The sequence below is a fragment of the Trifolium pratense genome, linkage group LG5 (genome assembly GCF_020283565.1).
Source record: "Trifolium pratense cultivar HEN17-A07 linkage group LG5, ARS_RC_1.1, whole genome shotgun sequence".
Lineage (NCBI taxonomy): Eukaryota > Viridiplantae > Streptophyta > Magnoliopsida > Fabales > Fabaceae > Trifolium > Trifolium pratense.
Window position 1 is genome coordinate 35,296,360 of NC_060063.1, and position 72,089 is coordinate 35,368,448.

General features: G+C 34.2%; 1 protein-coding gene, 1 long non-coding RNA gene and 6 other non-coding genes across 8 annotated transcripts; all 8 read right to left on the bottom strand.

Annotated features, from left to right (window-relative positions):
* Positions 1-5,689: 5,689 nt before the first annotated feature.
* Positions 5,690-7,972, bottom strand: LOC123887513 (B3 domain-containing transcription factor VRN1-like). Its single transcript, XM_045936840.1, has 4 exons — positions 7,825-7,972; positions 7,165-7,579; positions 6,315-6,463; positions 5,690-6,074 (listed from the first exon to the last, which is right to left on the bottom strand). Exons 1-4 carry the CDS (start codon positions 7,954-7,956, stop codon positions 5,841-5,843), a joined length of 930 nt encoding a protein of 309 aa, XP_045792796.1. The 5' UTR covers positions 7,957-7,972; the 3' UTR covers positions 5,690-5,840.
* Positions 7,973-18,968: 10,996 nt separating this feature from the next.
* On the bottom strand, positions 18,969-31,316 carry LOC123885474. The gene is made up of 2 exons (XR_006801166.1): positions 29,865-31,316; positions 18,969-19,385 (listed from the first exon to the last, which is right to left on the bottom strand). It is a non-coding gene; the product is annotated as an uncharacterized LOC123885474 (long non-coding RNA).
* LOC123887836 lies at positions 19,790-19,881 on the bottom strand. Its single transcript, XR_006801827.1, has one exon. It is a non-coding gene; the product is annotated as a small nucleolar RNA snoR77Y (small nucleolar RNA).
* On the bottom strand, positions 19,923-20,078 carry LOC123887845. The gene has a single exon (XR_006801835.1). It is a non-coding gene; the product is annotated as a small nucleolar RNA snoR2/U65 (small nucleolar RNA).
* On the bottom strand, positions 20,128-20,299 carry LOC123887824. Its single transcript, XR_006801817.1, has one exon. It is a non-coding gene; the product is annotated as a small nucleolar RNA Z112 (small nucleolar RNA).
* LOC123887835 lies at positions 30,286-30,377 on the bottom strand. Its single transcript, XR_006801826.1, has one exon. It is a non-coding gene; the product is annotated as a small nucleolar RNA snoR77Y (small nucleolar RNA).
* LOC123887843 lies at positions 30,410-30,565 on the bottom strand. Its single transcript, XR_006801833.1, has one exon. It is a non-coding gene; the product is annotated as a small nucleolar RNA snoR2/U65 (small nucleolar RNA).
* On the bottom strand, positions 30,614-30,781 carry LOC123887823. Its single transcript, XR_006801816.1, has one exon. It is a non-coding gene; the product is annotated as a small nucleolar RNA Z112 (small nucleolar RNA).
* Positions 31,317-72,089: the final 40,773 nt, after the last annotated feature.

Genomic DNA, 72,089 nt, shown 5'->3' on the forward strand with positions numbered 1-72,089 from the left:
TTAAGAAATGAAAATAATATTGACAAGATTAAAAATTGCATACACAATATAAACTTTGAAAGATTAAGAAAGATTAATTTTGACATATAAAAATTAATTTAATAATAATATATAATTAATTTAATAATAATATATAAATTAAAAAATGATTTTAGTGAAAGAGGATAAAATATGGTGTGAAAACTTTATTATAGTCTATGATAAATCTTTATGATCTAAAAGTGAAAATTAGTTTCCCACCATGGAAGACCTACATGGCTTTCCCATGCTAGAATGAGCCACCTTTGGAAGAGAAATAAAATTATCATATGATATGGATTAGTGCAACATGTATGCTCTAGGAATTATTCAATCACTGTTGCTTTGTACCATGGGATTGGTAGTACCCCTCTACTTATTTAAACATTTCTAAGTACTCAAAGACACACTCCACTCAAATTATAGTATAAATGAAACATATATCATGCTAGTTAAAGTACTAGTTTATATATATAGTGAACATATTTTCATTCTAAAAAAATTAAATATAAGCTAATAAAAATAAGTTATAAGTTCGTAAGAAAATAATTGTTTTCAAAAGTTTATTTTATCTCACGGGCTTATAAACGATGAACTACGTACAAACTAACTTTTTCCTTAAATGACCAATGTTAGTAATTTGTTATTAAATTAATATTTTGCACTTTGTTCGGATTTGAACACATGTTCTCCGACTCATTTAGCTCTTAGTTCAAACAAATTGAGTTACTCACCCTATCTATACTACAAACTTTTTTTTTTAAGAAGCTAAATTAGCCCACCCAAATTGGCGCCAGAGAGAATCGAACCTCATACCTCAAGAGGAGCACACTCCCAGGTCTCAAGCCAATACCAATGCACCAACCCAAGTGGGTTTATCTATACTACAAACTAATTTATTGTGCTTACCAAACAAACTTATAAACTTGTCCGCATAAATTGTTATTTAAGAGATTTATTTTAATTGTATGAGTTTATAAATTACAAGTTTTATATAAGCTCAAAATTATCTTTTGCCATTTTAAATACTTCCCTTATTTCAAAAGAAAAGACGGTTCAATAAGTAAAAAGAAAGACTTTAGTTCAAAGTTCACTTATTTTCCTTGTTAAGTTTGTGCATCATGTGTGAGATGGAGAATTTTGAAAGTGGGGAACATCGGGTAGATCCATGCATGTATGCATGCACCGTCAATTTCCTTACTATTTCACCATACATGTAAGAATACTTGACTTTACCCCATGCCTTGTCAATTTCCTTATAGTTGCATACTTGGATCAACTTAATCATATGATACCACATATATTATTTATAGCGAATATTATTTATATTTTTAGCTTTTTTAACTTTTTATGTGAGTGAAATAAAGATAACAATTGATTTCTACATGCACGGATTATAGTTGGAAATGTCACAAACTAAGTTTCATGAAATTGTTTATGTTCTTTTTTATAGCTTTCATTTTCTTTCATGATATTTTTGTCATGTGGGGCTATTGTTTTACAAGTCCAAATCAGAAAATGTTGGACAAAGTAATACCAGATGAAAATTTTCCTCCACCAACTTTATATTTTTTTACTGATTATTTGTTACATAATGTTTATTATACTCTCCCATGATTGTATCTTCTTTACTTGCACAGAGAGTTTTCAAAGTCGGATCTCTCAATTACAATCGCAAACTGTTACTTTGTGGCTATGCTGCGAGCCCATTTAATCAACTCCTCTCGATCCTTAGTGAACATATTAGTCACAAAATGAGAACTTGTATCAACTTCTATTATCGGAAGCTTACAATTGATAGGCTTCACTTCACTAACCGGCTTAGATTCATCAATTTCGAATACAGGTATAGCCAGCACTATAGCTCTCGACGGTTTAGATTCATCCGCCATAACTACAACAACATACAACGCAAAAATAATAATTAGACATATATCTTTGTTTCATGAGAAGATTTCAAATTATCAAACACATATCAACATAATTTAAGGAACATAATTTATACAACACAATTTAAGCAATTAAGCCATTTATACAAGATTTCATAAGCCAATGCACTAAGCTGCGCAACAAATTTTTAGGTCACGTAAACTTCGCTACGTGTTTACCGAAATTTTTCTGGTAAAGTTTCGTTTAAAGTTTATAGCCAATCATTCGGTGACTAGAAACCGAAATCTTTCAAGCAAGCGGTTAACATTTTCCGAAGCTTGAGTCATTCGGTTCATATAAACCAAAGTTTTATGTTTCAATTTTTTGATCTTTTTGGGGACAAAATGAGATTTCAGGGGGGTATAAAAGAAACATGAGGGGTGGGAAGAGAAACTTTCCATGTGTTGTCCTTAAGTATTTGAAGGCCCACTGGGCTTCCCTCTGAATATGAACCTAGACCCAAAAAAGTCATGTCTTGAACATGTTGGATAGTAATTCATTCTTATGGCTGGTATTACTACACCAAACATCTCAAAAGTAATTCTCCTAAAAAATATCTTGTTCCAAAGTCAGGTCTGTATAAGTTATGGATTATTCATTGTGCTGCTTTTTGAATAAGTGGAGAGATCCCATTGCCCAAATTTGTGGAAATTTATGTGTCGCATAAAGCAACAATGATGATTGAACAATTTTGCAGCATGAGGGATTTTAAATCAAATTACAACTCTTGGAATGATGAAATGCTTAATCCACATAAGGAATATTCACATTCATTAAAGAAATTATTAGCCTTTGCTTGTTAAATGTTGAATGATCAAATGGTAGATAGTGAAAACATGGAAGAAGACCTAACAAAATACATAGAAGAAGAACATAGAGAAATGACAGCTTGCGTGTGACACAAGCTACTGAAACTTCTAGACAAAATTGACGGTTATAACTGCCTATCAAACTCTAGATCAGAAGATCCAAAGACACGAGTTGCAACTTGCAAAGCTACCCTTTATACCAGAATCACCCGCCCCTCATGGGCTGGGCAGGGCCATGGCCCGCTCCAGATTTTTTAATTTTTTTTCGTAGGTAAACTACGTAGCTCGGTTTTAAACCCCCGCGAAATAGTATTGTAGTTTGTCTGGTTTCTGGTTTGTGGGGGTTTCAAACCTCTGCTTTTTGCACGACCCACAATTCTGTATCAGCTTTCCAGTTTGTGGGGGTTTCAAACCCCCTCTATTAGGAAGTGTACATCCTTATTTAGAGGTTTATTAATCTCATTTAAATTGTTCTGATTTTTTTCTCTATTATTAATAAGTAAATTTTCCTTTCTAATTTACTTTTTGAATGTTCCCTTAAAATGTTTTGTTGTTTAATAATTTATAGATGTTTTAAAATGTACAATTTATTTTGTCAAAGTATTCAAATTTATTTTTTTTGAGAAAAAAATACTCAAATTTTTATTGAAAATAGGGTTTTAGTGTATAAAAATTCATGTTTGATCAATCGTTTGTTAAATAATTTTAATTTTTTGTTAGAGAAATTCATATAATATTATAAATATAAATACAAAACTAATTAAAAAGTATCAAGTTTACACATGAATTGACTTAAAATATATTTTAAAATTTTATTTATTAAAATTGGTAATGGTTAATCTTTTGACTATTTTGAGATATTCATATTAGAGACACTCTTAATATGATATGCAATTTTTTTAATGATTTTTTTCAAGGTATTCAATTTATATTTATAGCGGCCCTCCCCAACTTTTTGGGCTAGCTCCGCCACTGACCGGACAGATTCTAAGCAAGAAGTTGAAGTTGTCATCCACCGTGAAATAGCTTAATTGAAGCTTCTTGAGAATCTCGACTTTACTCTCAGCCAGTTCCACAATAGTAATTTGGATTGTTCCACAATCACTGAAAAATCTTTGCATTCCTTGCTTTCTAAAATGATAGATCAATAACTAAGGTTGAAATCTCAATTTTATAAAAAATCCATAAAAAGGAATCAAACATCTATAAATCAAATTTCCATAAACTTGAGAACAGAGTTTCAGAACCCTAAAATGAGATATCCATAAATAAATCGAAAAGTTACAAATTTATGAAACTAGTAAATACATATGATAAAGAAGGTGATAGTGAGTTAAATGTGTGTGAAATTGAAGGTGATAGGTTGTGGAATGCTGTATCAGTGGGTAGGAATAGGGTGAAATTGGATTCTGATTCTAATTTGGCATCAATGCCGAGAGTGGAAATGAGATTGGTTGCTATTGCTAAATCTTCAGAGTTTGTAATAATGGTTGTGACATTGAGGGGTAAGGAGGGAACTGAGAAGAAGAAGAAGAAGAAGAAGAAGACGATGAGGGTGATTTGTTTTTGTGCCATTGTTGAGTTGAGTTGAGTTGAGTTGAGTTAAGTTTGGAAGAAAACATTCATCATGGTTGGGTTGGGTGGATCCTATGTAGCATGGGTACTCCTAAAATGGTGAAGTACCCGTACCGGGTACGTATCAGTACCGGATACTCCATGGTACTCGTATGGTACGCACCGATTCCGTACCCATTTTTATTTCGTTGATTTATGATGATGAATAGGGAAAAAACATATTGGCTGTTGAAAAATCTCTTAAACTATTATAATTTTTTATTATATTTCAATTATCTATCATTTTTTATGAAAATAGTTGAGACGGTAGACAATAAAAATTAAATCTTCAAAGCATGATGATAATTCACTTAAAAATAATTTTTCTAATATTTTATACTAACGTACCCGTACCTTAAATTTTCTAAAAATGTCGTACCGCGTACCAGTACCGGTATCGGATACCGGTACCGTACCCGTACCTAGGCAACATAGGGTGGATCAAACGCATTGTCTGAAATATTTTAGAATTAATTCATATCTCTCATCAGACTCGTCTTGGTGTGCCTCCAATAGGCCACAACACAACAGAGGAAATCATAAATTTTCTGTATAGGTAGATTTTTTGGTCTGCCCTCTTTGTTTTTGCTTTGCATTTGATTTTGTAAGCACATCACTGTCAAGTCTTCCATTTCAAGATTGACGTTGGATCCAGCATTTTTTAGTTACCTGTATGGTCCCTTTGCTGATTCAGTTGTGACTGTGTAATCTCATCTCATGTAGCGGTTTACTTTTAAATAGGTCAAGTGTTCTTTCTTCACATTTTGTATTGGATAGACCTATACGCATGGTTGGCTTCATTTTGTTGGGGCATTTATCTTGTATTGCCAAGAAATTCAGACTGATTTGAATTTTGTTGTACTGAACAAAGCAGCATCATATATAGAAGGAGGGGTTAAATACAAACGTTAAACATACATACGGCCTAACTACTCAACACATTCCACAACTAACTGTTAGTAATTTATAACTTTCCGACTCTTCATAATACGCACAATTGAATGTCACTGAATGGAATGGAATAGAATCCTATCCAAATTTTTCGTTTGCTAGGCCCGTAGTTAAAAAACCAACTTTCCTACGATTACGAGGTTCATTCGCATATGAAATCCAATCCTAGAAATATAGTATTCCACCCTTTTGTGATACTCAAGGTTTCCATACATTTGGAAATAGAAAATCTTCACTTCAAAAAATAGAGTAATACTTGAAGATGAATCTATCCGAACAACAGATGCACAAACCTATTTGATTTTTCAGCAAATAAAAGTTTTGAAATAGTTTCCACAAATTACAATGAGGGAAACAATAGTCATCTGTTTACTTCCATCTAAAAACAATTGCTGATATTGATATTGAAAAAAAGATAGACGTCCGTAGAACGAACATTGTTGTGACCGATGTAGTAGATCTGGAAACAGAATGTAACTAACTCTCCTTGGTACAATAGAAATCTAAGTGCCTCTCCCTTTAGAAAACGTGAACTTTAAAAATTAAATCATTCTTGTTTATCAGTTCAAAGACACAAACATCTCCCGGTTTCAGTCCACTTTCACGTAGAAACAAGCGCCAACCCGCTGAGAGGCGACGAGTATTTGTATTCTCGGAACAACGAAGCAGTTTCACATTCCATGATCTTTTTCCAATCTGCAACATCACATCCTTCCCTTTGTTCTCAATAACCCCCTTTAAACTTGGTACACCCTGCATAGTGTAAGATAGTATTATTAATCATTATAACTTATAATCACAATATAGCATATATATATATATATTATACATAAGACCGTATGAATTAACGCAAATGTTGTGTTTGAAACGGATTGAGATTCTCTCCGGTCAGAATTTCACCAGATAGAGTCTAGTGAGGATCTACACATGTAGTCAACATGATGAATGACTGAGATTTCACTGCAAAGGATCGGTTACCATTAGAAACCTTACCAGCTGATGACTTTCGACCACGTGATAAGTATTTATAAGAATTGTGAAAAAGGGATTGCTTGAGATGAAGTTTTCAGCAATTTCCTGAGCTCTAGCTTCCTTTGGCATATTTAGTGATGAAGTCCTTTTAGTAATGTTTTCAGTCTCACCTGCATTTATGTGTGGAATGTAATTAAAACAATCAAGAAACTCTTGGAGAGAATTTTGAAGAATCATGCAACTAAGAACTAAGAGATACTATTTCTGTTAGAGAATATATCTTTTGTACCTACAATAAAATATATGAAAGTAAATATATGCCAACAAAAATTATTTGGTACCATGACATTTAAATCATGTTAAGAAGTTCCACATTAGTTGCGAGATGTCCTTGAATATGTGTTCATAAGTGAGGGTAAACCTCACCTTACAAGCCAGTTTTATAACGTTGAGTTAGGCCTAACTCTTAACTCTAAGAAATTTTATATCGAAATGTAAATATCTAGTATAGGGTCACTCTGGTTTTATTAGCCAGTCTAAAATTTGACTGAAGTTGGAGAATCTTACATATGTTATGGATGAAAATAAAAATAAAAATAAAAATTGGAGGGAGTAAAACCAAACTATAGGTCCATATTATATTACTATTGCATAAAAGAGTTTTGTTAACCATTCATTTTGAATTAAAAGTTTATTTGAGAATTTCGTCAAGCCAATATAAAATAAATGAATTGAAAAATTGATTGATTTCAGCTATATTAAATGTGAATATTCAAGATAATTATATATAAATGAAACAAACGAATAACAAGTTGTGCCGCCAACATTTTTAGATGGCAAAACTAAAATATGAAATCTGTACAGTACATACCTCTGACTTTTTTATGTGGTCGAGGAGAACTTAATTCATCCAAAATCATAACTGATTCATCGTCACTATTTTCATCCAAAATCTTAACTGGTTCATCATCATTACTATCACCAACATTGTCATTTTTATCATCATCATCATGAGTGTCAGATGAAGGATCATAGTCTATTTCTACTGCACTTTGGCCAAGTATGAGTACATCGAACTTGGAAGTTCCTTCTTTATATTTAAACACAACCAAACTGCCATGTCCTAGAGAGTAATTTTGAGTAAAAGATTTCCAACCCTTTTCAAACCAAATCTCACCATTGATATTTTTCCAATAAACTTTCCATTTAGTGCCATCAGGAGGATTGATCAACACTGGATTTGATAAACCAACTCCATGACTCTTTGTAAACTTATTTGGTATTTTCTGTGAAATTAAAACAACCCCTTTTGGTCACAACGTACTACTCATCTAATCTAAGTAGAGAGAAAAAATTTATATTATTAATTATAATCCTAACTAAGTAACTAATCATAATCAACTTCTAACTATATATATAATCAAATTTCTAGTGCTTATGTATGTGACTGTAAGCGTAATTAATTGCAATTTAATAGATAAACAAACAAAAAAAAAGTGATAATAAAGTAGTAAATAATAGAAATGCTTACAAGTCTTTGAAGATTAGTTTGGAGGATGATCTTGAAGAAATGGATTGAGTGCTTGGTAGAATTTGTTCTAGCCATGGAGAGTGAGTGAATTAAGTATATTGTGTATAGTTTGATGTACTGTATATATAACATGAGAAACCAAAGGTCTTCATTTATTAATTGTTGTGCTAGTAATTAAGCTAACTGCCTCTTGTCATTATCATTATTACAAATAGCAAAATGTTAAACGGTGCTCCCGGCAGTGCCCCGGGGCACTAGTTAAGGATACAAATATAGAAGTTTTATTTCGTAAATTGTGCATTCAATATTTTAATGATGTGAAAAATTATTCTCTCTCATCATTAACTTTATCATTTATTTCCTTTTTTAGTATGTTTAACTAGTGCCCCAAGGACACTGTTTAGCATGACCCTTACAAATAAGAGTAATGTTACGTGGTGAGTAACGCTATCTCCCAAGAAAAATTAAGCTAACTATTTCTTTATATTTTAATCTTCACATTTATCTTGGGAGATAAAAGGTCAAGAATTAAATATATTGTTGAAAATTGAAGAATATTTTTACACATATATATGGAGAGTAATGCTATCTCCCAAGAAAAAATAGTTGTTTCTTATAATCTAATTAAAATATATTAAAGAAGTGTTAATTATTTCTTGGGTAAATAGTGTTATACCCCAGCAAAATAGGCGAGTTTTGCGTTACCCCTACACAATATTTTTTTGAGATTCCCTCCTGCAATGTCAAGATTCCTCCCCTGCAAAATATTTTTTTGAGATTCCCCCTGCAATGTCAAGATTACTTGCGTTACCCCCGGCTCAACAAGTGGGCATATGACATAGACGAATCTTGACGTGGCATGACACGTGGAAATTAATTAATTAATTTATTTTTAAATGCCAACTCAGTAATTATTTATTTTTTTAATTAAAAAAATGAAGAAAAAAAAAACCCACATTAATATATTGTGTATAGTTTGATGTACTGTATATATAAGATGAGAAACCAAAGGTCTTCATTTATTAATTGTTGTGCTAGTAATTAAGCTAACTGCCTCTTGTCATTATCATTATTACAAATAAGAGTAATGTTACGTGGTGAGTAACGCTATCTCCCAAGAAAAATTAAGCTAACTATTTCTTTATATTTTAATCTTCACATTTATCTCGGGAGATAAAAGGTCAAGAATTAAATATATTGTTGAAAATTGAAGAATATTTTTACACATATATATGGAGAGAATGTTATCTCCCAAGAAAAAATAGTTGTTTCTTATAATCTAATTAAAATATATTAAAGAAGTGTTAATTATTTCTTGGGTAAATAGTGTTATACCCCCTGCAAAATAGGCGAGTTTTACGTTAACCCTTGCAAAATAGTATTTTTTTTGAGATTTCTCCTGCAATGTCAAGATTCCTTGCGTTACCCCCTGGCTCAACAAGTGGCATGACACGTGGAAATTAATTAATTTTTTATTTATTTTTAAATGTTAACTCTGTAATTATTTATTTTTTTAATTAAAAAAATGAAGAAAAAAAAAACTTAAAAGTTGTTATATTTTTACGAACTTACTTAAAAGAATTTTTTTTTTTTACTAAAAGTTGTTATTATATAAAAAAAAAATATAATACATTTTTTATATACATATATATATATATATATAATAGCAAATACAATAATAATAATAATAGCTAATAATAATAGAAAAAAACAACTTCTTTTTTTACGGAAAATAGAAAGAAAGAAGATAGAAAGTTCGGTTTCATTCACGATGAAAATAGATTTGCCCTAACCCCCAAATTGAAATTGAAAACGAAGAACAATCGCTGAATATGAACGGATCGAAAACGAAGATGAAACCGACGAAAACCAAGAAGAATGAAATGGAGAACTCGAAGAAAGAAACGACGAAGAAGAAGAACGAAACTATGAAGACGAAGAAGAACAAAACTGAGTCTGTGATGAGGTAAGTTTCGATTTTTGAAAACTGAGTCTTGTAAGCTTTAATCACATAGTAGATTCGTTGTGTTTGTGGTAAGGTCAGATTCTCACAAAGCTTTGAGTATTCTTTGTTTATTGTGTATTGTTGTGTAATGTTTGTAGGGTACCCTTGTTTCTATGCTTTGTATACTTTGTTTTTATGTGTGCGGTTAAAAAATGGAGATAATGACATATGTCTTACTAAAAAATTGCATTTTTATGTTTCACAGCAAAATTGATGATACATTTAGTGTGGTTTTTCACCATGGAGGTCAATTTGAAAAGGAAGACAACAAAATATCTAAGGTTTGTTAGAATCAACAATTTTTTTGCAGCTCTAAGATTTTCGTTTGAACACAGTCTCTGCAAAATAAAAAATTGCTTTTTAATCTTCAACATGATTGAATATAACTTTGATTATTAGAGTTAACTTTAGGTTTTACTTCTGTCAGGTCACTATTATAAACAAAAAACATTTTTTAGAATCATTAAAAAAAGTAATATATTTGATCAATATAATATAAATTAGATGTATTATTTTTTCATTAAACCTAAAAAATGATTTTTTGTTATAATAGTGATCGAAGGGAGTAGTCTCTTAAGTTTTTACCAGATCATTTTTGTTCGACTAAGTTAATTTTAGTCTCTTAAATTAAACATTACATAATCTAATTGTTGTAGTTAAGTTAAGAGTTACACCAAACATCCTTAGTCCTTATCCTTATCCTTAATCCTTAATATATTAAGGCAATAAACACAATTACCGCCTAAGCTGATACAAATCGGATTTGGATCCTTTGCTTTTATTCCTCTATAATTCGCTCTCCAATTGCTTGTTTTGTGAGTGTGAAGAGAAAGAAATTAAAAATAAAAAATAAATAAGTGATGATGAGAGAGAAGAAATGACGAGAGATAGACACATGAAAAAAAAATTGGAGAGGGAATTGGCGATGAATAAAAGGAGAGGATTCAGTCTCATAAGTGTAACTCAAATGTAGCTACCAGAGACATTATTGGAGTGGTCGGGATTCGAACCCCGGATTTCACGTTTCTTCACATTTAAATGTGTGAGTAGGCATGGCAATGCGGCGGGGACAGGTTTTGCCCTCCCCAAACCCACACCCATAAAGTTCGGGTTTCCCCAAACCCATCCTAAATTCGAGCGGGGGTAAAAATGATAACCCCAAACCCATACCCAACGGGGATCGGGTATCCCCATCGAGTTTCGGGCATCCCCATTACGCCTCTTTCCACATGAATTTAGATTATATTTTAGTATTTTTTTATTAAAAAAAAAACTAAATGTCCAAAATTATTTTCTCTCAACAATATTTTTTAAATAAAGAAAAAAATAGAGAAAATTGTTTGTTTAATACTCAAATTAAAATAAAGGGTAAATAGTGTCATACCCCCTGCAAAATAGGCGAGTTTTGCGTTACCCCCCTGCAAAATATTTTTTTGAGATTACCCCCCTGCAATGTCAAGATTCCTTGCGTTACCCCCCTGGCTCAACAAGTGGGCATATGACATGGACGAATCTTGACGTGGCATGACACGTGGAAATTAATTTATTTTTTATTTATTTTTAATTGCCAACTCAGTAATTATTTATTTTTTAATTAAAAAAAAAATGAAAAAAACTTTTTTTTTTTAAAGAAACTTTTTTTAAAAAAAAAAACTTTTTTTTAAAGAAATTTTTTTTTAAAGAAACTTTTTTTTTTAAAGAAATTTTTTTATTTAAAAAAACTTTTTTTTTTTCGTTCCGTTCATATGCAGCGATTGTTCTTTGTTTTCAATTTCAATTTGGGGGTTAGGGCAAAGCGATTGTTCTTGCGTTACTATGTGATTGCAGTTTTTTTTTTTGGTTACTCTATTATTATTAGTTATTATTATTATTATTATTATTATTATTATTATTATTATTATTATTATTAGTTTTTTGGTTACTATTATTATTATTAGTTTTATTTTCATCTTCGTTTTTTTTTTTGTTACTCTATTATTAGTTATTATATATATATAAGAATTTATATATATATATATATATATATAATAACAACTTTTAGTAAAAAAAATAAAAACTTTCTTTTAAGTAAGTTCATAAAAATATAACAACTTTTAAGTTTTTTTTTTCATTTTTTTAATTAAAAACCCACATTAATTAATGAGTTGGCAATTAAAAATAAATAAAAAATAAATTAATTTCCATGTCTCATGCCACGTCAAGATTCTTCCATGTCATCTGCCCACTTGTTGAGCCAGGGGGGTAACGCAAAGAATCTTGACATTGCAGGGGGGTAATCTCAAAAAAATATTTTGCAGGGGGGTAACGCAAAACTCGCCTATTTTGCAGGGGGGTATAACACTATTTACCCTAAAATAAAAAATAAATATATGAACGTAATTTAAGAGATTGTTTAAGCATTTCTAATTTAAAAGAGGTGAAATCTAATTTTTAGTATAAGTGGGGCGGGTTCGGGGACGGGTTTGGGGTGGGTATCAATGTACTCATTACCCTCCCCAAACCCATCTTTTGAAATCGAGGAAAACTCAAACCCGAACCCAAACTCAGTCAACTCGGGTTATTGTCATGTCTATGTGTGTGTGAGAGTCTAGCCACTAGCCTACTTAAAGGAGAGATCCAAATATATACATCCCGCCTAAACTTTTCTGTCCCACCCAATTAATCCATCTATTTAATTCCCCCAATCAGTTGCAAGCCACAATATTTTTTTAATTCTATATTGCATGGCAGTATGCAAATCTATGTTGCCTGGGTGCGGGTACGGTATCCGGTATGGGTACCGGTACGGGGTACGTCATTTTTAGAAAAATTAAGGTACGAGTACGTTCCTATAATTTTTTTAAGGCTTAAATGCACTTTTGATCCCCCTATTTTAAAAAAAATGAAGTTTTGGTCCCCCTATTTTAAAAACCAACTTTTTAGTCCCCCAATTTTAATTTTTTTTGAGTTTTGATCCCCCATTCCATTTTAAGGCTAATTTTGTTGATGTGGCATTGTCACTAATGCATATCAGCGTCTATATGGACAAATTTAATATTCATGTCATTATTTGTTTTTAATTCAATAAAACTTATTTTATAAAATAATTTAATTAAACCTAAGAAAGTTCATTAAAATAAAAAATCCAAAAATTCACAACCTCTAATTTATTAAACCTAAGAAAAAACAAACAATCACAACATGGACATGATCCTCTTTGATTCATATCAAACAATTGTATTGAAAGCAAGTTTTGTGTTTCAAGAACCTTCAACTTTAATCATCATCCAACTTTATATAAAACCAATCTAGAATTAAACTTCAAACTTAAAACAATTTTTGGGTTTTCATTCAAACTCATTCAAAGTCATAGATAGTTTAAAGAGTATGAGTAATTTCTATTGAAACACAAAATCATCTCTAATTTCTTTTCGTTTTTAAAAATCCAAAAATTGTTGAGTTTGAACGGAAACCATAAGATTAGTGAAATCCATAAGGAAGGATACTCTCCGACGGTGAATAAAATTCTAGTAGTTGAAAGTTTGATAATTAGGGTTTCAAATTTCATATTTTATAAGATTTAACAATTATTATTTCAGTTGAATATATAATTCTAACAATTAAAATATTTTATAAATAAAGTTTTATTGAATTTAAAAATATATAATAATGACATGAATATTAAATTTGTCCACATGAATGTTGCCACATCATTAGTTACAAGGCCACATCAACAAAATTAACCCCAAAATAGGATGGGGGGTCAAAACTCAGAAAAAATGAAAATAGGGGGACTAAAAAGTTGGTTTTTAAAATAGGGGGACCAAAACTTCACTTTTTTGAAAATAGGGGGACCAAAAGTGCATTTAAGCCTTTTTTTAAATATAATTATATAAATCAAATAATAGAATTATATTGTTAAAACAGATAATTAAATTAAACATAAAAAAAAATATCACACCACACTTTAAAAGTAATTCAAATTGTTTAAAACATCAAAATATGAAATTAAAAAGCAATTATCTCAAAAAGAGTGAATTGTTTCCCTCTTCATCATCACTAAAAAGAGCGACCTCTAGTTCATGTTCATTGCGAGAAAGACTAGCAATTTGAAGAATATCAACTATATATTAAATAAATCTCATTCATCTCAACGAATATCCCACATTTTTGTTTCCCTTTCACTATAAGTATTACTATTTCTCTTTCTCGAGAGAAAACGAAGATTGGTATAAATAAAAACTAGATCTTCATATCTCTTTGAATTGAGCATATTCATTTTCAATGAATGAATTTCAGCGGCTACTTTGTTATTGTTTCTTAGCAGTAATAGCTACCTTTATATTATAAATAAATAAAAAACCTAAATCTTCCTATAAAAAAACGAATAAAAGAAAAAAGGAGAAAAAAAAAAGCATATTTTTTTGTATTGATGTACCACGCGCGTACTATAGGTTTACTACGCACGTACCCAATGCAAAAAAAAAAAAAAAACAAAACAAAACAAAACTAGGTACGGCGTCGATACGTGCCGGAAAAGTACCGTACGCGTATCGGTACTTGGTACGTACCCAATACCATTACTTTATTTAAAATGGAGTACCTTTGCAATATAGATAGAAACTCATTCATTATATATGGCTATAGAAGACTTTAGAAACCGTTTGCCTTCACGTAAAAAGCCCCACCGTCCTTCTTCTTAGGGAGTAAAAATTTTAAAATTTCTTTCTTCCCTGTATTCATTTGGCTCTTAAAAAAATATTTATTCCATTATTTTTTAAATATCGTTTGAGAATTGTGTACACTATTCATATAACTTATTTTGACCATTTTTTCTATTGATATATAAAAATAAATGTTCGCATATAAAAATATTAGTAATTAAGTTAGGGTCATGCTAACCGGTGCCCTCGGGACACTGGTTAAGAAAACTAAAAAATAAAATTTTTATATTAAAATAACACTTCTTAAACTTTCGAGAAATTGTGCACAAGTTTCAATGTAATATTACTATATATACCTCCTTAAATAGTGCCCTCAGAGCACTGTTTAGCATTTTCCTTAAAGTTATGCAGTAACATGTGTGTCGAACTACAATTAATAAGGAACAAAATGAGTATAACTTTGGTTCCCTTATTTTCACTTATTTATATAAATGTTTTTTTATATATATTTTAAAACCTGTATAACTTTGGTTCCCTTTATTTTGGTCCTTCTTTTAAATTTTTGTATTCAAAAATGGCGATTAACATATTTTAAATGACGTGATATCCAACCTGAATTTTGTAATTAAGCCAATTAACTTTTAGTCTTTATTTACATTTTATAGGGACTATTTTGAGGACTAAAATTATTCACTTTTTATAAAAATATTTTAAATTAAATAGGAATTATTCTTACAACTGAAATATTATGGAGGACTAAAATTTACATTAAAATTGCTTTTGTCAACAAAAAAAAAAATACCATTAAATTTAATAGAGACCGGACTTGAATAACCATTTGGTCATGAGGGGCTAGCTGGAGGATCATCCACATTGAAGTTGAAACAACCGTTGGGTCATGAGAGTCATGAGGGGTTGGCCGGAAGTTTTTTCATTTAAACACTTGCACCGCCGTTGGCCGTACTCAACAGGATACACCGTCTGAAAGACTTTTGATAAAAGGAGACGGTCGAACCAATCATTTGTTGAACCATTAGCTTTGATATCATTGTTGGGTCACAAGGGGATAGCGATACAAGTGAATTAGACATCCCATTTCAATTAGTCATAAAAAATTGAACCAAATCAGGAGTAATCTTTTAAGAAAAACTATTTAAAATAATTTCTTATATAAAAAAAAAATTGTTAAAATTTTTTTAACAAAAAATCTAAAACAAACGGATTTTTTTTTTTTTTTGAACCAAACAAGCTTAATGCATTTCATTAATCACCAATAGTTAAATACATGAAGGAATACTTTCAAATCTATGGAAACTAGACCAAGAATTGGCCGCCCTAGCTAACGTATGAGCAACCAAATTCACTTGTCTCCTAACAAACTTGACTTCATAGTTTACACCGGATAACATAACAAGAATGATATCATTAATGATTGAAAGAAACTCTGAATTACCACGCCGCTTTGTACGAATTGCTTCAACTAATACTTGAGAATCACTTTCGAATTGGACTCGCTCAAAACCTCTATGCTTAGCTTCATTTATCGCTTGCAATAATGCCCAAGTTTCACCCTCCTCTATTGATAAAATCAGTTGCTGCCATGCTGTGAATCCACCAGTAAACTCATCGGAGCTATTACGGAAGCATGCACCCATCGCTGTCCTTCCTGAGTCGACAAAAAATGATGCATCTACATTACATTTTAACCATTCTATACGAGGCTTTTCCCACCGGTCCGTGCTTGGAGGCGAGACATAATGATCATCATCACTTGGCAACTTATGAACTGCAATCCACTCATTCCACTGATCATATGCAGTCCGTCCAACTTGACTTTGCAGTCTAGCATTGTCATTTCATATTATGTCATTACGATTGTGCCATATATTCCAATGCAATGTATCCACTCTTCCTATAGTAGCATAGTCCTCATACCGGTATATGGAAAATACTCTATCGGATGCACTACCTTGTTGACACGCTGTAGACAGATGATAGTCCAACTGCTTGCCAGCTAGACCGAGCATAAGCACAGGTGAAAAAAGTATGTACATCGTCTTCTACATCCTCTTCACACCACGGACACTGAGTATCACATGTCCTTCATAATTTTATTTCTACATATCTAACATATTACTCCATCCGGTCCTTTTTATAAGAAACACTTTGGAATTTTTATTTGGTCATTTTTATAAGAAACACTTTGACACAATTCCATTTGTACCCTTATTAAATACAATCAAATAATTCATTATAATGCTAGTGCATTAATTAGAGAAGTCTATTTTCCATGCTAGTCAAAGGTTAGTTTTGGAATATAACATAAAATGTTAGAATCATTAATGAGAAAATTTACCTTCCTTGGTCTGTGTGATTTTGTCAAAGTGTTTCTTATAATAAGGACCGGAGGGAGTATTAATTTACTCCATTTACCATTATATATATATATATGGGGAGGGATCAAATTACGGTGTAACATTTGAGTAATGTTACACCGCTCAATAACGCTTTAACAAATACAAATTTTACAAAATCCATCGTTGGATTGAAAGCTTATATCGTATAATCATCCATATTAATTTTTACAAATATCTAAAATCGTTTGGTATGTTATTGAGACCAATCAAGATTAATGGTTTATGCGTTTTTATTGAATACCGTTCATCTTGATCGATCTCAATAACATATCAAACGATTTTAGATTTTTATAAATTCTTTATAAATTCTAACATAGATGATCTATATGATATAAATTTTCAATCAAACGGTGAATTTTGTAAAATTTGTATTCGTTAAAGCGTTATTGAGCGGTGTAACATTACTCAAATGTTACACCGGTGTAATTTGATATCTCCCATATATATATATATATATATATATATATATATATATATATATATATATATATATATATATATATATATATATATATATATATATATATATATATATATATATAGGGGAGGGATCAAATTACACCGGTGTAACATTTGAGTAATGTTACACCGCTCAATAACGCTCTAACGAATACAAATTTTACAAAATCCACCGTTTGATTAAAAGTTTATATCATATAGATCATCTATGTTAGAATTTATAAAAATCTAAAATCGTTTGATATGTTATTGAGATCGATAAAGATGAACGGTATTCAATAAAAACGCATAAACCATTAATCTTGATTGGTCTCAATAACATACCAAACGATTTTAGATTTTTGTAAAAATTAATATGGATGATCTATACGATATAAGCTTTCAATCCAACGGTGGATTCTGTAAAATTTGTATTCGTTAAAGCGTTATTGAGCGGTGTAACATTACTCAAATGTTACACCGGTGTAATTTGATCCCTCCCCATATATATATATATATATATATATATATATATATAAGTGCGCAAGTCTAAATCTCTGAACAAATAAAAAAAAATTAATTCAATTAATTAATTGGAAAACAACTAGGCAACAAATAAAGAAACATAATTTAATTAATTAATTAATTAACTTTTTGGGAAAAAGAAATAAAACTGTGGGAGTATAAAGAGACTTTTGGGCTTAACAAAAAAAGAGAGTTTTGGAAGGGATAAAAATCTTTTGGCGGGAATTTGTATTTCTATACATATAATTAGGGTAGAAAAAGAAAATGGAGTGTGAAACGCTAACCATTCGAAGAAGACGAAGAAATGTGGCAGCGGAAGACTACCGAACGAGATTCTATGCCGCATTCTCTCTTTCCTCACCAACAAAGAAGCTTTTGCAACATCAGAATCAATAGCTTCAAATCAACTTACAAATTTAACGAATTTGTTTACTCTATTTTTGCCTCTTGTGACGCCGCCGATTATAATGTCAACAGTGTCCATTTCGACATTCAATATGATACTCCTCAATTTGCTTATCATCGCAGTTTTCCACATGTAGTAAGATGGATCAACGTTGTTGTTCATCTCAATCATGACATCGATGAACCCTTGTAACACTCAAACTTCGTCGCATTCAGTGTGGAGGGTCTCTTTTGAATTAAATAGATGAAAAACTTCATTTCAATAAGATAATAGATGAAAAACAAAGTTTGAATTAAATATGTGAACTTGTTTTCCAACAAGTTGATTTTCATAGGTTCATAGCCCAGTTTACCGTGCTTAATATATGCTTGTATACACAGTCCTTAATTTATGACTTTCTTTCTGTTAACCAAATTGGAATTGGTATTGTGGTCAAATTTTTACATATATCTATCATATGTATAGGAATTTCTTGATCCCATATATAGTGTATTAATTTTCAATATTTAGCTTGAGGTTCTTCAGTTAACTTTATTGCCGACATGTGATGTTCTAAAATTTGTTTGTTAATCATGACTCCAAAGTTTTCACAGTGAAGGACAAGTTGAGTAACATTTTCACAGGAAAATAATCATTGAATATAACAAAAATCTTTAATGGTTGAGATGTTTCCAGCTTGAAACATCACACATAACTTAGGAGACATGGTGTAACAAGAAAGACCTGCATTGAGTTTCATTAAACACTTTTTAGGGAAGACAATCTCACAAGCTTCGCAACTAAGCCAATGAGTTCCAACATAACTGAATAATAGAAATTCTGATTAATGCATCATTTCCTACACAATTATTCAAACTAAATTTCATGAATCTAGGGATATCTACAACCATACAAACAATGTCGGAATTAAAAGCACCTTTGGAGAGTAAAAATTGAAACTTTGGGAGAAGTATGTCTTTTTGGGTATCACAGGAAGGAAGCCAGGGATCTCTTTTGATGATGTTGTGAATATCTGAATCAGAGTGAAACCGTGAGTTGTGAAGAAATTGAGAACTGATTCAGATTTCCTCCCGCCCACCAACCCTGTTTTCAAATGAATGTCAATATCCATTATTCACCAACTTAACCTTAATCAAGGTCTGCACCTCGGTAACAATGGGGAATGTTATTATTATATCCATTCACATTCAACTCTTCTAGTAGTTGAGTTAAGTCTCCAGTAATCTATACACATTCTCCATCCAGTAAAAGTGCGAGTTGCAATCAATCATTACACACTACAGCCGAATGGCGAATGTGTATTGATTACTGGAAACTTAACTCAAAATCCTCCACCAAGGAACCAATGCATCAATTGTTCTCTCACTTTTTGGTAAAAATAGTATGTAATCAAAACAAATACAAAACTCATAAGCTAAAAAATTCTAGGGAAATTCTTATTTCATACTAAAATTACAATTAAAGAATTATAATGCTCTAAAAACACATCAAACTAATTCTGAACTACAATTAGGAAACATTAGTGAAGAATTTGAAGCCTCAGTACCACAGCCAAGAAATTTACATCAAAGAATAAATCTACTCAGACGGTAATTCCAGTTCAAGTATTATCATCATCAGCTTCACTAAAACAACAAAATAATAATAATAATAATAATAATTTGAAATGTAATCACACAAATCGGCTCTGCAAAATCATAGTAAATAAGATAAGCAGATTCCTATCAGAATGCGAAACAAATGAAAAGCACTATTAATTTTGGTCCAATCATAGCATCTTTGATCAGAACATATAGCTATCAGAGACGTGGCATCAGACCTAATCAGTAAACACAACAAACAGTAATAAAAAAACTAAAAGTGAAAAAAAATCCTCAGGAGACCCGTTTCAAATCTCACACACAGTCCCGCAAATAACGATCTCGACTGATAACAACAATATGTTAATCGGCGGATGAGATCGTTCTTTGAAACAGAACTGCTGTTTAGAGTGTCATACGGCACTTCCTATCAATTTATGGGAGATCCTCTTCACTGGATAATTTATAGATCAAAAGCAATAAATAAATAATCTGTTACAATTATTAACTTACAATAATAGAGAGTTAAAATGAAAAGAATAGTATATGTAATGCAGCAATCCGGTAAATCTTGACACAGTAAAAAAAAAGTGCAAGTGAATTTGATGGTACTAACAACATAATTAGTGTTGCAAACGAAGAAATTGCCTCAAAACATTCATGTTAAACACCGTTAAGGGACAGAGTGTATTTGGTTAAAAATAATTGATTAAATAAAAATAAAAAAAATGTTACAGTACTAAAGGGCCTGAAATATCATTAAAAAAATCAAATTCAGACGAGTGAGCCTGTAAAATAATAATTGATATTCGCAAGTATGTGAATATAATTGATTAAACCGTGGAATTAACAAAATTTAATCAAGAAGCTGACTTGCGTTTTCAAGAAAAAATTAGTTGAATTTCAGATATATGAAACACAAAAATCAGTTAAACACATGAGAAAATAAGTATCTACATACAAACAATATCAATGAAGATACAAAAAATCGATAAGAATAAAGCAGAAGAAAAAGAGGAACATAACACATATGATTTGAGTGTGTTACTCAAACTCTGAGCATGCGGTGGTTATATATGGAATCAGGGAGGTTACTAGGGTTTTGTTCACACAACCCGTAAAATATGGGCCGGGTTTTCAGCAGTTACACTTACACGCCTGAAAATAGTTTGTTTCGTACTCTAGCTTCCGAAACCCTAAATTCCGAAGTATGCCTCAAAACAAAATCACAAATTAAATCCTCAAAAACTCTATACCCTAAATCCCCAAATTAATGTTCAATCAAAACCCTAAACAGTTTGTTGTAAATGAGGATCAAAATCAAATCAAGTTTACGATTCTTAAAATAATTATTAAAAGTTATTCTGATAAAAAAAATTACTGGGAGAAGACGATTTTTATCGATGATAAAAGTTTTTTTTGAACCACCGATGATAAAAGTTTTAAAATCAAGTTATTAGTGATTAAAAATTCATGGGATAAGGATAACCACAATATATCACTAATTAATTATAGGCAAATGCTAAATAGTGCCCCGGGCAGGCACTCTTTAAGGCTTAAATAGTAAGTCTTTTATAGAATTTTTATCGGAATGCGTAAAGTCAACGCATTAAAATTTGTAGTGTTTAACTTTTTGAATAAAAATTTTTTTTAAATGAAATGCTTAAAGAGTGTCCCGGGTGCACTCATTAGCAAGACCCTTAATTATATACCGGATAACTAAACTGTTCATCGCCATATTAAAATTGCTACAATGTTGTATTTAAATAATACACGTGGAACGCATGGAAAGAATCACACGAAATTTACAAACTTACCGGGAAAAAAAACACGAAATTTACCAAAATTAATTTTCCCAATTTTTTTAAAAATCAATAAATTAATCAATTAAAAGAATAACACACACATTTCCGACCAAGATCCCCCACGAAACAAAACGCACGGAACGCGCGTCCCGTGCTCTCAGCTGGGTATATTACTAGTTTGTCGCTTATGTTACTATACCTTGGTTTTTTTGGATAAATAGGAATTGAAAAAGAGAGAAGAAGAAGAAGAAGACATGTTAATAGAATCATAAATGTGGAAGAGTGAGTTTTCATTCTCATGATCTATGATCTATGATTTGATTCTTTCTCTTCTTCGCCACCGCAAAATGATCTTTTGTGATCACTAAGTGTGTTCTTCGTTCTTGGCCATAAACCACCGTTTTGGATCCTACGAAACGAAAGGGATTGATTATTATACATAAGCTATCCTTATGCACCATGCATAAGTTACTTAGTGCACCCCCCAAATTACTTGTGCACCCCCCAAATTACTAGCACACCCCCAAATTTCTCATACACCCCCCAAATTTCTCATGCACCCCCAAATTTCTCATGTACCCCCAAAATTTCTCGCACACCCCCAATATGACTTTTGCCCCCCAATTTTATTTTTTTGGTCCCCTCCACATTTCTAGTCTAAACCATTTTGTTGTGGGAATGGTTTCAGAGATATGCACTCCAAAACCATTAAGTGTATAAGATGGTTTTAGAGTACAACCCTATAATTAGAATACAAACAATAATTGTGATTTGAAACCATTTAACCAACATAATGGTTTCCAGAATTTTTAAAACCATATAAACACACATAAAACCATTTTACAATACAAATGGTTTCAGTGTATAACTATCTGAAACCATTTAACCAACATAATGGTTTCCAGAATTTTTAAAACCATTAAAACACACATAAAACCATTTTACAATACAAATGGTTTCAGTGTATAACTATCTGAAACCATTTAACCAGCATAATGGTTTCCAGAATTTTTGAAACCATAAAAACACACATAAAACTATTTTACAATACAAATGGTTTTAGTGTATAACTATCTGAAACCATTTAACTGATTTTAAATAATGATTATAATTGTACAAAAAAAAAACAATTATGATTCTAATTATAGGTTGTACTTCAAAACCATCTTATGCACTTAATGGTTTTGGAGTGTATATTTTTGAAACCATTCCCACAGCAAAATGGTTTAGGCTTGAAATATGGGGGGTTAAAAAAAAATGGGTAAATGATCATTTACCCCCCTGCAAAATAAGGAAATTTTCATTTACCCCCTTGCACAGATTTTTTTTCTGTTTACCCCCCTGCAAAAAATAGATTCTCTCATTTCGCCCCCTGGGTGTACAGTAGAACAAGTGACTGTGCAAATTTGCTGACGTGGCTTGTACACATGGAAAAAAATCATTTATATTTATTTTTAAATTCCACGTCAGATAATTTTTTTTTCAAAAAAAAAAAAAATTCATACAAAATTTAAAAAACGATTTTTTTTTTTTTCTTTCAAAATTTTAAAAAAAATTTCCTAGAAAAAACTTTTTTTTTTTTCGTACAAAATTATTGAGTTTTTTTTTTCCTAAAATAGAATAAAAAATGAATTTTCTTATTTTACTCCTAAAATAAAAAAAAAAAACAGAATCTTCGCCGTAATCATTTGCTTCCACCGTCATGATTGTATTTGTCGTCGTCTTCTTCAATCGCCGAAATCATCTTCTACTTCATTATTGTCTTCTGCTTCTTTATATTTTTCTAGTTTTAGGGCAAATGGTTTTGATAGAAGGGGAAAACACCAATAAAACTTGTTTTTCTATTTTATATTTTTTTTTAAAATCTTTTTCTATTTTTTTTAATTCAAAAAGAATAACAAAAAATAAAGTTTTGTTTTTAAAAAATAAAGATTATGTTTTTTTTAATTCAAAAAGTTTGAAAATAAATCTTTAAAATTTTTATTTCGGAGTAAATCTTTATTTTGGGAGAAAAATAAGAAAATTCATTTTTTTTTTATTTTGGGAGGAAATTTTTTTTTTGTTGGAAATTTTTTTAAAATCATTTGTATGAAAAAAAATTAATTTTTTTTGTAGGAATTTTTTTAAAAAATTTTGGGGAAAAAAAACAGAATTTTTTTTATTTTGTAGGAAATTTTTTATTTTTTTTTTAAAAATATTATCTGACGTGGAATTTAAAAAATAAATATAAATGATTTTTTCCACATGTACAAGCCATGTCAACAGGTTTGCATAGTCACTTGTCCTGCTGTACACCCAGGGGGCGAAATGAGGGAATCTATTTTTTGCAAGGGGGTAAACAGAAAAAAAATTTGTGCAGGGGGGTAAACGAAAATTTGCTTATTTTGCAGGGGGGTAAATGATCATTTACCCAAAAAAAATTGGGCGCACAAGTCATTTGGGGTGCGTGAAAAATTTTGGGGGGTGCGCTAGAAATTTGGGGGTGCGCGAAAAATTGGGGGGTGCATGAGAAATTTGGGGGGTGCACGAGAAATTTGGGGGGGTGTGAGATTAGGTGTGAGTGTGAGTTGAGATTGACTAGGATTATTACATGTGGATGCTCAATCTAATGGATGTTATTGACTTATGTACCATGCATAAGGATTACACTTATGTATAATAACTTCTCCCGAAACGAAATATATTAATTACTGAATATAGAAACCAAAGTATCCTTGGTCCAAAAATGGGGGTATTTTGGAATTTTTGGGGGAGGTTTGAAGGTAACTAGGGGGGCTAAAAAGTAAAAAACTTCATCCCCTCTTCTCAATATATTAACAGACCTAAAAATTTTACCAAAAACACAATCTCTAAATAACTTGTAATCTACCAACATTCAGGGCGGAGCCAGGATTTCAAATTTGGGTGGACAACACGAAATTTACCAAAATTAATTTTCCCAATTTTTTTAAAAATCAATAAATTAATCAATTAAAAGAATAACACACACATTTCCGACCAAGATCCCCCACGAAACAAAACGCACGGAACGCGCGTCCCGTGCTCTCAGCCGGGTATATTACTAGTTTGTCGCTTATGTTACTATACCGTGGTTTTTTTGGATAAATAGGAATTGAAAAAGAGAGAAGAAGAAGACATGTTAATAGAATCATAAATGTGGAAGAGTGAGTTTTCATTCTCATGATCTATGATCTATGATTTGATTCTTTCTCTTCTTCGCCACCGCAAAATGATCTTTTGTGATCACTAAGTGTGTTCTTCGTTTTGGCCATAAACCACCGTTTTGGATCCTACGAAACGAAAGGGATTGGTTATTATACATAAGCTATCCTTATGCACCATGCATAAGTTACTTAGTGCACCCCCCAAATTACTTGTGCACCCCCCAAATTACTAGCACACCCCCAAATTTCTCATACACCCCCCAAATTACTTGTGCACCCCCAAATTTCTCATGCACCCCCAAAATTTCTCGCACACCCCCAATATGACTTTTGCCCCCCAATTTTATTTTTTTGGTCCCCTCCACATTTCTAGTCTAAACCATTTTGTTGTAGGAATGGTTTCAGAGATATGCACTCCAAAACCATTAAGTGTATAAGATGGTTTTAGAGTACAACCCTATAATTAGAATACAAACAATAATTGTGATTTGAAACCATTTAACCAACATAATGGTTTCCAGAATTTTTAAAACCATATAAACACACATAAAACCATTTTACAATACAAATGGTTTCAGTGTATAACTATCTGAAACCATTTAACCAACATAATGGTTTCCAGAATTTTTAAAACCATTAAAACACACATAAAACCATTTTACAATACAAATGGTTTCAGTGTATAACTATCTGAAACCATTTAACCAGCATAATGGTTTCCAGAATTTTTGAAACCATAAAAACACACATAAAACTATTTTACAATACAAATGGTTTTAGTGTATAACTATCTGAAACCATTTAACTGGTTTTAAATAATGATTATAATTGTACAAAAAAAAAACAATTATGATTCTAATTATAGGTTGTACTTCAAAACCATCTTATGCACTTAATGGTTTTGGAGTGTATATTTTTGAAACCATTCCCACAGCAAAATGGTTTAGGCTTGAAATATGGGGGGTTAAAAAAAAATTGGGCGCACAAGTCATTTGGGGGTGCGTGAAAAATTTTGGGGGGTGCGCTAGAAATTTGGGGGTGCGCGAAAAATTGGGGGGTGCATGAGAAATTTGGGGGGTGCACGAGAAATTTGGGGGGGTGTGAGATTAGGTGTGAGTGTGAGTTGAGATTGGCTAGGATTATTACATGTGGATGCTCAATCTAATGGATGTTATTGACTTATGTACCATGCATAAGGATTACACTTATGTATAATAACTTCTCCCGAAACGAAATATATTAATTACTGAATATAGAAACCAAAGTATCCTTGGTCCAAAAATGGGGGTATTTTGGAATTTTTGGGGGAGGTTTGAAGGTAACTAGGGGGGCTAAAAAGTAAAAAACTTCATCCCCTCTTCTCAATATATTAACAGACCTAAAAATTTTACCAAAAACACAATCTCTAAATAACTTGTAATCTACCAACATTCAGGGCGGAGCCAGGATTTCAAATTTGGGTGGACAACACGAAATTTACCAAAATTAATTTTCCCAATTTTTTTAAAAATCAATAAATTAATCAATTAAAAGAATAACACACACATTTCCGACCAAGATCCCCCCACGAAACAAAACGCACGGAACGCGTGTCCCGTGCTCTCAGCCGGGTATATTACTAGTTTGTCGCTTATGTTACTATACCGTGGTTTTTTTGGATAAATAGGAATTGAAAAATAGAGAAGAAGAAGAAGAAGAAGACATGTTAATAGAATCATAAATGTGGAAGAGTGAGTTTTCATTCTCATGATCTATGATCTATGATTTGATTCTTTCTCTTCTTCGCCACCGCAAAATGATCTTTTGTGATCACTAAGTGTGTTCTTCGTTCTTGGCCATAAACCACCGTTTTGGATCCTACGAAACGAAATATATTAATTACTGAATATAGAAACCAAAGTATCCTTGGTCCAAAAATGGGGGCATTTTGGAATTTTTGGGGGAGGTTTGAAGGTAACTAGGGGGCCTAAAAAGTAAAAAACTTCATCCCCTCTTCTCAATATATTAACAGGCCTAAAAATTTTACCAAAAACACAATCTCTAAATAACTTGTAATCTACCAACATTCAGGGGCGGAGCCAGGATTTCAAATTTGGGTGGACCGTCAGTAATTAATGCATAATTTAAGGAAAAAATGTAAATTTTTCTAATGTGCAATATATTAATATATAAAAAAATGCAAAAAAGAACATACAAATAATTACAATTTTCTCATATTTAAGTAAAATAGAATTAACACTATATCTATTATAGAAGGTACTAGGTAGCAAATTAAAAGAAAAAAGCTTCATATCTAAGAGAAAATTCCTAAAAAAAAAAGAGAAATAATAATGATCTCTTTAAAAAGAAACTTTGTCGATTAAAATTGATAAGGTCTAAGACTCTAAGATACTCCTCTTAACAAGAAAGAGGATGTTCATTGAAAATTATAAGATATAAATATTTAATATATTAGACAGTAAACTGTATAAAGGCATGCATTATTTTTATAGAAGTGTTGGACATTGTATGTATGATTAGAGAGTTATATGTAAAAGTGTATATAAGTATATTAATATTGTTATTATTTTATTATGATATGATTGAAAAAGTCAAAGAAACTAACACTATGTTTAGCATGCATATACTAAAAGAAGTTTTAAAGAAACTTGGGAGGACTGTGGCCACCGTGTGTCCCCCATGTCCCTCTGTCACTGCCGACATTATGTCACCCATTTAAAAAATTACGGGCACTAATGTTATCTCCCAAAAAAACAATGACGATTTAATTCACAAAACCGCTCAGGAATACTGCTTAACATTTTTCTTTAAAAAAAAGGTTAAATTGCACTTTTGGCCCCCTAAGTTTCAGAAACTTGCAATTTTGGCCCCTTATGTTTCAAAATAGCACTTCTAGCCCCTTAAGTTTCAGAAAGTTGCGATTTTGTCCCCCTATGTTTCAAAATAGCAATTTTGGCCCCCCTAAGTTTCAGTAGTTGCGATTTTGGCCACCTATGTTTCAAAATAGCACTTTTGACCCCCTATCTTTACCCCTTTTGCAAAACGTCAATTTTGATCGAGTCAAAGTTGATGTGGCAAGTCACTTAAGTGACTCAGCTGCCACGTCAGCATTTTTTTGTCATCTTATAATTAAAAAAACTAAGAATAAAAAAATAAAAGGAAGAAGTCACGTGCATTAAATTTATTTTTTCACTAACACATATATAATCTCAAATCCTAAATAATTAACCTAATTCTTCGTGACGTTTATTCAAAAGGATTTCTCACTATACGTAAAAAAAAAACCCTAATCCCAAATCCAAAAATAGGAAACAATGGAAATTGGAAACCCTTCGTGCTTTTTATTATGTCATTTTGATTATGTTATTTTGATTATGTAATGACTTCTTATATGTAATGACTTAATTTGTTATGTCATTTTGATTTAGAAAAGTGTCTTGAACTTCTATTTTGAATGTAATTTCTTATATGTAATAAGTTTGACTTGTTATGTCATTTTAATTATGTTATTTTGCCTCTGCAGTTTATGCTTAACAGGTTTATATATTATTATGCCACATCAACTTTGACTTGGTCAAAATTGACTTTTTGCAAAAAGGGTAAAGATAGGGGGTCAAAAGTGCTATTTTGAAACATAGGGGGTCAAAATTGCAGCTTTCTGAAACTTAGGGGGCCAAAAATGCTATTTTAAAACATAAGGGGTCAAAATCGCAACTTTTTGAAATTTATGGGGTCAAAAGTGCTATTTTGAAACATAAGGGGCCAAAATTGCAAGTTTCTGAAACTTAGGGGGCCAAAAGTGCAATTTAGCCTAAAAAAAAATAGTCAAACCTATGTTAAAATACTAAATATCTTGCTGGTTACTCCGAGAGACATAAGTGCCCAATAGGGAACCAAATGTCTTAATTGCTAAGCTAGAATCACAAAATTATGGAAGGCTTAGACAAACATCTGCTTTACACAAACCGTATAAAATCAAGTTGGTCCTGTTTATATAAAATTAAAATGTCATTATCAGCCACAAATCAAACGTTTTACAAATGTGATTTGTCATGATTCTCCTATGCTATTTTCCTTCTCCTCTCCCACCTTCATCATAGTGCCATATAACTTCAATAGATGAGTGGTTTCCTCCTCGTTAAAACAGAACACAAATCTTTCCAAAAATACTTTCTCAGACACATAAAATGGAGAAAGCAAGCTAGCACTCCCACTCCCACTTCTCAAACCCTTAGTTTGAAGACAAAAGACAACCATAGCTCTAAATGGAACGATCATTTTCTCCAAAGTGTATCAATAAAAAAATCCCTGGTCTCTTAGGAAGATAAGAAGAATCCCAACCTAAATCATTAACCAAAAACCGCATCACCCTATTGATTTTATCGGTCGAAACTAACACATTTCGGCTGCTTCTTAATAGCTTCCAAAATAGTTTCCACGGACCAACCCCATTTCTTAAAAGTGTCAATTTTCTCATCCCATTTGGATTTACTAAAACCTATCTTAGCAAGCAAGGCATCACCAAAATATTTTTTAGAAGAATCAAACCCCATGTTTTTTAATTCCTCCACCGTCTCCTACAAAACCCTAGGAATCCAAACGATAACATTCAGTCTAACATGAAGAATTCTAAAAATACCCGAATCACAAACACTTTTATCAACCATTAAATTAATATTAGGAATCACATAATCACTAAAAAGCAAAGAAGGATATGCAATTACAGAAGCAATAGCACTTTGATCCGATTTAAGGAACCAATTTACCGATTTATAAATAGGGATAACATGATTATTCAAACTGCATTTCATGAATCTAGAGTAAACTACAACGATGTGAACAATGTCGGAATTAGAAGCCATGGTTCTCTTTTGATGATGTAACGATGTGAACAATGTCGGAATTAGAAGCCATGGTTCTCTTTTGATGATGTTGTGAATATCTGAATCAGAGTGAAACCGTGAGTTGTGAAGAAATTGAGAACTGATTCAGATTTCCTCCGGCCCACCATCCCTGTTTTCAAATGAATGTCAATATCCATTATCCACCAACTTAACCAAGAGGCCAATAATCAAGGTCGGTCTGCAACTAGGTAACAATGGGGAAAGTTATTATTATATCCATTCACATCCAACTCTTCTAGTAGTTGAGTTAAGTCTCCGGTAATCTATACACATTCTCCATCCAGTAAAAGTGCGAGTTGCAATCAATCATTACACACCACAGTCGCCAAATGGCGAATGTGTATTGATTACTGGAGACTTAACTCAAAATCCTCCACCAAGGAACCAATGCATCAATTGGTTCTCTCACTTTTTGGTAAAAATAGTATGTATTCAAAACAAATACAAAACTCATAAGCTAAAAAATTCTAGGGAAATTCTTATTTCATACTAAAATTACAATTAAAGAATTATAATGCTCTAAAAACATATCAAACTAATTCTGAACTACAATTAGGAAACATTAATGAAGAATTTGAAGCCTCAGTACCACAGCCAAGAAATTTACATCAAAGAATAAATCTATTCAGACGGTAATTCCAGATCAAGTTTTATCATCATCAGCTTCACTAAAACAACAAAATAATAATAAAAATTTGAAATGTAATCGCACAAATCGGCTCTGCAAAATCATAGTAAATAAGATAAGCAGATTCCTATCAGAATGCGAAACAAATGAAAAACACTATTAATTTTGGTCCAATCATAGCATCTTTGATCAGAGCATATAGCTATCAGAGACGTGGCATCAGACCTAATCAGTAAACACAACAAACAGTAATAAAAAAACTAAAAGTGAAAAAAATCCTCAGGAGACCCGTTTCAAATCTCACACACAGTTCCGTAAAGAACGATCTCGGCCGATAACAACAATATGTTAATCGGTGGATGAGATCATTTAAACGGAACTGCTGTTTAGAGTGTCATACGGCACTTCCTATCAATTAATGGGAGATCCTCCTCACTGGATTAGTATAAACAAAAAAAAAATAAACGAATAAATAATAAAAAAAATGTTTAGCATATGCAGCAGTTCGGTAAATCTCGACACAGTAAAAAAGTGCGAGTGAATTTGATTGAACTAACAACATAATTAGTTTTGCAAACGAAGAAATTGCCTCAAAACATTAGTGTTAAACACGGTTAAGGGACAGAGTGAGTTTGCTTAAAAATAATTGATTAAATAAAAAAAAATGTTACAGTACTAAAGGGTCTGAAATATCATGAAAAAATCCAATTCAGACGAGTGAGCCTGTAAAACCAATTGATATTCGCAAGTATATAAATATAATTGATTTAAACCGTAGAATTAACAAGATTTAACCAAGAAGCTGACTTGCGATTTCAAGAAAAAATTATATGAAACACAGAAATCAATTAAACACATAAGAAAAGAACTATCTACATATAAATTAAATCAATGAAGATACAAAAAATCGATAAGAATAAAGCAGAAGAAAAAGAGGAACACAATATATGAGTGTGATACACATACTCTGAGCGTGTGGTGATTATATAGGGAATCAGGGAGGCTGTTAGGGTTTTGTTCACACAACCAGTAAATATGGGCCGGGTTTGACCTGGACCTCTGAAGCCCATTTGCTTTGTAACTTTGAAAAAAACTTTTTCTACCCCAACAATCTTCACTTTACCCCAACATTTTTCTAAAAATACCCAATATACCCTTATTAAAAATTAATATATTTTAAAAAAATAATTTTTATCGTATTATACTGTTCCGGTAGAATTTTCATCCTCACGAAAAACTGTTTCGGTAAGTATTTATCCTTATCGGTAAGTTAACTTTACCGATACACTTTTTAAAAAGTGTTCCGGTATGTTAATATTACCGGTACACTTTTTATAACGTTTCCGGTATGTTTATTTTACCGGTACACTTTTTAAAAAGTGTTCCGGTACCGGAACACTTTTTAAAAAGTGTACCGGTATGTTAATTATATTTCGTTTATCATTATACATACCGGTACACTTTTTTAAAGTGTTCCGGTAGTAAAAGTGTTCCGGTATGTAATAAGTGCACCGGTATGTTATTCTTAATTTTTTAAATTTTAATTTGTTTTTTTATTTTTAAACAGATATGGCTTATCTCGGCGATACAAGTCAAATGTTGGTAGATACTACGGATGTTTTTACAACTCATCAAAAATTTCCTACCCCAGATGATGTTGTCAAATGGGCTCGAGATGTTGGAGATGCCAATAAAGTCGGTATTATCATTACTCGGTCGGATAAAAAGAACGGAATAAGAGGAAGAAATGACAAGTTGATTTTGGGTTGTGACAAAGGTGGAAAGTATGACTCTTCAGAAAGTTCCACGACAACTGCATCGAAAAAGTGTAATTGTCCATTTAAAATTAGAGTTGCACCTTCAACAGATGGTTCAGGATGGAAAGTTCAGGTTCTCAAATATCTAAATTCGTTAGTAACGTTTATTGTGTTAAAAAATATTTTATGTCAAAAAAATACAATGCCTACTTTAGTAACGTTCATTGTGTCAAAAAATAATGTATTGAAGTACAAAAAACATTTGATCGATAAAGTTCATAATCTAAATAAAGTACACGATATAGTAAAAATAGTTCAACAAAATACACAATCCAAAAATAAAACTACATAAACCAGTGTTCAAAAAAACATAACAATAAAAAACTAGTCATGGGTATGCACCACGACATACATCTAGTGCAAAAAAAAGCTCCTCAAATCCCTCATCATCCCTATCAGCGTCTATCCTCGTCAGAAATGTCTCAAGCGCGCCTCGAGCCATACCTCTCCATCTCCGCTCACGCTGTAGTGCAGTTTCTTGTGGTGCATCATCTGCTGGTGCATCGTCTACTGATGTATCTGGTGCAGGTGCAGGTGCATAGTGCGGAACTGGTGGTGCTCCATGTGGTCCATCAACAGGGCGACACAGTCTAGGATGTGATACCCTATAGTACCAGGACATGTAATCAGGTACAGTCTCAAAAGCATATGTCACTGGACGTGTCGGCTGAAGGATCCAATCAACGGACGCGTGATAACCAATCCAGTCGCTATCAATATCAGAATAGGCAGGAGCTAGAGGTGGTGGTGGTGGTATATACTGTACAAATCCAAACTGCCTAATACACCTCTCGGGCAAGTAAGGAACTACCGTGGATCCACGCAGATGACCACTATACAGAGTAATCAGATCAAAAGGAATGCTACCTCTGTGAGTCTAAAACGGACGCCATATCACGTCATCAGGGGTCAGTGCATCCAATATAGGCTGATACTCGGGGAGCTTGGTCTTCCCTTGCTTATACATCCACCGCATAGCTCGAGGAAAGCCAGGATCATCACAATTAAGTCCCGACGCAGCCCTTCTACCAAGGGTAGGAAAATACTCGTGAATCCAACACTGTTACAAAAAAGAGAAAAAAAAGAAAAAAGAAAATTGTTAACAACGCAACAAAGAGAAAAGAAAATTAAATTACGCAACAAAGATAAAAACAAAATTTAATTACACAGCAAAGAGAAAAAAAATTTAATTACGCAATATTTAAATTATGTCTTTGTAGTGAGTGTCGCATACCTGAAGAAGTGTCGCATACCCTGCAATGGCCATCGTAGAAAACACGGATGCATCGTTCAAGTTATCGTATAAACAAACCAATGCAATACTGGCCCACGAAAATGTATGGACTGCAGACAAATCACTAAACAGAAGTAGCCATTTGGCATCCACATGTGTATAACTCTTATCGGCCAGAATGGTACATCCCACCAACATCAACATCCATGCCCTAGCTGCGCAGTCATGTTTCCCGTAGAAATTGACATTCCTCATATAGCCACTGCTGTGAAAAATAACCACCCCTCTGCGCTACAGTCTCTCGCAATGCAAATTCATACTCCTCTCCTAACAACTCAGCTGCAAGTTCCGCAGCTTGTTCCTGAGAAACTGATACAGGAGTATAAAACTGACCCCTAATAGGTAGATGCAGAAGACATGCCACATCGTCCAAAGTAATAGTCATATCGCCGAACGGCATGTGAAATGACGACGTCTCAGGGTGCCACCTCTCAACAAATGCGGATATAAGCTGCGGATCGGTAAGTTTCAAGCTAGTCCGCCAAGCCAGCACAACCCCGAAATATTCAACCACCCTTGAATAACTTCAGGATGGTGATCAGGAATCCTGTCAGCTAACTTTTTTCCTAAAGATGCTATTCGCAGCTCAATTCTGTCACCTTCGGCACGTTCCTACATATATTTAAAAAAATATATTGTGAATAATAAAATTAGACCGAATAAATGGAAGCATACCATAAGACATTGAAAATGAACTATAATAATATTTTAACACTAAATTTGTATGCAAAATAAGGATTTAACAGTTGTAACGAGAGGAGTTAAGAAAAAACAATGAGAGAGAGAGGTAGAGAGAGAGAGAGGCGCTGCTTCTAGGGCTTACCTAGGGCAGTCGTGCCGGTCATCGCCTTCACCGAAAGCAAGGCAAAAACGGGGGGGTGCTTCGATAGATAGCGGAGAATGGACTGAAGTGAGACGGCGAGGTCGGAATGGGCGCAGAAAGGAAGGCAGAGGACGATTCATTTCAAAACAGACCAGACAATACTATGGGAAAAGATCGTTATCATCTGCTAGAGATCATTGCTTGTTTGATCACCATCGTTATTCCAATTGTTCTGCGCACGATCGAAATCGTTCTAGTAGTACTCAATTACGTTATAGCAGGGATCGATGCAATTTTGCTCGTCGTGGATTCAATTATCACAGCCGACATGCTTCAAGGAAGAGTAGGTGCAAATCGCGATCTCCATCTGTACAGGACTTGCGGCTGCATCATCGCGGTGGAGAGGAGAATTTGAGGTGCAGTCATGATCGATGCGATTACCGTTGCTTTGATCGATCAAGTTCTTTGATTCGACGACGGCGGCTGGACCTGGACGGTGATAGCAGGAGTTTGGAGGTTGGAAAGGTGTTAGATGGATCGCAGCAGGACGGTGGTCTGAACAAGGAGAGGTCTGCGCAGCTGTTGTTTGATGGTGGCCGGGTTGATAATGGAAAGTGCACTGTTGGTAATGTGAAGGATGGTAGTGGCAACAACAAGGAGGTTGGAGTTGGTGTGAATGACGGTTTCAAGGACAATGCTTCGGGATCGAACCTTAAGCGGTATGTCTCTTTTTACTTTACAAATTTTCCGGCGCAATTGCCTAAGTTTTATCTTAGAAAAGGTTTTGAAGTTTGTGGCATTCTGGAAGATGTGTATGTAGCTAAAAAGAGGAATAAGTTTGGTCAACCCTATGGGTTCGTAAAATATTTTAATGTTAAGAATGTCTCTAAAATGACGAATGCATTAAATAATGTCTGGTTCGGCAATTTTCGCGTTAAAGCAAGCGTTGCAATGTTTGACCGTAATGTATCGAGGGTGGACAGGAAAATGGAGTCACAAAAGGAGGAACAAGTAGGTGCTCCATTATTGCAGGATGGGAAGCAAGAATCCTTGAAGCTTCAAGCTTCCAATATTAACGGGGAGGCCATTAAGCTGCCGGAGAGATTACCTCAACGCGAAGAAATGCAGGTGGGGGATGTAACGACCCAATTTTCATATTATTATTTTTATGTGTTAAAATATCTTATTTAACGTGGCATTTTAATTAAGTTAATAACTAGAGTTATTTATCGAGTACTTTAGTTATTAGGCGAGTAGAGCGAGTTAACGCGTTATTGGGCTTGAGGCCCAATGGGCCTTGTGTGTGTGTGGGAGGCGCCATATGGCCATGAGAGGAAGAGAGAAATTCATTTTTCTCTTTTGTTCTTGTGCTCTTGAGAGAGGAAGAGGAGAGCTTGGGAGCTAGGGCAAAGGGAGAGCTAGGGATTCGAGAGCTTCGTCGTGTTTTCTTCGAATCCAGGTAAGAGAGTAGATTTCATATTCGTGGGTGACTCGAGGAAGGGGAGAATGTCGATTTCTCCTCACCCGAACTTCCTCCACCCCATTTTCGTTTTAGATTGGAATGGATTTTCTTGATGAAAATCGTTCCTAAGGTTCTTGATATGTTTAACATGCTTGTAACATGATTAATGAACGGAAATAATGGTAAAAACGAGTTGTATGAAAGATTAAACTCAAGAACTTAGTGTTCTTGAGTGTTTTGATGAAAAAGTGTTTAATCTCTACTTTTTCGATGTTTATGATGTAGATCTGAGGAATGAACTGTCCTTTTGTGTTTAGATATGTTTGTTATATGTGAATACAAACTCTTTTGGGATTTATAACATGAAAAATGGGATTTTTGGTTGATTTGAGATGGAAATCGCAAGGTTTGAACTGTCCTGACAGGAGGCCTTCGCTACGGGTTCGCTTAGCGAATAGTTCGCTGACTGCTCGCTACTGGTTCGCCACGAGCTCGAACTACCCTGACTTGGTTCGCTATCCATTCGCTACGGGTTCGCTTAGCGAACAGTACTAATTCAGCAATTTTTGTTGATGTTTTTAAGTGCAATTAGGCACTTGTAACATGGATTTAAGGTATCCTAACATGCAATTAGGTGTTTATAACCATGATTAATTGTATTGTGATGATAGTTGTTGATTATATGTGTGGAATATAATTGTTGTTGATTGTGTTGATGATGTTTGTTAAAATGTCAAAGAAGTATATTAAGGTGTTAATCAACTTAATAAAGAAGGATATTAGAGTATGTTATTCTAATAAAGAAGTATATCGAATTATGTTATTCGATAAAGACGGATATTGAGGTATTGATTATCTTAATAAAGACGGACGTTGGATAGTGTTCCACGTTATTGTTGATGGGCTATATGCCAAAATTGTTGATGAATATATTCATGAGTTTTGAGTGCATGCATCATGAATATTTAGGGATATTGGCTTGTCCAATAAAGAAGGATATCGAACTATATTTGTTTGATAAAGAAGGATATCAGAGGTGAAATACCCTGATAAAGACGATGGTACCACATGCATTAGAGGTGTCTAGAGGACATAACATGAATGTGAAGCATTAGATTGCATTAGGGATTATGTGTGCATTTTATAATAAATGATGTTTGACACATACTTGGTAAATGTTGATTGTTAATCCGTATGTGAAGAGCAGAGTCCGTCATGACTATAAAATGAACAACGCAGGGTCCGTCATGACCATAATCTGAACAATGTATTTGTGGTGTTAGATTACATTAGGAACTTTATGTATATCCCTATTTGTAATTGAGTTATGTGATAATTGTTGATGTTTTGGTATTGTCCGAGACGACGTGAAACTATATGTTTGGTGTATTTTGTGAATGATTGATTATGTGATAGATGAAGTATATGCATGATATATGAATATGCATGAATGATGGTGATGTATATGTATAATGTTTGATTATGCATGTTTTTATGAAGAAGTGTTTAAGTACCATTTACTTACACTTATATTTTGAGTATGTTGTCTAACTCTCTTTTATGTGTTATGTGCTGGACCGTTGGGGGTCCAGATTTACAGGTTTTGTGGTATTCGATGTCGAATCGTCGGTGAAGCTCTGCTCTGATTGTGACACGGGAAAAGGGTTGTATTTAGACTATAGAGTCTTTATGGCTTTCGATAATTATTTGTAAAACTATACATTTGATAAGAGGATTATTTTGTATAAACACTATTTTTACTAATTAATTACATTAGTATTATTTTGATAGAGGAGTGTAATACTCGAACCGATATTCAATAAATTAAATGTAATTTTCCGTTGCGTATTTTGAAAAAGATTTTACTAAAGGTAGAAATATATAAATAATGGGTTTGGGTGTTACAATTGGTATCAGAGCCCCGTTGTCTTCGGACTGTGTGGGTTATGTGTCGATCAGAGCAGGTCTGTGCAGTCAGACCAATTGAGTGTTGTGTGTCAGTCGTGTTTGTCTAACAATTTTGTTGTGTTTGTTTTGTGAAATCACTTATATTGTTCATTTAGGAACTATGAGTGGTGTGAATTGGATTAGTTGATCCATTCTTTTGTTGAGTAATTGTATGAGTGCTATGCTTCTATGTTTATAATAGTTGTATATGTTTAGAGTTTAACCTTTGTGTAGTTTAAACTTGGTTGATTGATGCTTATTTGCTAATTGTTGACGATCCGGCATGATATAAAACTGCATGTGACGATCCGGCATGATATAAAACTGCATGTGGTAATGATTTGAAATAGTTTTAAAAGAAAAACTAATGTTATTTCTTGATGATGAAGATTTTAGTGAAAATATAGAGTTATTTTCTTTTGAATAAGTGAAAATTAAATTTTCAAGATAGTGAGAAGAGTAGGATGTTAATGAATCCTAGTGTGTGTTTGTTATATGTTTGTTTATAACATGTGCTAGATGATTACTAGGCATTTAAATTGCTATGCGTCTTATGAGTAAAAACATGAAGACCTCATAATTCTATGTCGTGATTGTTGATGCATGATTCTAATTGTGCTTTCAAGTCTATAATGATGTTATATGCTTGATGTTTTGGATTTTGTGGATTAGTGAGTTGAGAAAACGAGAGTTTAGTGAGCGTAAGTTCAAAACCGTAGCAGAGCACCCAGATTTTTGGATGTGCTCGCTAGGCGAAGAATGAACCTCGCTGAGTCTCGCTAAGTCTTGCTATATCCTGTGAATGTTTGTGACTTGTCTCGCCGGGAGCTCGCTAGCTTTTGCTAAGTGAGGGAGCCAGACAAGAAATTTATTTTGTTGATGTCTTGTTCTGAGTTGATTGAATGTGAGTATGAATTATTTTTATGCAATGTTCATTTTTCTTGTGTTGTTTTGATTTCCTAACTTTGAGAAGTGAGGGAAGTATAGGTTACTGGGATGCTTGCATGATTTTGTGTAAGTGTTTAGGTATCGTGGGTTAGGTTTTGTCCCTTGTATGCGACATGCGTGTAAACGATGTCGATACTAGTTTCTTCTTAGGAAGAATATGTTTAGAGACGATAGAACCGTTAGGTGTGAGCACCGGAAGTTCTAGTGGAAGAGTACGAGTGAGTTTGAGATAAGTGGGGGAGAAGGTTATATCCCTCTGAGATGTTTCGAACGTGAGAAGATGAGATGAGTAGAGATGCTCTTGAAGCGGAATATTCAGGAATTGGCGACGTTGTTCGAAGTGGAATGAATGGGCGCAACAAGTTGTGAGAAACTACTAGAAGGGAAGTTGTCAGACCAAGTGTTACGCTGTGGGGCGTTAGTGAGATTGGTTAAGTGAGATGAAGGGTATTCGGAATGATTGGAGATCGTGTGTTGCACTAAAAGTATGGAGGCGTGTTTTGTGGACCAAAGTTGAAGAACCTGTTTGATCGAAATGAGTCGAATATGAAGAAGAGGGAGTGATTAAGATTCTTGGGAGGTGATGATTTTGAAGTAAGTTGTCATCCAAGTGGATCGGATGTTGTAGCGGATTCTTGAGTAAGAAGTTTTACGTGAGTCGTGCATTTGGTAGTAGGTTGAATTGGTTGAACAATTTGGAGTTCTAAGTCAAGTGTGTGAAGTAATTTTCATAAGAGATGTGAAGATTAGTGAACCGTTGGTGTTCATTAATCGATGAAGGGAAGTAGGCTTTAAGGTAGACGAGAATGGAATTGAGAAATATCATAATAGGATTGGTATGTTTGTTGAATCGTTGGAAGTAAGGATTGTATGAGTAGTCGAGTTTATTCGAAGATGGAAGTAGGATAACGATTCGAAAGATTTTGTGAGAGGCTTGTCGAAGAAAGGGTAATTGGATTTGGATAATAACCGGACAATTGGTGTCACATGTTGAATGAGAACGTAGAGTCTTGGAGGTTGAGATGAAGCTAAGTGAGTAGTAACGTCTTAGAATGATTAGAAATAAGAAAGTTAGCTGTTGAAGAACGTGCAGAGAATGAGTATATGAGGTCATGTTGGAAGTGACTTGTGTTAGGTGAGAGTTTGCGAAAAGGATTACCGCACATGTGAGTAGATGTTGTGTTTGAGCACATATAGTAAGGGGTTGAAGGTGATGCCTAAAGTAAGTGTCGGAGAGCATTTGGTAGTGCCCACAAGATAAGAGTGAGTAAGTATTTGCTAAGGAATTTGGATTCATGGAATGGAAGAGTCGGTAGAGACTAGTTTTGTTAGATGCATCGTGGATGTTGATATAGTATGGTCTCATCGTGGACGACGGAATGAGAGTGATTCGAGGAATAAACTTGAGATGTATTTTGGACGAGAATTTTGGAAATTTTCTAGAGATGTCATATTGGGAGTAGACAAGGAGTCGCTAGTAAGAATACTAAGACAAAGAGTTGATATTGGAAGACCTTGTACCTTATATTAGAATTTAATGGATAGAGTTAGATCGTATGACGAGTATTTGAAGCCTTGTGGATTTAAATTCAAGAGTTTGATTTTGGGTATCGAATGTACTAAGGAGGAGTTTAAAGATAGCTATCCATAGAGAGATGTTGATTGGTAGAAGTCAGAGGTGAATAAGAATTCGATGAGTGAATAAACGAAGAAGAGTATACTTGTTGCAATGCAAGATGATGAGGAACATGGATAGATGGATTATGGGCAAATTGAAGATGTCGTTTGGAATCAACGAGGAGGTTATGATTGTTTGGAGAACCAATTTTAGGCAGTGGTCTAATTTGGAAGTAGCGAATTACTAAAAGATTAAGAAGTGGTATTGGAAATTGTTTGTGTTAAGGAATGCAAAGGTTGGTTAAGAGATTACTTGGGAACAGAGTAGTTGTAACACCCAAACCCGTTATTTAATTAACTCTGCCTTTATAAAATCTTTTTCGAAAATACGCAGCGGAAAAATTGAAAATCTGATTTATAAAGCGCTGGTTTGAATATCACAAACTTCATTCAAAGATAATACTAATACATTTATCTAGTAAAATATTCGAATGAACTAAAAACAAAACCTCGCATCAAACGATGCGTTATTAGTTATACAAAACGGATACTTTTCAAATGAAAGCTTAAGACCAACAGAGTATACTAAGAGGACTACATGCATATACATATAAAAACCCCTTTTTCCCCGTGTCTCAATCAGAGCAGAGCTTCACCATTGCACTCAGACGAGGCTAACACATTACCTGTCAACCTGGACCCCCAAGGTCCAGCAATTAACACAAAGCAGAGAGTTAGAAAACATAAACATAAATATAAGTGTGAGTAGTATACTACACACTTCACACGCTATCATACATTTCTAACTCACGCACATACATCGTCAAATACGACTACCAATTAATCATTCATTTACAAACACACCAATCATATAGTTTCACGTCTTCTCGGACACTACCAAAGTGTTCATTTTATGGTCATGACGGACTCTACACTTGTTCATTTTATAGTCATGACGGACTCTACACTTGTTCATTTTATAGTCATGACGGACTCTGCTCACATACCAAGACATGGCAACACTCACAGTATTAAACAATTAGTAAATACCAAAGCTTAACACATACGGAAAACACATTACAATCCAATCAGATAATGTCACATAACAATTATCAAATACATGTGCATTTACCCTAATGCATCTAATGCCAATTATCCAATGTCATGTCATCCCTAGACACGACTAATGCATGTGGTACCAATTTACATTGTTCAGATTTCAGTCATGACGGACTGTTCAGTTTTCAGTCATGTACGGACTGTTCAGATTATAGTCATGTACGGACTGTTCAGATTATAGTCATGCACGGACTCTACATCAGTTTTACATCATGCAGGATGCTGTCAGTTTTACATCATGCAGGATGCGTCGGAACTTACCGAACCACCTTATCTCCCTTGGATAAGCTCAATAACAGTTTTATATCATGTAGGATATGGTTATCATCAACCATCTCTCCCATAAAGAGGAGTCACACAGTTTTATATCATGTTTGGATATGGGCTCCAGATCTCGGATAACACAATCCCATCTTCGGCCACTTTTCATAAACATAAACCATTTTCATCAATTATTGGAATTCACATGATTCCCATAACACAATTATTCATGAATGCATGATTACTTTTAAACACATCAAATACATGACGCTATCTAGCTCGAAGCTATTCATTCACTGATGCGGAAACACAATTCCAACATCTACACATTAGGATAACACAATATCCTATCACTCAAATCATAATTATTCACATGATAATTATCTGCATAACCATTTTTATACACATAAAGTTTCATTTACACTTATGTCATAAAACACACATCATTTCCTTAACATTGCAAATTAATGCTAAAACATAAACATAGTCACTTGAACTACAAGTCATTGCATACGCGTGCGAATCATATAACGATTAACAATAAGCATTAACAACATCAACATGTATCAACAAACATGTAAGGATACCCTTAAACCATGTTACAAGTGCCTAATTGCACTTAAAACAATTATCAAAAAGTTGCTGTCACAGTGCTGTTCGCTAAGCGAATCCGTAGCGAACCCGTAGCGAACCCGTAGCGAGCTTGTAGCGAACAGGTAGCGAACTTATTCGCTAAGCGAAGCCGTAGCGAACCCGTAGCGAACTACATCAGAGGGTTACAGGTACATGGCGAACAGGTAGCGAACTTATTCGCTAAGCGAAGCCGTAGCGAACCCGTAGCGAACTGCATCAGAGGGTTACAGGTACATGGCGAACAGGTAGCGAGCTTGTAGCGAACAGGTAGCGAACTTATTCGCTAAGCGAAGCCGTAGCGAACCCGTAGCGAACTACACCAGAAATATCTGTTCTTGAGTTTTCTAAGGCGGTTTAACATTGAATCAACTCAAAAATTCATCTAGACATGTTATAAATTCTTATAAACAGCTAATTCAAGCATATATGGTACTTATGAACATTAATTAACACTCACAAACACCCACATACATCACACTTACAAATTCATACCAATTTCTTGCATTTTAAGCAAGTTTAACAAAACATGCAAATCATTGATCAAACATCTACATATACCCACTTTCAACTCCCCAAAGTTGTTTACCTCATCTACCATGAGTTCACTACACATGTTAGGATCAAAAGAATCCAATTTCCATTAAGAAAATCACCCACAAAACCCACAAGAAAATAGAGTGGAAAGAGTTTGGGAATGGAGGAATCGACATCCTCCCCTCTTTCGAATCACTCACGAATATGTAATCTAACTCTCGTACCTTAGCTCGACGAATCCACAAGCTTGCTCTTCTCTTTCTCTCCCACGAGCTCTCCCTCTCCCTCATGAGCTCCTCCTCTTGCTCTTTCTCAAGAATTGCAACTTATGAGACTATTCATGGTTGACTTGGCTACTTATAGCTCTCTCTATTCTCATGGATCAAAGCCCACTTGGCTTAGGCCCAATGCCTATTCCACGCCCAAAGGCCCAAACAACATAACTTCTCGCTCATTAACTTACGTTCTCGCTAAATGATTATTCGCCGCCTAATAATTTAATTATAAATCACGCCCTCGCGTAATAAAATAATTAAACAACGAATACTAAATTTTGGGTCGTTACAGTAGTCGTATTGGATTCGACTCAATGTGAGAAAAGGAATTTGACGGTTAGAGACGGTAGTTTTTAGCATATGTCAATGAAGTTTGAGAATGTTGGTCATCGAGTGATATGTTGGAATAAGATTCGAATATGAATAAGTGATGTAACACGGTTAAGTGATTCATGAGGGAATCAAAGATTTATGAGGAGTATGGAGTTGTGGAAGTATTCCACGGAAGTATCTTTCGGAGAGTTCGATTGGTTGTACCTATTTTAGGGTAACGTTGTGAGGTCGTAGAATGTGAGTCTATGGATGTTTCGTGCGGAGTGGACATTTTAGCGGTTTGATAAGAATGGTTTATGCCGATATCATGATTGTTGACTATCTATCGACAAATTGAGGAACTGGCCGTCCTTGATCTCTTGTTGATAAATGGACAAAAATTGTGTTGGATGGGATAAACTAATTTTGTCAAACTTAGTATGTGTAGCGTTTCGAGCGTTTCGTTGGAGGCTCGGATACAGGAGTTATCCGGAGTTGTTTTAGTCGCGTAATTTTCGAGGGCGAAAATCTTTTAAGTGGGGGAGAGTTGTAACGACCCAATTTTCATATTATTATTTTTATGTGTTAAAATATCTTATTTAACGTGGCATTTTAATTAAGTTAATAACTAGAGTTATTTATCGAGTACTTTAGTTATTAGGCGAGTAGAGCGAGTTAACGCGTTATTGGGCTTGAGGCCCAATGGGCCTTGTGTGTGTGTGGGAGGCGCCATATGGCCATGAGAGGAAGAGAGAAATTCATTTTTCTCTTTTGTTCTTGTGCTCTTGAGAGAGGAAGAGGAGAGCTTGGGAGCTAGGGCAAAGGGAGAGCTAGGGATTCGAGAGCTTCGTCGTGTTTTCTTCGAATCCAGGTAAGAGAGTAGATTTCATATTCGTGGGTGACTCGAGGAAGGGGAGAATGTCGATTTCTCCTCACCCGAACTTCCTCCACCCCATTTTCGTTTTAGATTGGAATGGATTTTCTTGATGAAAATCGTTCCTAAGGTTCTTGATATGTTTAACATGCTTGTAACATGATTAATGAACGGAAATAATGGTAAAAACGAGTTGTATGAAAGATTAAACTCAAGAACTTAGTGTTCTTGAGTGTTTTGATGAAAAAGTGTTTAATCTCTACTTTTTCGATGTTTATGATGTAGATCTGAGGAATGAACTGTCCTTTTGTGTTTAGATATGTTTGTTATATGTGAATACAAACTCTTTTGGGATTTATAACATGAAAAATGGGATTTTTGGGTGATTTGAGATGGAAATCGCAAGGTTTGAACTGTCCTGACAGGAGGCCTTCGCTACGGGTTCGCTTAGCGAATAGTTCGCTGACTGCTCGCTACTGGTTCGCCACGAGCTCGAACTACCCTGACTTGGTTCGCTATCCATTCGCTACGGGTTCGCTTAGCGAACAGTACTAATTCAGCAATTTTTGTTGATGTTTTTAAGTGCAATTAGGCACTTGTAACATGGATTTAAGGTATCCTAACATGCAATTAGGTGTTTATAACCATGATTAATTGTATTGTGATGATAGTTGTTGATTATATGTGTGGAATATAATTGTTGTTGATTGTGTTGATGATGTTTGTTAAAATGTCAAAGAAGTATATTAAGGTGTTAATCAACTTAATAAAGAAGGATATTAGAGTATGTTATTCTAATAAAGAAGTATATCGAATTATGTTATTCGATAAAGACGGATATTGAGGTATTGATTATCTTAATAAAGACGGACGTTGGATAGTGTTCCACGTTATTGTTGATGGGCTATATGCCAAAATTGTTGATGAATATATTCATGAGTTTTGAGTGCATGCATCATGAATATTTAGGGATATTGGCTTGTCCAATAAAGAAGGATATCGAACTATATTTGTTTGATAAAGAAGGATATCAGAGGTGAAATACCCTGATAAAGACGATGGTACCACATGCATTAGAGGTGTCTAGAGGACATAACATGAATGTGAAGCATTAGATTGCATTAGGGATTATGTGTGCATTTTATAATAAATGATGTTTGACACATACTTGGTAAATGTTGATTGTTAATCCGTATGTGAGGAGCAGAGTCCGTCATGACTATAAAATGAACAACGCAGGGTCCGTCATGACCATAATCTGAACAATGTATTTGTGGTGTTAGATTACATTAGGAACTTTATGTATATCCCTATTTGTAATTGAGTTATGTGATAATTGTTGATGTTTTGGTATTGTCCGAGACGACGTGAAACTATATGTTTGGTGTATTTTGTGAATGATTGATTATGTGATAGATGAAGTATATGCATGATATATGAATATGCATGAATGATGGTGATGTATATGTATAATGTTTGATTATGCATGTTTTTATGAAGAAGTGTTTAAGTACCATTTACTTACACTTATATTTTGAGTATGTTGTCTAACTCTCTTTTATGTGTTATGTGCTGGACCGTTGGGGGTCCAGATTTACAGGTTTTGTGGTATTCGATGTCGAGTCGTCGGTGAAGCTCTGCTCTGATTGTGACACGGGAAAAGGGTTGTATTTAGACTATAGAGTCTTTATGGCTTTCAATAATTATTTGTAAAACTATACATTTGATAAGAGGATTATTTTGTATAAACACTATTTTTACTAATTAATTACATTAGTATTATTTTGATAGAGGAGTGTAATACTCGAACCGATATTCAATAAATTAAATGTAATTTTCCGTTGCGTATTTTGAAAAAGATTTTACTAAAGGTAGAAATATATAAATAATGGGTTTGGGTGTTACAGGGGATATAGTAGTAGAGCTAGGGGCGCGAAAGGTTAATTTAACCCATCAGAAAGCTCATAAAGAGGGGTTTGTGTCGCCACCGGAGAAGGTTGTAAAGCAAGCAGACACAGTGAAGTAATGTAGACGCTTTATGAAGAGCTACCGTTCTAAAAATGTTGACGTGAGCTGGGCTAGCAGTGGTATAGTGGCTACCATTATCAATGGAGAAGCGGTACCTTTGGTTCAGGATAGAATATTGGATACAGGTTTTAATGATCTGGTTCTCATTCCTATGGGGGCTGACAAAGTCTTCTTGCGCAGTTTGGCGGGTGATGATGTTATGAGGACGGTGAATAATGCTAAAGAGTTTTTCCAATTATTCTTCTCGAATTGGACTCGCTGGGAAGTAGATGCGCAACCTTATCGGAGAGGTGCGTGGGTTCGTCTTTACGGGATCCCAATTCACGCTTGGAATGTGGAATTTTTCAAGCTCTGTGTTTTAGATTGTGGCCGTTTTCTGCGAACGGATAATTGTTCCGCTGAAAAAGACAGACTTGATTTTGCGCGGGTTCTGATAGCTACGTCCAGCCTGGACATCATTAATAGTGTTGAGAGTATCTTGGTGGATGGTGGTCAGGTGGAGGTTAAGATTGTGGAGGAGTGGGGGTATGCTTTGGGAGAAGACTATTGCCTTGTTGAGGAGGAAAACGGGTCGGAGGCGGTTCAATCGGAGTGTGGCGAGGGTCATGTGGATCCGGATGTCAACCGTGATGTTGACTTGTTGATTAACAACATCACAGAAGGGCTAGAGGATGCGGCTTGTATTGGTGTTCAAAGTATGCGTGAGGAAGAACCCTTGGTCAAGCAAAATGCCGGGGAACCTGAGAAGATGTTGGAGCAGAAGTCTGATTCTCCGAGGCCAGGCTCTATTAATGCTGAGATTTATTCTAACGTGAGGCCGAGCTCTCAGGATCAAGGTGTTAGGCATGCTAGACCATCAGTAGAGGTGGAGGCTCAGGTTCGCTCCCCTGTTCGGATGGTTCGTGTTAAACGCACGAATTCTTGTCCGCCTGAGGCAAAACGTTCCGTCATCTCGGGGCCATGGAGTTTGGAATGGCTAAATGATCAGAACCATGGGGATGCTGGGGTGATTTTTTCAGCGAGCAAAAAAGGTAGGAAGGGGATTCTGTAAGGTTATCAAGAGGTAGACTTTTAAAACTCTTTTAAAAATCAAACTCAAGAGCGGAAAAACCCCTTTACCTAGAACACTTAGAACAACATGAATCACTATGAGTTCATATGTTTACCTCTTGAAGCGTCGAGGAGTTTGATCACGAGCGCTGCACGAACGACAAACGCCTCTACTCAGTCCACACGAACAGAACTTCTCTGATGACCGGTGCTAGCCAATTCCACCAAGAGGTTCAGAGAGAATAAGGTTTAGAGAGCGGCGGCTAGGTTTCACTTTGTGAATTAGGTTAAGCTTACAAAACTTCATCACAAGGGTTCTATTTATAGAACCACTTGTGTGGTAATCAAGCCAAGCACTACACCGTACCTTACGGTGGACCGCATTTCTCTATTTTCATAAATTAAATAATAAGTCATACTTAATTATTTAATTACTAATAAGTCTTACTTATTTATTTCTCTCATCTATCTGTCCTTTGTGTGTGACCCTATAGGTTCTCGTAACGTTGGCAATAATATTAAATCACATATTTAATATTATAAACAGTGAGCGGTATCTAGCAACACATCACTGCTACCCAAGTGACGAGAATGTCATGTGATCTGACGAAACCTTTCCGTGATAACGATCGTGTGTATAATTACCCCTTTGCCCTTATATCTATATTGAACACAAGGCATAGATCGTGTCATCCTTGTATGGTTCAATATCTTATTTCTTGATCCCAGAATATACTGAGTAACGAATAAGCTCAATATCTCATATTGACTTAGTTCGGCGTGGCCACGCATTTTATCAGTCATATTCCATCAAGAGGCCCGTAGATATTACTCCTGTTATGCATGAGGGGCAAATTCCATCTAGGTCACTCATGTCCCTCAGCATGATTTGTGGAGTACCCATCAACCGACTTTATAGTCATCCTGTTACGGACAATGTTTGAACGGCAACTAAGTACTCTACTCCACATCTAGGGTCCATAGTGGTTTCAGGTCGAAGGGTGGTATACACCATTATCACTATGAGAATAACTTATGACACTTTTCATAACACACTATGTAGTATTCTCATGGTGGGTCAATCCAATATAAATATTACTCCTAATATTTATATCTATGTGAAGACTTGATATCTCATATCCATGACACGTGAGATGAGGTCATCAGTCTACTCACATAATAGTCTCTATGTTTTACTGTTATCCCACATCACAGTAAAACTTGACTACGAATACTTTAAGAATGGTGTCCTTATGTTTAATGGAGTCTCACTATTAAGTCACACTTAATGTTCCATTAATTAGACTAGCTATTCTAGGGACTTTATTAGTTTGAAACAAACATAATAAAGAAATGCCTTTTTATATATATTAAATATATAAATCAAAGTCATGATACAAAAGAAGATTCTATCAAAACATATTGGCTTTTAGGGCTTACTCCAACAATCTCCCACTAGCACTAAAGTCAATCAGATATTAACTCAACATCTATTGGACTAGCGTGATCATCAAGCATCTTCTATGCAAGATTTTCTATTAGTGGATAAGGAACTCTTTCCTATGTTGGTACCCGATACATCTTCCAATTTACACTTTTGATCTTCCATCAAAAGAAATAAAGTGTCAAAACTTGTATTTGAATCGTTGGTGAGATCTGGTTTTCCGTTGCTTGCAAGATTAAACCATTACCATCTTTAATGAGGTCAAGGGAATCTGCAATGTAAGGAAAACAATTTTCTGCCTCATCTTATGAGACAAACGATTCAAATCATATATTTGACCTTTGTAATAGATATATCAATCTTCTGAAGCTTGTAAGCTTACAGATTTGACATCCGAGCATAAAGTTTATTCCAGACTACAATCTGGGTACACTGTTCTTCGGTTTTGGACAATCAGTATCATTGTAACTCATTTACAATGATCATTTCCAGATCCAATCAAGAAGCCATCCTTAATCCTTTTAAGATATCCATGGATATTCTTGATGGTGATCTAATGACAATCACTAGAAATAATTTGGTACATATTGTTTATGCTAATAGCATATAGTACATCTGGTCTAGTACATATCATGATATACATGATCAACCCAATTGCCAAAGCATTTGGTTACTTCTCATGCATCCCTTTCTCATCCAATGAGGTTGGATATTGTCTTTGAGACAAAAAATACATCATGTGACGTGTGCAATAATTTCAATAAAATTAAGCACATGAGGTGTCTGTACACTTCATCAAATTTGTACATAGGCTAAGGTTGAGATATTTCAATAATCTATCTCTATAGATCTTGATTCCTAACTTTTAGGAAGTCTCGCCTAAGTATTTCATCAAGAAACAATTACCTAATCATGTCTTACATGTGTAGTGTATGAAAATTGTCTTGATGATCAGTATGTCATCCACATACAATACCAGATTAATTTAAATACTCCCACTGACTTTCTTGTGTGCACAAGAGTTCCTTTATTAATCTTAGTTTTCATAAAACTTGATCAATAAAACTGATAATTCAACTTTGAGAAATTTGAACAAATTCATAAATGAATTTTGTAATTTATATACTTTTCTAGCATCCTTTAGATTAACGAAACTCCGTCCATATGTCAAATACATATGTAAGGTCATTCCAATTAAGGAATGTAACCTCGTTGTCCATCTGCCAGAACTCGTAGTAAAACATACAATAATTGCAAGTGGAATCAAATGAGTTTAAGCACTATGATTGAAATAAAGGTTTCATCATAATTGCATCATGATTTGTGTGAAACCTTTCACATTTAATCACACCATAAAGGTATTCACAATACCATCCATGTGAATCTTTACAACAAGACTCATATTTATCCTATGAGTCTTACTCAATTGGATGACAAAACAATATCCATATATGTTTTGTGTACATGGACTCTTTATAAGTCACATTCTCATCTTCCATGAGCATCATATATCACCTTGTCGAGTCATGGTAAAACCGTGACTCTCAACTGTGTGATATGACATATCCGACTTATATAGGTCTTGTGCTACTCGAACTGGTGATCCAACAACAACTCTTGTTGAACCGATTCATGTTCCATTCTCAAAAACATGTGTTTTGTGGTACTCGAATTTACTCAAGTTCTACATCACTCCCACTATCTCTTCTAGAGACACATTCCTTCTAAAGGAATATTTTAATTCTAGTAACAAAACAACTTTTGTCCTAGAGAGTGTTGTAGAATTAGTATTTCTAAGTTTCTTTAGGATCCCTCCACAAATACACATTAATCCAAGTTGGAATTATGTTTATCTTATAAACCGTACAATCCCAAACTACCATAAAGTCAAACTAGGTACTTTTACCTCCATATCAAATATGGTGTCTTTATGATTTCTTTTATTGGAACTTTTGTGGGTAAAGAATAACTCTAATTAAAATAATTTTTCGAAAGAGTCGCTGGAGATATAAACGAACTATCTTATTTGTAATCATGTCGAACATGATGTAATATAAATAGTTGTTACTATACTCCTTATCTAAGTATTTACCATTACGACTTGTTCGTATGGTCTTAATACTTTTCAAAATTATTCATTTACTTCATTCATAAATTCTTTGAACAAATTCAAAGAATCATACTTTGTGTCAACCACACATATTCACATCTACTAAGCTAATTAGTAATGTAAATAAAGTAAAAGAAATAAAATTATATCTAGCAAATAATTAGTTTAGTGGTTCATATACATCTCATATGTATATATTTCAAATAGATAAAATGTCACTTTGCCTTAGTTGGTAATTGACATACTAAACTATTTTCAAAAGTGGAACTTACATCCTTCAAATGATATAAATCAAATGAGTCCAAAATTCCTATCTATGGAATCTAGAAATGTGTGTCTCACTTATTAGTACTAAGCAATATTAATTGCCACTAATTTACAAGGTTCAAATCTTATTTGATCCTTATTCATCATTGTTATAGATAAGATTATCAAGTTGATGGAACTCAATTCCATTACTCAATTAGAACAATAGAATAGAAAACATTATTTGGATAATGAAACAACACTTGTCTATTATTCAAACAAGCAGTCCTTTTTCTTGTCAATACAAGGTTTAGGTCCAATGTTTCTATTATTAAATGAAACATAATAACAATTATTTGGTTCCATGTCAAACTCAACTTCTACGATCAATGAAACTATTTTATTCTAAACGTAGGTTGACTTTATCTATGGTCAAATTTTCACTTCTTTAAACAACTTCATATTTCAACAAATATGAAATTTGCATTTGGTATCATATACCTAAGATGCAAAAGTGAATAATTTAACTTTCTATAACAAAATGTATGAAGAAGTCTTACTTCTTTCTTTCATTTTGACTCTTTCAAAACTATTAGCAGTTTTTCTCGTATTTGAGAACAATTCTCAATATATATGTACCAATTCAGAAACTCTTTTCTGAACTTTATGTCCTTCATAAGGACCTTTTACAGTAAAATATAAATTATATGCCAAATATATCTAATTACGAAAATAAGAATATTTGTATCATGATTAAAACATATTTAACTAGGTCTTTAATTAAATATGCTCCCACTATTTTACTCAAACCAAATGACCCTCGACATTTGATTCGGAAAATCCCGTTGGAAGATTTTCTAGTGGGAATGAGATCCATATTTTACTATGTTCTAAGTCAGCGTTGGACTGATTACACAAAACATAGTTATTTTAGGTAGGAAACTTCTTTCCAATTGTATCTCATACAACTCTCATATCCTTTCCGTTGGGTGAATAACACTTATTCTAATCCATCATACGGAGTAACCCAACACTTGCTTCTAAAATCATATAATCATATTATATTTCTTTTAGTTAAGTTAGACCCAATGAATAGCAATCGGGTAAACTAGTTACCTCACCGCAACTTATCAATATAGACAACGCACTTTACGTTGGCAAAACCTACATTGATCGATATTGATCTTGAAGGGTGCTAAATGTTGGAAAGCTTTCAACTTAATATTTCTTTTAAGGGATTTTAATTAAATTTAATCTCACCGTATTTTGTATCTCATACAAAACGTGTTTCAATTTACATGACACTCATGTAAATATTTGTTTAACAATTATATAAAATATTCAAAACATATATAATTAAAACATTCATCTCATGCATCACATACATAAAATAAACTAAGGTAGTATAGTTATGGCCTCCTAAAACGAAAGAATTAAATAAACTAATTTATTACAATTCTTTGACCCTCGAGCAAACTTCTCAAGTTTCTCCATCGTCATCCTTTGTTTGACTTTGTCTCCCGTCATCACGAGCAATTACAATTATTTAAATAAATAAATAAAGTAAATAAATTGTCACGACACGCAGGCCGTATTTAAAAATAATAAACCACGACACGCAGGCCGTATTTAAACCAAAATAAAACACGTTAAGGCCATAACTATACACCTCTAATAATTAATTAAATTTAATTATTAACTCATCCGAAATTATTTAATAAATTAATTATTTAACTCTTTATAATTACACTTATTAAAATAGCATATCAAATATAAATGGCATGCATAGCAAATCAAGTATGATACGGATCAAAACAAATCAATATAAAAGAATCACTACCAAATATAATTTGTTTAAAACGAAAACCAATATGCCATTCAATCTCATTAAATAGCAATGAATTCAATATTAAAATTGTTAACCGAAGAATGCACCGGAAGAACATACTATTTAGCAATAATTGATTCTCTTTAAAACATCCTTTTTGAAAGAATTGCAATGCCAATATACGGACAGCTTTTAAAACAATTATTATCAAATAATAATAATAAATAATTAAAATAACAACAATATCATGGCTTGGTTGAACATCAAATAGAGAATCTCATTCACTATGTCACACCCATAAATCTGGAAATCAAATTTCCGTTGGCCATTGATCAATATGAGAAAACAATATCATAAATTATGGGGTTACACATCTGACATGCTAATTTATTTATTTATTTTGATTTGAAACATCTTTCAAAAGCCATAGCAAAATCAATATCCAATAGTGATTGCAAAATTAGGAACAACTTTGACTTGATAATTAAACAAATATGCAAACCGACAAACAAAAGCAATCTGATTGAATTTATTTTATTAAATCAAAATTTAATTTCGAAACATGTGCTGTAAGCAGTGTTTATCAATATCAAATCAAAATTCTGCATAACATACCGTAAATCATATTTACAATATGACCTCCATATGTAAAAGGAGTTAATTTCTACTTCAATCAAATTAAAATAAATTAAGCATGTCAAGATTGTAACTCTCCTTACTCAAACGATTCAAAAGATAAAACCTGGATATACATATTCAATGAAATCATATTCCACCATATAATTTTTCAATCGTATTAAAATTTGGTGTATATCGCAAAACCATCTTTTGAAGCGTTCGAACAAAATATTAGCGATATGAATCATATTCATACAAACACGCTGATTAACAAAATAGTAAACGAACATAGAGAATTCAAAGTAACTAAGTTTGCTCTGATACCACTGTAAGGTTATCAAGAGGTAGACTTTTAAAACTCTTTTAAAAATCAAACTCAAGAGCGGAAAAACCCCTTTACCTAGAACACTTAGAACAACATGAATCACTATGAGTTCATATGTTTACCTCTTGAAGCGTCGAGGAGTTTGATCACGAGCGCTGCACGAACGACAAACGCCTCTACTCAGTCCACACGAACAGAACTTCTCTGATGACCGGTGCTAGCCAATTCCACCAAGAGGTTCAGAGAGAATAAGGTTTAGAGAGCGGCGGCTAGGTTTCACTTTGTGAATTAGGTTAAGCTTACAAAACTTCATCACAAGGGTTCTATTTATAGAACCACTTGTGTGGTAATCAAGCCAAGCACTACACCGTACCTTACGGTGGACCGCATTTCTCTATTTTCATAAATTAAATAATAAGTCATACTTAATTATTTAATTACTAATAAGTCTTACTTATTTATTTCTCTCATCTATCTGTCCTTTGTGTGTGACCCTATAGGTTCTCGTAACGTTGGCAATAATATTAAATCACATATTTAATATTATAAACAGTGAGCGGTATCTAGCAACACATCACTGCTACCCAAGTGACGAGAATGTCATGTGATCTGACGAAACCTTTCCGTGATAACGATCGTGTGTATAATTACCCCTTTGCCCTTATATCTATATTGAACACAAGGCATAGATCGTGTCATCCTTGTATGGTTCAATATCTTATTTCTTGATCCCAGAATATACTGAGTAACGAATAAGCTCAATATCTCATATTGACTTAGTTCGGCGTGGCCACGCATTTTATCAGTCATATTCCATCAAGAGGCCCGTAGATATTACTCCTGTTATGCATGAGGGGCAAATTCCATCTAGGTCACTCATGTCCCTCAGCATGATTTGTGGAGTACCCATCAACCGACTTTATAGTCATCCTGTTACGGACAATGTTTGAACGGCAACTAAGTACTCTACTCCACATCTAGGGTCCATAGTGGTTTCAGGTCGAAGGGTGGTATACACCATTATCACTATGAGAATAACTTATGACACTTTTCATAACACACTATGTAGTATTCTCATGGTGGGTCAATCCAATATAAATATTACTCCTAATATTTATATCTATGTGAAGACTTGATATCTCATATCCATGACACGTGAGATGAGGTCATCAGTCTACTCACATAATAGTCTCTATGTTTTACTGTTATCCCACATCACAGTAAAACTTGACTACGGATACTTTAAGAATGGTGTCCTTATGTTTAATGGAGTCTCACTATTAAGTCACACTTAATGTTCCATTAATTAGACTAGCTATTCTAGGGACTTTATTAGTTTGAAACAAACATAATAAAGAAATGCCTTTTTATATATATTAAATATATAAATCAAAGTCATGATACAAAAGAAGATTCTATCAAAACATATTGGCTTTTAGGGCTTACTCCAACAGATTCATCCTGATCAGAGTCTTTTTTCGAAAGGGCGGCAGGATCCGTTGAAAAGGAAGGCTTGTGGGATACTTCGCCATCCGCTTCATAGTATTAGTGTGTGTATGGTTTGGCGGCGACCAGAATTGAATTTGGAAGAATTGAGTTTGATAAAATTGATTTTGATTAAAAGTGAGTTTAACTGAATTGGTTTATGTTTGGATACATTAATGTAAAAGTGATTCTCAATATTTAATGTTGTTTGAATAATTTGAATTAAAATTGCTTTTAGATGGTTAATTACCAAATTGGACTTTAAATAACATATATAAGACATCACATATTTTTCTCTCTTTTTTTGGTCGAAACACACTTTTCTCACAAAATTGATGGCTAACTCACCCCAACCCAACATTAATAATAAAAATCAATAGTAAAAAAATTGTTTGTAAATAATTGTTTTTCCGTCAAAGAAAAAATTGCAAACAAACACCACTCCAAGAATAACCCATCATTAAAAATAAAAAAACATTAGGAAAAATAACAAATAAATGATGAAATTTCCACAATTCTCCAGAAACATCAACAACAATAGTTCAATATCCTTTTTCCTTAAAAAATAAAAAACAGTTCAATATCCTTTTTCACTATTTCTTCTTTCTCCTTTCTCCTTTCTCCTTCCTCCATCTCTCTCTTATCAAACACCTATTCTTCCCCCTTTTCTCTCAACACATAAACCCCATCATCAACTTTTATGTAGTATTGAGGAGACAGATATGTGTTGTTGTGGATTTTAGAAGCAAAAAACAACATGCAACGAGTGAGAGTGGTGGATCTGGGTAGCACAGTGTTGATTAATGAGTTCTTGTAACAGTAATTGATGACAGTGGTCAAGGGCAAAGAAGGAATAAAATGAATAATAAACCTGTAAAGTAAACAACCAACGAAGAATTGATTTTGGGTCACGCAGAAGCTAGGATTTCTTGCTTTTGCTAGAATCGATTTTACAAGATAGAATCAATTTTACCAAAGAAAACCAAACATGCTTGCAGAAGAGAAGAATCGCGTTCACGGGTCGAAACGTGCGTTTGGGGTGCGTAGACGAGCAACCAAACATACGCTTAAAAGAGTTGCCAGGATGCCAACCAAGGATCGTCGCGAGGTTCTAAAAGTGTTGAAAAAACGTGTTCGTCGGCGCAGGGGTGGGGATGATGTCAATCACTCTTGTTCAGTGAGTCGACAAGTTCCTAGTGGAGAGTCTTCCTCATCCGGATCCATTAATAATGATTGGACGAATTGGGTGGCTGTTCAAGGAAATGATCATATGGCAGTGGACGATGTTTGGGGTATAGGGAAGGCGATTGGGTTGAAGTTTAAGGGAGACAACGTGAATATGTTTAATATTTTGTCAAGGGCGGGCAAAGGAAAGAAGGAAGTTTCAGGTCGAGTTTCGGTGGGAGGGCCTAGTAGTGAGCGAGGGTGCTAGTTTGTGCGCTCCTTTTTGCTTGGATCGGGGGTCGAGTGTTTGCGAATGAGGATCGTGTCTTGGAATATCAGAGGGTTGGGTGGGATGAAGAAGAGGAAGGAGGTGGGTAATTTGGTGAGGGATTTGAAACCTTTTATTCTATGTCTGCAGGAGACGAAGTTACAAAACTGCGATGTTCTTCTTTGTTCAAGTCTTTGGGGTAGTTCTTGTAACACCCAAACCCATTATTTATATATTTCTACCTTAGTAAAATCTTTTTCAAAATACGCAACGGAAATCACATTTAATTTATTGAATATCGGTTCGAGTATTACACCCCTCTACCAAAATAATACTAATGTAGTTACTTAGTAAAAATAGTGTTTATACAAATCTTTGAATCAAATAATGTATTTATTGATTATACAAAACAACCTAGACAATAGACTTTATATACAATATAAAACCCTTTCCCGTGTCACAATCAGAGCGGAGCTTCACCGACGACTCGACATCGAATACCACAAAATCCTGTAAAATCTGGACCCCCAACGGTCCAGCACATAACACATAAAAGAGAGTTAGATAACATACTCAAAATATACAAGTGTAAGTAAATGGTACTTAAACACTTCTTCATAAAACATGCATAATCATACATTATACATATACATCACCATCATTCATGCATATTCATATATCATGCATATACTTCATTTATCACATAATCAATCATCCACAAAATACACCAAACATATAGTTTCACGTCGTCTCGGACAATACAAAAACATCAACAATTATCACATAACTCAATTACAAATAGGGATATACATAAAGTTCCTAATGTAATCTAACACCACAAATACATTGTTCAGATTATGGTCATGACGGACCCTGCGTTGTTCATTTTATAGTCATGACGGACTCTGCTCCTCACATACGGATTAACAATCAACATTTACCAAGTACGTGTCAAACATTATTTATCATAAAATGCACACATAATCCCTAATGCAATCTAATGCTTCACATTCATGCTATGTCCTCTAGACACCTCTAATGCATGTGGTACCATCTTCTTTATTAGAGTATCTCACCTCTAATATCCTTCTTTATCGGATAAATATAATCCGATATCCTTCTTTATTGGAATATCCAATATCACATATATTCATGAATGCATGTATGTATTTCATGAATTCACTCACAATTAATAGCATTAAGCTCTTCATTTATAATGTGGAACACTATCCAACATTTCTTCTTTATTAAGATAACACTATACCTTAATATACGTCTTTATCGAATAGCATAATTCGATATACTTCTTTATTAAGTTGATTTACACCTTAATATACTTCTTTGATATTTAAACAAACATCATCAACAACCATTTAACAATTGCATACAAACACAATTAATTCATGCCATCAACATACATCGATTATCACATACAATGTATTTACTCACATTTTTAACACAATACTAATAATATAAGTAAAGTGTATTAAGCATGCATTTTATCATAAAACAAACTCCGGAATCGGAATCTACGCGAAAAATCGAGTAAAATAGGTTCTGGTTGCATAAACCGTCAATAGGTCAAAAGTCAACGGTCAACCCAAAAGTCAACAGTCAACACAGTTCAAGTTGAACTACGCTGGGCGTGAAAGGTTCACGCTGCGCGTGACACAAGGCTACGCCGCGCGTGGAAATGATCACGCTGCGCGTGATAAGAATCATGCTACCCGAGACGACCAGCAACATTTCCAAAAGGATCACGCTGCGCGTGATGGGGATCACGCTGCGCGTGAGTGCTGAGGGACAGTCACGCTGGGGGCGTGAAAGGCCACGCTGGGCGTGATAGATCTGATGTTCTTCATGTTCATACGAAAAATGGTCCAAAACTCACTTATTTGGCCCAAAAACCCCATTTTACATGTTATAAAACCCAAATATGTTTGTTTTCATGTACATAACATATATATAAACACAAAAAGACAGATTGATTCTCAGATCTACATCAAAACACGTCATAAAGTAAGAGATCTATACATTTTACTCAAAACTCATAAAAACACAAGGTTCTTAGATCAAACATCTACAATTTATGTTTGTACTTGTTAAATTCGTTCATACATCATACCAAGAGTATATCAAACATGTTATGAACATAATAATCGATTTCCTTTAAGAAAATCCATCCAAAACTAAAACGAAAATGGGGTGGAGGAAGTTCGGGTGAGGAGAAATCGACATTCTCCCCTTCCTCGAGTCACCCACGAATATGAAATCTACTCTCTTACCTTAGATCCGACGAAAGCTCAACGATTGCTCTTGATCTCTCTTGCTCAAGCTCTCCTCTTCTCCTCCTTCTCTCTTCTTCCTCTTCAAAGTCACAAAATGTGACACTTTCTCTCTCTAAGGGCTATAAATAGCGCCCCCTCCTTAAGTCCAAGGCCCATTGGGCCTCAAGCCCAATTGCTTGGCCCAACTCACGTTAACTCTCACTAACTCGCGCGTTAACTAAAACTCTCGATAAATAACTTAAAGTTACTATCTTACTCAAAAACCACGTCACCAAATAATTAAACACTTAAATAGTGAATAATAAATTTGGGTCGTTACAACTCTCCCCTACTTAAAAAGATTTTCGCCCTCGAAAATTACGCGTCTAAACAACTCCGGATAACTCCTGTATCCGACCCTCCAACGAAACGTTCAAAACACTACACATTACTAAGTTTGACAAAATTAGTTTATCCCATCCAACACAATTTTTGTCCATTTATCAACAAGAGATCAAGGACGGCCAGTTCCTCAATTTGTCGATAAATATTCAACAATCATGATATCGGCACAAACCATTCTTATCAAACCGCTAAAACGTCAACTTCGCGCGAAACATCCATAGACTCACACTCTACGACCTCACAACGTTACCCCCAAAATAGGTACAACCAATCGAACTCTCCGAAAGATACTTCCGTGGAATACTTCCACAACTCCATAATTCTCTGATTCCCTCATGAATCACTTAACTGTGCTACACCACTTATTCATATTCGAATCTTATTCCAACTTATCACTCGATAATTCAATTCCAACGATCACTTGATGACCAACATTCTCAAACTTCATTGACAAATGCTAAAAACTACCGTCTCTAACCGTCAAATTCCTTTCTCACATTGAGTCGAATCCAATACGACTACTCTGTTCCCAAGTAATCTCTCAACCAATATTTGCATTCCTTAACGCAAACATTTTCCAATACCACTTCTCCTTAATCCCTTAGCAATTTGCTACTTCAAAATTAGGCTACCGCCTAAAATTGGTTCTCCAAACAATCATAACTTCTATCTCGTTGATTCCAAACGACATCTTCAGTTCGCTCACGCTCCACCTATCCATGTTCCCCATCATCTTGCATTGCAACAAGCACACTCTTCTCCGTTTATTCACTCATCGACTTCTTATTCACCTCCGACCTCTACCAATCATCATCTCTCTATGGATAGCTAACTCCTCCTTAGTACATCCGATACCAAAATCAAACTCTTGAATTTAATCCACAAGACTCCAAATACTCGTCATACAATCTAATTCTATCCATTAAATTTTAATCAACTTCCGTCTTAGTATTCTTACTAATGACTCCTTGTCTACTCCCAATATGACATCTCTAGAAAATTTCCAAAAATTCTCGTCCAAAAATACATTTTAAGTTATACACCAAATCACTACCGTTCCATCATCCATGATGAAACAATTTAAAATTCTTTACTTCATTGTCACCGATTGTGACCATACTACATCAACATCCACGATGCATCTAACAAAACTAGTCTCTACCGACTCTTCCATTCCATGAATCCAAATTCCTTAGCAAATACTTACTCACTCTTATCTTGTGGGCACTACTAAATGCTCTCCGACACTTACCTTAGACATCGCCTTCAACTCCTTACTATATGTGCTAAAACACGACATCTACTCACATGTGCGATAATCCTTTTCGCAAATTCTCACCTAACACAAGTCACTTCCAACATGACCTCATACTACTCATTCTCAACACGTTCTCCAACGGCTAACTTTCTTATTCTTCATCATTCAAAAATGATACCTCTCATTTAGCTTCATCTCCACTTCTAGGATCTCATTCAACTTCGACACAAATTGCCCTGTCATTATCCAAATCCAATCACTCTTCGACAAGCCTCTCACAAAATCCTTTGAATCGTTATCCTACTTCCATCTTCGAATAAACTCGATTATTCATACAATCCTTCCTTCCAACGATTCAACAAGCATACCAATCCTATTATGATATTTCTCAATTCCATTCTCATCTATTTTAAAACCTACTTCCTTTAATTTCCTCGATTAATTAACACCAACGGTTCACTAATCTTCACATCTCTTATGAAAATTACTTCACACACTAGACTTAGAACTCCAAATTGTTCAACCAATTCAACCTACTACCATATGCACGACTCACGTAAAGCTTCTTACTCAAACATCTGCTACAACATCCTATCCACTTTGATGACAACTTACTTCAATATCATCACCTCTCAAGAATCATAATCACTTCCTCTTCCTCATATTCGACTCCTTCCGATCAAACAGGTACTTCAACCTTGGTCCACAAAAATGATGCCTTCAAACTTTTAGTGCAAGACACAATCTCCAACCATTCTGAATACTCTTCATCTGACTTAACCAATCTCACTAACGCCCCTACGGCGAAACACTTGGTCCGACAATTTCTCTTCTAGTAGTTTCTCACAACTTGTTGCGCCCATTCATTCCACTTCGAACAACGTCGCCAATTCCTGAATATTCCGCTTCAAGAACATCTCTACTCATCTCATTCTTCTCACGTTCGAAACATCTCGGAGGGATATAACCTTCTCCCCCACTTATCTCAAATCCACCTACACTCTTCCACTAGAACTTTTGGTGCTCACACCTAACGATTCTATCTTCTCTAAACATATTCTTCCCAAAAGAAGAAACTAGTATCGACATCGTTTACACGCATGTCGCATACAAGGGACAAAACCTAACCCACGATACCTAAACACTAACACAAATTCATGCAAGCATTCAAGTAACATATACTTCCCTCACTTCTCAAAGTTAGGAAATCAAAACAACACAAGAAAAATGAACATTGCATAGCAATAATTCATACTCACATTCAATCAACTCAGAACAAGACATCAACAAAATAAATTTCTTGTCTGGCTCCCTCTCTTAGCAAAAGCTAGCGAGCTCCCGGCGAGACAAGTCAAAAACATTCACAGGACTTAGCAAGACTTAGCGAGACTCAGCGAGGTTCATTCTTCGCCTAGCGAGCACATCCAAAAATCTGGGTGCTCTGCTACGGTTTTGAACTTACGCTCACTAAACTCTCGTTTTCTCGACTCACTAATCCACAAAATCCAAACATCAAGCATATAACATCATTATAGACTTGAAAGCACAATTAGAATCATGCATCACAATTACAACATAGGATTATGAGATCTTCATGTTTTTACTCATAAAACGCATAGCAATTCAAATGCCTAGTAATCATCTAGCACATGTTATAAACAAACATATAACAAACACATACCAGGACACATTAATATCCTACTCTTCTCACCATTTTGAAAATTAATTTTCACTCACCCAAAAGAAAATAACTCTATATTTTCACCAACATCTTCAAGAAATAATATTAGTTTTTAAAATTATTTCAAATCATTACCACATGCAGTTTTATATCATGCCGGATCGTCACATGCAGTTTTATATCATGCCGGATCATCAACAATTAGCAAATAAGCATCAATCAACCAAGTTTAAACTACACAAAGGTTAAACTCTAAGCATATACAACTATTATAAACATAGAAGCATAGCACTCATACAATTACTCAACAACAGAATGGATCAATTAATCCAATTCACACCACTCATAGTTCCTAAATGAACAACATGAATGATTTCACAAAACAAACAACACAAAATCGTTAGACAAACACGACTGACACACAATACTCACTTGATCTGACTGCACAGACCTGCTCTGATCGACACATAACCCACACAGTCCGAAGACAACGGGGCTCTGATACCAATTGTAACACCCAAACCCATTATTTATATATTTCTACCTTAGTAAAATCTTTTTCAAAATACGCAACGGAAATCACATTTAATTTATTGAATATCGGTTCGAGTATTACACCCCTCTACCAAAATAATACTAATGTAGTTACTTAGTAAAAATAGTGTTTATACAAATCTTTGAATCAAATAATGTATTTATTGATTATACAAAACAACCTAGACAATAGACTTTATATACAATATAAAACCCTTTCCCGTGTCACAATCAGAGCGGAGCTTCACCGACGACTCGACATCGAATACCACAAAATCCTGTAAAATCTGGACCCCCAACGGTCCAGCACATAACACATAAAAGAGAGTTAGATAACATACTCAAAATATACAAGTGTAAGTAAATGGTACTTAAACACTTCTTCATAAAACATGCATAATCATACATTATACATATACATCACCATCATTCATGCATATTCATATATCATGCATATACTTCATTTATCACATAATCAATCATCCACAAAATACACCAAACATATAGTTTCACGTCGTCTCGGACAATACAAAAACATCAACAATTATCACATAACTCAATTACAAATAGGGATATACATAAAGTTCCTAATGTAATCTAACACCACAAATACATTGTTCAGATTATGGTCATGACGGACCCTGCGTTGTTCATTTTATAGTCATGACGGACTCTGCTCCTCACATACGGATTAACAATCAACATTTACCAAGTACGTGTCAAACATTATTTATCATAAAATGCACACATAATCCCTAATGCAATCTAATGCTTCACATTCATGCTATGTCCTCTAGACACCTCTAATGCATGTGGTACCATCTTCTTTATTAGAGTATCTCACCTCTAATATCCTTCTTTATCGGATAAATATAATCTGATATCCTTCTTTATTGGAATATCCAATATCACATATATTCATGAATGCATGTATGTATTTCATGAATTCACTCACAATTAATAGCATTAAGCTCTTCATTTATAATGTGGAACACTATCCAACATTTCTTCTTTATTAAGATAACACTATACCTTAATATACGTCTTTATCGAATAGCATAATTCGATATACTTCTTTATTAAGTTGATTTACACCTTAATATACTTCTTTGATATTTAAACAAACATCATCAACAACCATTTAACAATTGCATACAAACACAATTAATTCATGCCATCAACATACATCGATTATCACATACAATGTATTTACTCACATTTTTAACACAATACTAATAATATAAGTAAAGTGTATTAAGCATGCATTTTATCATAAAACAAACTCCGGAATCGGAATCTACGCGAAAAATCGAGTAAAATAGGTTCTGGTTGCATAAACCGTCAATAGGTCAAAAGTCAACGGTCAACCCAAAAGTCAACAGTCAACACAGTTCAAGTTGAACTACGCTGGGCGTGAAAGGTTCACGCTGCGCGTGACACAAGGCTACGCCGCGCGTGGAAATGATCACGCTGCGCGTGATAAGAATCATGCTACCCGAGACGACCAGCAACATTTCCAAAAGGATCACGCTGCGCGTGATGGGGATCACGCTGCGCGTGAGTGCTGAGGGACAGTCACGCTGGGGGCGTGAAAGGCCACGCTGGGCGTGATAGATCTGATGTTCTTCATGTTCATACGAAAAATGGTCCAAAACTCACTTATTTGGCCCAAAAACCCCATTTTACATGTTATAAAACCCAAATATGTTTGTTTTCATGTACATAACATATATATAAACACAAAAAGACAGATTGATTCTCAGATCTACATCAAAACACGTCATAAAGTAAGAGATCTATACATTTTACTCAAAACTCATAAAAACACAAGGTTCTTAGATCAAACATCTACAATTTATGTTTGTACTTGTTAAATTCGTTCATACATCATACCAAGAGTATATCAAACATGTTATGAACATAATAATCGATTTCCTTTAAGAAAATCCATCCAAAACTAAAACGAAAATGGGGTGGAGGAAGTTCGGGTGAGGAGAAATCGACATTCTCCCCTTCCTCGAGTCACCCACGAATATGAAATCTACTCTCTTACCTTAGATCCGACGAAAGCTCAACGATTGCTCTTGATCTCTCTTGCTCAAGCTCTCCTCTTCTCCTCCTTCTCTCTTCTTCCTCTTCAAAGTCACAAAATGTGACACTTTCTCTCTCTAAGGGCTATAAATAGCGCCCCCTCCTTAAGTCCAAGGCCCATTGGGCCTCAAGCCCAATTGCTTGGCCCAACTCACGTTAACTCTCACTAACTCGCGCGTTAACTAAAACTCTCGATAAATAACTTAAAGTTACTATCTTACTCAAAAACCACGTCACCAAATAATTAAACACTTAAATAGTGAATAATAAATTTGGGTCGTTACAGTTCTTTTCATGGGTTTTCCTTTAGACCTTCGGTGGGGGCTTCGGGCGGGATTTTAACTTTGTGGGACTCTTCTGAGGTGGAGATGTGGTGGACAGAGAGTCGAGAGCATGTGTTGTGGTGCCATGGTCGTTTCACTAAGTCTGGTGAGGAGTTTTTTGTGGCAAATATCTATGCTCCCTGTGACGATTTGGTTAAGCAACAGTTGTGGGAGTCTATTTCGGAGCGGCTCCAGTCGTTAGCGGGGAAGAGAGTGTGTGTTTGTGGGGATTTTAATGCTGTGAAACGTGTGGATGAAAGACGATCGGTACGGGGAGGGCACCGTTCCTTAGATCACGTTCCTTTTAGCCGGTTTATCGAAGATAACTCTTTGGTAGATCTTCCCTTGATTGGTCGTAAATTTACTTGGTTTAAAGGGGATGGTTGTTCAATGAGTCGCCTAGATAGATTTCTTCTTTCGGAGGAATGGTGTTTAGTTTGGCCTAATTGTAGGCAGGTCGCCAGGTTGAGAGGGTTATCTGATCATTGTCCGCTAGTTTTATCTGCGGATGAGGAAGATTGGGGACCTCGCCCGTCTAGGATGCTAAAGTGTTGGAAGGACGTGCCTGGATATCACTCATTCGTGAGAGAGAAGTGGAACTCGTTCCAGGTCGATGGCTGGGCCGGTCATGTGCTTAAAGAAAAATTTAAGTTAATTAAGGCAGGTCTGAAAGAGTGGCATAGGGTTCACACTCATAACCTTCCTAGTCGTATTGAATCGTTGAAAGCTAGGCTTGCGGCCCTAGATGAGAAAGGTGAGGAAGAGGTTCTTTCTGAGGAGGAGTTAACGGAGTTTCATGGGGTTTCGTTGGATATCCAATCGCTCTCGCGGATGCATGCCAGCATTAGTTGGCAACAATCCCGTTCGTTGTGGCTTAAGGATGGAGATGCTAACTCGAAGTATTTTCATTCGGTTCTGGCGAGTCGTGGTCGAAGGAATGCCATGTCAGTTGTTCAGGTGGATGGGATTACTATTGAGGGTGTTGAACCGATTAGACAGGCAGTGTTTTCGCATTTTGAGTGTCACTTTAAGGCCTCTAACGTGGATCCGCCCGGGGTGGCCGATCTTCAGTTTAAAAGTTTGAACCATGTGGAGAATGGTAGTCTAATCAAACCTTTCACGGAGGCAGAAGTGAAATCCGCAGTGTGGGATTGTGATAGTTTTAAAAGTCCTGGTCCTGACGGGATAAATTTCGGTTTCATAAAAGATTTCTGGGTTGAGTTGCGGGGTGACATTATGCGTTTTCTTTCTGAATTTCACCGGAATGGAAAGCTTGCTAAGGGTATTAATTCCACTTTCATAGCTCTGATTCCTAAAGTTGATAGTCCCCAAAGGTTGAATGATTTTCGGCCTATTTCGCTTCTGGGATGCGTTTACAAAATTTTGGCAAAGGTTTTAGCGAATAGGTTGCGTCTTGTGATTGGAAGCGTGATTTCTGAGGCTCAGACGACTTTTGTTAAAGACAGGCAAATCCTTGATGGCATTCTGGTTGCAAATGAGGCAGTGGACGAGGCGCGAAAGTCTAGAAAGGAACTTATGTTATTTAAGGTTGATTTTGAGAAAGCTTACGACTCGGTGGATTGGGGCTATCTGGATGACATTATGAGGAGAATGTCTTTTCCTACCCTTTGGAGGAAGTGGATTAGAGAGTGTGTTTGTACGGCTACGACATCCGTTTTAGTTAATGGTAGTCCGACTGATGATTTTCCCCTTAGGCGTGGTCTTAGGCAAGGTGATCCGTTGTCTCCTTTTCTATTTCTCCTGGCTGCTGAGGGTCTTAATGTGTTAATGGAGGCTATGGTAGCGCGGAATTTATTTCAAGGGTATAGCTTTGGTGAGCAGGGTATGGTGTCGGTCTCGCATCTTCAGTTTGCGGATGATACTCTTCTTCTAGGGGTTAAAAGTTGGGCAAATGTTCGGGCTTTGCGAGCTGTTCTTGTGCTATTTGAGACTATGTCGGGTCTGAAAGTCAATTTTAATAAAAGCATGTTGGTTGGGTTTAATATCTCAGATTCCTGGTTGGGCGAAGCTGCATCTGTGCTGTGTTGTAAGGTGGGAAAGATCCCTTTCCTTTATTTGGGTCTTCAGATCGGGGGCGATCCGAGGCGTCTGAGTTTTTGGGACCCGGTGTTGCATCGAATAAAGAATAGATTATCTGGGTGGAAGAGCCGCTTCTTGTCTTTTGGTGGCCGTTTGGTTCTGTTGCGATCTGTTTTGACCTCTCTACCTGTCTATGCTCTTTCCTTCTTCAAAGCTCCTTCAGGTATCATTTCCTCTATTGAATCTCTTTTCATTAAATTTTTTTTTTTTTTGGGGGGGGGGGGGGGGGGGGTGTGAGGATTCTAGGAAAATTTCTTGGGTGAGTTGGAATTCTGTTAGCTTACCTAAGGAGAGTGGAGGTTTGGGGGTCAGGAGGTTGCGGGAGTTTAACCAGGCCCTTTTGGGCAAGTGGTGTTGGAGGATGTTGGTAGATAGTGGGGGACTATGGTTTAGAGTGTTGGCAGCTAGGTATGGGGTTGAGGGAGGCAGAATTCGGGATGGAGGTCGGAGGGGGTCCCTGTGGTGGAGGGAGATAGTACGCATTAGGGAGGCGGTGAGAAATAAAATAAACACATCCAAAGAATAAACAAATTTTATAAAATAAAAATAGTCGTATTATAAACAATTTATTATTTAAAAATAAAATTCTAAATGCAAATAAAATTGAGGTATGACTATATGTGCTTATTTTTGTTTTTTGATCTAGCCTGTTGATCAGAGTAGGTGATGGCCAATTCGTTGAGCAATTCGTCCACCGGAGGGGGGTTGTACCTGCAGGCACTTTGATGCTTAAGTCAGCAAGAGAATGAGAGATACTAGAAAGAGAGAGAGAGTGAAGAATAGAATACCTGGCTCTCCTGTATAGGAGAGCTATATAGTTGCCCCCGGCGCTGGGCCAATGGTTAGTCTAATAGGCTGAAATAATCCGGCCCAATAGACTCAACTGTCAGGATAGTCTCTGTATCGTAGGGGAGGCGGTTATTCACCCCTATCCTGGTTGGAGCCGTTCCACTATAAGTGGATAATGGATAAGCTCCATGGCTGAAGTCGTGGTTGGATGGCATTGCACGTGCTTATCGTGTTGCGAGCCCGTTATGTCGTGGAGGACACGTCATGGGCTGGCGTGTCGGGGAGACCTCCCCTTATTGGATTGTGCCCCAAATTCCGGGCAAGAGGATATAATTGGGTCAGCTCTTGTTCCACCCCAGAACATTTTTTAACAGTATTTTAATATTGTATGTGCATAAAATAGAACTTCAACTCTGACAGTAAAGTTCAACTCTAATATTTGCCTCTAATATTTAATCATGCAAATTGATATCTAAAGAATATCTTATATTTATCTATGCAATGTCTGCGTTTTTGTTATTAAATAGATTTTTTTTATTTTACTTTCAATGTAATTCTGTCGACTAATCTTAATAGACTTTCAATGTAATTCTCAATTTATTTTTTCATGTTATTTATATATATCAGTTTAAACTTAACACCAACAAAATAACCCCACGACTAAAATAACGCGCCGCAGGCGCGACCCCTGCGGAGGCACGAGTATTAGCCTAGTTAATAAGAGAGGTTTTTTATGGAAAATTGAATAAGATACTTAATTCTTAAGTTTAAAGTTTATTTTTCTACATTGGAGCTGATAATCGGATTTATGACCTCTAACATACTACTAAAACATCTCACCACTATACCAAACCTAATAACCCAAATTGTGGCAGATTGCTTAGTAATTTTTATGGTGGTCGTAGTCAAAAAATTTATTTTAATGGGTAGACTTTATTTTTCATCTCCTTCATTTTGACCGTGTCATTTTTTTAAACGGATTTTACATTTGTTGTAACTACTGTCCTCAATCGCTGTACCACCATTTTTATCTTTAACTTCTCTTAGAAGAAGTTATTTACTTTACCTTCTAGATTGATTTGTCACTATTTAGTATTGTTTCAAAGAAACCAACTTATATGCAATTTATTAAACAAAAAAAGAGTTTGGTGCTTCTTTTTCCCAGTTTTAGCTAACTAGTATCCGGACCCGTGCCAAACACGGGTAAAATGAGACTAAAAAATTAATATTTTAATATTAAAATTTTCATCATTTTGAAATAAAAAGGATGAAAAATGAAAAACTATAACATAAAAAAAGTAGGATCCCGTATTTGTCAAAAATAAAATAAATTAAGATCCCGTATTAATATATAAATATAGTCAATTAAAAAAGTTTTAAAATCATTTACAAGTCAATTAAAATTGTACCTCTGATTTTTTATTTTACCGAAAATTAAACGTACAATTTTAATATATTTCTCGCGTGAATCACAAAAAAAAAAGATGAAAAAGAGTAGGCCCCGTATAAATTACAAAAAAATAAATCATGTCTCTTAATATATACGTAAAAATATAGACTCGTGTGTAAACTTTTTTTAAAAAAACCCCCCAAACAAACAAAACAAAGTTAAAATAATCTCATAATACCCATAGTAAATTAAATATGAAACAAAAATACCCTAAAAAAATTATTTGAATATATCTTATATTAGTTAATTTAATTTCCACATCAATATCCTCCAAATAAAATAAATATAGAACATCGTATAAATTATTGGAAAAAAATATGTCTTTGTGTTAATACATGAATAAAAATAACGTATTTATTTTAATATATTTTTTTTGGTATTAAGTAGTATTAACACTCTTGTTCTCATGGAAGAATTCGCTGATAATTCACAGTTCGACTATCAGGTAAGTATAGCCCCAAAGTAATACATGTGCAAAAATATATGCGCATGTAAATTATAAATACAAAAGTCTCACGTAAATTATAAAATAAAAATAGATTTCCGTCTTAATATATGAATATAAATATATAATCTTCATATAAATCAACAAAAAAAAGTTATATATAAATAACAAAAAAAATGAACACAAACCCGATAAAAAATACAAAAAGTAGATCAATGTATGAATATATGAGTAAAAATATAAAATCTCGTATAAATATCTTAAAATAAAGCCCCCAAGCAAACAGAAAAAGTTAAAGTAATTTCATAATATCTAAAGTAAAATAACTATGAAAAAATAGGAAAATGCTAACTTGTTCCCTTAAAATTAATGTAACACATATAATGATTTAAATAAAAAAATATTTTATTAAAATTCATGCGGTTAATTCAAGTTTAATTTTTCATAAATAAAATGCAGAAAAATTTATTATATAAAAAAATGCACAAAATTGAAGAGAATATTTTGATATTTGGATTCTTTAACATGTACTCTAAGAATTAACATGATCCAAAAAATTAGTCACAAATTGCGGACATAATTTTTTATTATTTAATCGTACACATTAATAGTCTACACTAATTTAATTGCGCGACATAATTTTTCTAATTTTGAGTTTTTAAGAGACTTGGGGTTGTTGTTGTTTAACTCCAGGAACACGATGTACTGTGATGAGATCCTCTTCTTCTACTTTTCTATTATATGACTTTATTGGACAGTGCGAGTGTTCCGATTTTAGCATATCTTATGCCTTGATTAATAAAACCACCTTATGTAATAAAAAATTATCATAAATAATGCATTCGACACAAACATTGAAATTAAAAAAAAGTTATATATGTCTACATCATAAATCAAATTACATTACATTGCAACAACTGAACATAAATCTCCAAAACGTAAAAGTAGCAAATTGAAAAGACAAACAAAACTAAAAAATGTAAAGAATTATTCTTCAATGTCTTAAACCCATGCCTTAGATGAGTCCGTCATCATTCTACCAAACAGATCTACATATAAAATAGATTTAAAAATTAAAATGAGTAATATGAATTTACGATAGAGAAATCGTTTACCACCCCAAGCTTTTACTAATCCCTTAATTTTTGAAATTGCCTTAATTTATGAGGTTCATTCTATATTTAACATTTCCAAAAATATATTGCATTACCATATTTTCCAACTATTTTAAATATACTACGGTCAATAATTATATACTACTACGGTCAATTTTTTTTTAATGTATTCAGAAAAAGAAATTAGTGTTGCTATAATTATTTATAAAAAATATTTCATTTAAAAAAAATATATTTCGATTTAATGTACCTATAGTTTTTTAAAAAATAAAATTATTAAAAAGCTTTTATTTACAATATAAAAATTAAAAACCTTTTCCTTACAATATAAAAAATCATTTAGATAAATACTTCTTTTAATTAGTTTTGTTATTTTATGTCAAAGATTAATACAAAATTATTTAGAGGATTTTATTTTATTCTTTGAATTCGAATTTACTATAATTATAGAGATTGATATTTCCATTTTTATTAAACAAAACTTGTGGCTAATTCACGCCCAAATAAATATATTTCAATTTCAAATTCATTTTTTTTATTTCCATCTTTGAATTGTTGCCTTATATGATTTTAATTCATTCTATTTTATTGATGAGTGAATCAATTAATTAATATCAATCAATTAATTGATATTATGAATATAGAAATGAAAAATGTATTTGCATTAAAAATATGCTAAAAATGTATTTGCTTTAATTGGTTTAATAATCTTATTAATAGAAATTAATAGAAAATATGCTAAAAATATATTTGTAGTACAAATAAGCTAGTGCAACATAATGATATATATGGTAGTGCCAAAATAGCCTG

What these genes read in the sequence shown, in the direction of transcription:
- LOC123887513 (XM_045936840.1), bottom strand. Translation starts at nt 7,956, where the DNA reads ATGTTATATATACAGTACATCAAACTATACACAATATACTTAATTCAC. An exon ending in AAACTAATCTTCAAAGACTT is followed by an intron (nt 7,580 to 7,824) that starts GTAAGCATTTCT and finishes TTAATTTCACAG; the next exon opens with AAAATACCAAATAAGTTTAC. An exon ending in TGGTCGAAAGTCATCAGCTG is followed by an intron (nt 6,075 to 6,314) that starts GTAAGGTTTCTA and finishes TACACTATGCAG; the next exon opens with GGTGTACCAAGTTTAAAGGG.